We start from the raw sequence: 69,728 nt of genomic DNA on the forward strand, positions 1-69,728 counted from the left end.
GGAAAAATGAATGGATTTTTAAATGCTAAGATGCTGGATGGATGGACGGATGGATGGATGGATGGATGGACAGATGGGTGGGTGGGTACGTGGGAGTAGACCTGGTGACCTGGCCGGTAGGAAAGCCTGGTAACTGAAAGCACAGAGGCAGGAATGACCGAGGTGTGTTAAGGAAGCACTGAAAATAGTGCTGTGACTGGGGCAGAGAGCTCGAGCCAGGGAGAAAAAGAGAGTAAACACCCCCACCAGCCCTCCCCTAGGGACAGATGGAGGTGCTGGGGTGGGTGCCATACAAGTTGTGTGCTTGACGGCTGCTGGGAAGGGAGGAGTTAACTGCAGGACGTCTCCCAGGCCAGCTGCGACCAGGGTGACACTGATAGATTACAGCGTGTCCTCCGCACTAATAACACTGCGGCGTCCTCCTCCCGCCGCTCCCCAGCCAGCTCCAGCTCCAGTGGATCAATACCAAGAGACGCACACTGGAAACCTCCAGCCAATTCCCTCCAAGGCTTGGACGCGTCAGAGCACAAAACCGCAGAGTAGAAAGGACCTTAGGGATCAGTTCATCCCCCGGACAGGGAGCTCCTTGGGCCAGGGACGGTGTGCTGTTCTGCTCACCTTGGCATTCCCTGTTCCATCACAGGGCCTAGCAAGGACAGCCCTCTTCAAAAGTTTGCCGAGTGAATCAGTCAACCTCCTAGCCAAAGCAGGAATCCTCACAAGAATATCTCTGTGTCATATGGTCCCTCAGCCTCCACTTGCATACCTCCAGCGACAGGAGGCTCTCTATCTCCCCCAAGCAAACAGAGCCTTTCTTAATATGATGATTAAAATTTTCTTCCCATCATGGTAAGTGAAGTAAGTCAGACAGAGAAAAATAAATATCATATGGTTTCACTTATATGTGAAATATAAATAACAAAACAACAAAAACAAACTCATAGAAATGGAGATTAAACTGATGGTCGCCAGAGGGGAGGGTTTGAGACAGTACATGGAAAATGGTGAAGGGGGATAGAGTCAAAAAGATTGCAATAAGCCTATAACGTGACAGACAATAACCAGACATAATGCAGTGCTCACATCATCAGGTACACGTGTCGAATCACTAGACTGGGCCCCAAGACTAATATAATACTACGTACCAACTATACTTACATCTGAAAAATTTTTAGCCCTGGCTGGTGTGGCTCAGTGAATTGAGCACCAACCTACAAACCAAAAGGTTCCCATTCAGGGCACATGCTTGGGTTGCAGACCAGGTCCCCAGTGGGGGGCATGCGAGAGGCAACCAACCTATCAATATATCCCTTATATATCAATGTTTCTCTCTTTCTCTTCCCCCTCCCTAAAGGTAAACAAATAAAATCTTTTTAAAAAATGTTTAAAATCTCCCCTATTTTGACTTAACCTCCTCTCCTCTTTATCTGTCCATGAACTTCGACTTTCCAAATTCTTCCTCTTTCCTAGCCACCTCCCTTCCCCTCTCCCAAACCAACCAGCAACCCAGTCTTCACCTCGTGGGTGCTGCAGTCACATGACTGAGGAGGGAGAGGAAGGGAAGTATATGCACTAGACACGTGGTCTAGGTGAGGTACATCAGAGATCTCCGTTCGCCATCTCACATAATTCTCTCCAATGTCCTGCGAGGCAGGTGTTATCCTCCCCATCTCACACATGAGGACCCTGCGGCTCAGAGAGCTTAAGGAAGTTGCCCAGAGTCTCTCAGACACAGAGCTATGGCTGGAATCCAGGCCCATGGGCTTCCACTGTGCCCCTGCAGATGGGGCACACAGCACGAATATTTCTGATGTTCTTGGCCTCAGATGAGTCTGGAGAGGACTTCACTGGTCCTCTAATCCTTTACCCCCAGGGGAAATAGAGGGACTTGCTCAAGGTCACCAGAGCTAAAGGGCAGCTCAGATCCTTTGGAGCTTGCTGCCTCTCTCCAGTTCCCCAACCCAAGGACTGTGGCCTCCAAATAGCATCTCTCATGGAAGTGAACCAGGACTCCCTGAAGAAATGGCTGATTCCAGGACTTGGGAAAGGAAAGTACAAGATGAATCTGGAACATCGTGTTCTTCCAGAAAGCCAGGAAGTTACCAAACACTACGAGGCCTGGGTCACAAGGCTCGGTGTCCAATTTAAAGGGGCTCCCATGGGCTGGAGAGGAAGCCGTCTGAGCATCATCAGAGAGAGTGGAAGGATGGCAGGGAACCCAGTCATTGTTTTGGAAACTGGTTTCAAAACAGGGGGAGGTAACAATCAAATGAAATAACATCTACATTACACATTATTACATGTGTAATATAGCACAATACAGGTTAGGCATAGCACGTGATGCTATAGCCCCATATCAGCCGCCCGCCCTGCCCAGGATAGCTCTGCTGTGGACACTTGCTCGTATGCAGCCTGGAAACCTCCCACCAGGGCCTCTCCCAAGCCCTTCCACTCCCCACGGCCTGCCTTTCCCTCCATGGGAAGATCAAATGGGAGAACGAACCTCTGTGAGCACTGCCTGGCACTAAAGCCCACAGAGAGAAATGACTTGCCCAGAATCCCCCACTCGGGCCACACCTCCTGAACTCCTGAGCCTATGGCCTCCTTGTCTGCCCAGTGCCAGCAGCTCAGTTCCAGTGTGCGGCCCAATGGGCTGGAAGGGCTCCAGGGGCCAGCAGGAGGCCCCAGGCAGGGACTGTCCCAGCCCCATGGACCACCTCTTTCCTTCTTTGCGCACTTCTACCCTGCCAGGCGCCAGCCCATCATGGCAGCCATCCAGCAGCCTCTCTTCCCCCCGCCAGCCCCACTCCATCTCTCTCCAGGCCCCACTGGTTCTTGGTCCTCCTCTCCATCCTGACACCACCCCCACCCTGAGTGCAGCCCTCCATCATGGCGCACACACCCCACCCCCTTCCCACCCGCCAAGCCCTTCTGCCCCTTGCTCAAACTGTAATTTAGTGGTAACATTTTTCAAGCTCACACGCACACACACAAAGTCAGGGTCAGTCCTCTGCAGGCTGTTCCTGAAGCCCACACTGGTGATTCACATGCACTTCCTTTTCTTACCTTTGTGCTTGAGTCTGGATAGAAGATCTCTATCTAGAAGAAAACAGTAAGAAACTAGTTAGAGTGGTCATTTCTGGGGAGGAAGGCCTGAGAGCAGGGATGTCAAGAGCAACTTCACTGGCTACACCTTTTGAATTTTGCAGCATTTGCATAAAAAGATCTATATAAAGTTATTGAATCTGCTTTCATAAAGGTCGTTATTCAAAAGCGAAAAGAAAAAGTCCTTACTCCACCTTACTAGTACCATGACCTTGGACAACTCACATAAACACTCCCAGCCTCAGTGTACTCAGCAACAAAATGGGAGTGATGACAGTGCCTGCCTCGTGAGGCAGGGAAGCCAGCGCTCCGGAGGCACTCAGCACCACACGTGACAAGTAGTCAGGGCTCAGGAAGCGTGGGAGGGGATCTTCTCTTTGTCTGTCTTCACCATGAACCTCGGGGCTCCCTGGCAGCAGGAGCCACAGCATTCACTTTGCGTCCCAGAGCTCCAAAGTCTTGAAACGTCCCTGACACCTACAGGACATGCTTCACAGTGCTCAGGGAAGCTTCAAAGGCCCTGCCCTGGCTGCCCCGTTTTCCAGGCTGTACCTCTTGCCTATCCCTCAAATGCACAGGGGCCTCTGACAGCTCTCACCCTGCATACACACACTGCCCCGACTCTCCTTCCCTCCACCTCCACACTACTTTCTTTGCCTGGTAATCTGCAAACTTGTCTCATCCTTCAAGAGCCTGAGAAGTTCCCTCCTCTGTGTAACCTACCCCCCCCCCCCCGCCCCTGCAGACTCAGTCACCCCCTGGCACTCAGTACGGGCTTCCGAGCAAGGCCTGTATTGTTCAGTGATTACCCTCTGTCCCCCCTCTTCTCTGAACACTCAGGGAGGACAGGGCTGTGTTTTCATCTCTGTATCCCTTGCCTTCAGCATGCAGCGGGACCTTAGAAAATGTTTGTTAAATGAATAAATGAATGAATGAACAAATAAATTACTCCTGACCACTTGGCCACCTGGCAGCTTTTGGAGTCAAATTGTGGTGAGTCACTCCTGCCTGCCCAGCCTCCTGGTGAAAACAGTGACCGCTCTTTGCAGTCTCTTCCACCAGCTCCACCCCAAAGGCTGCATCTCTCAGCCTGAGTGCACCCAGAGCCTTCCAGGCTGGCCTGGAAGCTGCCGCTGGCGCGCTGTGCAGCACTGCAGCTTCAGGGAGGCCGAGCGGCCTACAGGGAGCCCCTGCCTCTCTCCTCCCTGCTGCAGAGGTCTGCTGAAGCCCTCAACCAGAGGCTGTGCTGGGAGTGGGCACAGAAAGGCAAATACCGCACTCCCTGCCCTCGTGGACAAAGAATGGCATAGAAGAGACAGGTGTCTGGTCTCACCCATTCTGTCCATCTGTGATTCACTGAGTGCCTACCGGGGTGCCAGTCTATTCTGCGCCTTTACACAAGTCCTGTCACTTCTCCATGCCTCAGTTTCCTCCTCAAATGAGAGTGGAAATACCCACATCCTCTAGTGTATCAGGACTGTTTTGCAAAATGAGCCAGATAATCTCTGTGAATTGCTCAACTATGAAAATCTGTACCAATGTTATTCTTGTTATTTATATATATTAATAAAGCATTAATGGATAACTGAAGGCCTCTCCTCAGCTGCCATGGTGATTTGCACATAGTAGGTGTTTCATTGACTTCTGAGGCATTAAAATTCGGTCCAAATGCTGGTCATGGCTTTTCATGCCTTTGGGAGGAGCGCCATCCTGTGGCCAGAATTCAGAATACATGGGGCTCCTGGTAAACTGCAACCAGGCCTGGCAAGGGGCTACTGAGAACCCCCTAGAGGTATTTTTTAGGACAAATGCAAAGTCAATCTGATGCCACAGAACAAGGAGAAATTTCCTCACCCCCAGAGGTGGCACAGGCTCAGGTTACAACTGGGGTCAAGAAGGCCTGGAAGCAGCACTCCAGATCACTTCCCCCAAAGGGGTCTTTGGCAGAACTGGAGCACCCAAGGAGCAGCCCAGTCTGGTGCTCGGGTGGTCTCGCCTGACCCTGTGGTTATGGATGCACTGCTCATCCTTCATCTAAGACTTGAACTTCACCTGGCCACTCATAAGCTGTGTGAGTGACCTTGAGCAGATCACTGCCCTCTCGGCTTGTTTTATCATCTGTGCAATGAGGTTATAATCCCTGCACTGGCCACCTGGAATGATTGCTGTGAAGGTCAAATGGAATAAGAAAAGCGCAACTAGATCAGCAATGGGTATTTATCTGGCCAAGATGGAGGCATAGATAGACATACTGTGCCTCCTCGCACAACCAAAAGAAGGACAACAATCAATTTAAAAACCAAAACAACCAGAACTGCCAGAAAATCAAACTGTATGGAAGTCCAACAACCAGAAAGTCAAAGAAGAAACATTCATCCAGATCGGTAGGAGGGGTGGAGATGGGCAGCAGGGTGGACAGGACTCGCAGCAAGGTGGCAGATAGTGGACCAGGTGGAATAGGTGGTGGCCGGTGGAGGGGGGGGTCCTACATTTGCATGCAGATAAATCAGGAGGAACAAATGGGGAGCGAGACAGATCAAGAAATCCAGGGTCTCAGCGTGGGGAAATAAAGTCTCAAAATCTCTGACTGAAAAAACCTGTGGGGGTTGAGGCAGCAGAAGAAACTCCCAGCCTCCCAGGGGAGTTTGTTGGAGAGACCCACAGGGTCCTAAAATGTACACAAACCCACCCACCTGGGAATCAGCACCAGAAGGGCCCAATTTGCTTGTGGGTACTAGAGGAAGCTAATGAAAGCTGGGGAGAGATGAGCAAGCAACATTGTTCCCTCTCAGACCCCGAACTCTCAGAAAGCACCACAATGCAGAGATGTGGCTAGCTTCTCCCTGGTGAATACCTAAGGCTGCGCCCCTAACTACGTAATAGGCATGCCCAGACCAAAAAAAAACACACCAAACAACAACAAAAAAGGCCTAAATGAAAGAACAGATCAAAGCTCCAGAGAAAATACGACCAAGCTTTGAAGAGACAGCAAACCTATTAAATGCAGAGTTCGAAACACTGGTAATCAGGATGCTCACAGAAATTGTTGACTATGGTCACAAAATAGAGAAAAAAGTGAAAGGTATGAAAAGGAAAATGGGCAGGGAACCAACAGTGAAGAGAAAGAAACTGGGACTCAGATCAACAGTTTGGAGCAGAAGGAAGGAATAAACATTCAACCAGAACAAAATGAAGAAACAAGAATTCAAAAAACTGAGGAGAAACTTAGGAACCTCAGGGACAACTTTAAATGTTCCAAAACCCAAATCATAGGGGTGCCAGAAGGAGAGAAAGAGCAAGAAATTGAAAATTTGAAAAAATAATGAAGAACTTCCCTAATCTGGCAAAGGAAATAGACTTACAGGAAGCTCAGGGAGTCCCAAAGAAGTTGGACCCAAGGAAGCACACTCCAAGGCACATCATAATTACATTACCCAAGATTAAAGACAAGGAGAGAATCTCAAAAGCAGCAAGAGAAAAGGGGACAGTCACCTACAAAGGAGTTAACATAAGACTATCAGCTGATTTCCCAAAAGAAATCTTGCAGGCAAGAAGGGGCTGGAAAGAAGTATTCAAAGTCATGAAAGGCAAGGACCTACAACCAAGATGACTCTAACCAGCAAAGCTATCATTTAGAATGGAAGGGCAGATAAAGTACTTCCCAGATAAGGTCAAGTTAAAGGAGTCCATCACAACCAAGCCCTTATTATATAAAATGTTAAAGGGACTTATCTAAGAAAAAGAAGATAAAAAATATGAATAGTAAAATGACAACAAATTCACAACTATCAACAACTGAACCTAAAAGAAACAAAAATAAAAATAAACAAAGCAAACAACTAGAACGGGACAGATTCACAGAAACCTGTCCTCCATAACATGGAGGGTTATCGGGGGGGGGGTGAAGGTCGAGGATGGGAGGAAGGTACAGGGAATAAGAAACATAAATGGTAGATGCAAAATAGTCAGGGGAAATAAAACCTTTAAAAAAATGGCCCAAAATAGACAGGGGGAGGTTAAGAATAGTATGGGAAGCCAAAGAATTTACATGTGCGACCCATGGACATGAACTAAGATGGGGGAGATGCTGGAGGGAGAGGGGTACAGGGTGGAGGGGAATAAAGGGGAGAAAAAATGAGACAACTATAATAGCATAATCTATAAAATATATTTTTTAAAAAGGAAAGGAAAAGAAAAGCACAACTACTTCATAAATGGTAAAATGCTGTAAAAACATGAGGAAAGGTTATTAGTACAGTATTTTCAATAATAGTAATAAGTGGTATTTATTGAGTTTCTCACAGTGCTAAACCCTTTACCATATAATCTTATTTGAGCCCCCAAAAGATATATAAAATAGGTTCTTTTAGGAAGCCCATTTTACAAATGAGGACTTTGAGATTTACAGAAGTGTGAGGTTTTGCCCAGAGACAAACTCAATCAATACGGAAGAAAGCCAAACTTTGGACTCAGGACAGAGGGACCACAACAGGAGCAGTTAACACTGCTGTATCATCTCAGAAGGTGGCTCCCAATACACAGTAGTGGGTGTCGTGAAGAAAACAAAAGACATGTTGACATTTTTCCTCTTTTTCTCGGGAAGTCCTACTTCCTTCCCATCTCTATCTCAGCAACTCCTTTGACCTTGGATCCTCCAGGAACAGGGTCCTGCTCACAGCCAAGGTCAGAGAATCCCAAAACATTCCCTTCCTGGGCCCAAACCTGGAAAGGGTCGTGCACGTTCCCCCAAAGGACTGGCAAAGCCAGGTCGGGAGGCAGGTCCCCATCAAGGCCTCTGTTGAGCAGATGGCACCAGAATCTGCTGGGAGAAGGTGGTTGACCCTCACAGGTCTGGAGTCTTCCTGGGCTGATGAGGGTCCCCTAACCATTTTCTCATTATTTGGCCCTCAGAGCATTCGTTTGAGAGTAGAATCCTTAGCCCTACGTAACACATAAGGAAACTGAGCTTCGAAAGATTAAATAATGTAGCCAAGGTCACGTGGCAGTGAGTGGCAGCAGCGGAACTAAGTCCCAGCTTCTGGGGTACAAAGTCCCTGACTGCGCCCGTTCCTGAGACCTAGCTGTGCCAGCTGCTCTAGCTGCGTGGTCTCAGGCAGGCCACTGAGCCTTGGTCACTTTATGTTGGGAGATCCCTGCCAGCTCTGACTCTGTCCTCTATGCACGTCCTTGAGCCATAAAGATGAGGGTGTTCGCAGCATCCACAGGCTTTACAGAGAAGCAGCTGTGACTGCCTCCCTCGGGGAGCTTTTCCTGACTGCCCGCGGCTGAGCGATTATCCCGCATTGCGCTCCCAGGGCGCCTGCATCGCATTGTGTTTTATCTGCAAATCCCCAGAGGGCCAGGCAGCAAACACACGTGAACACCAAGGTCAGATGTGATTGCAGTTGAGAGCAGTGGGGACCATGGCAAGTACAGAGCCCCTGGCCTGGGGGGCAGCCCCTATCCAGACTCAGCGTCTCATCCTCATGTGGCGGAGCCAGCCCCATGTTGCTGCTGGATCTGCTTTCTAAATGCAGCTAATATGTATTTCGTTAACTACTTCGTAGGTACAGCAGCCCCTGGATTAGCCACACCTATTTTCCCACTAGACTTCAAACTACTTGAGCATATCACAGGGTCTCTCTTAACCCTTAGTGACCAGCTCAGGGCCTTGATCCCCACGAGTGGCCAGTGATTGCTTTTGAAATGTTGTAGACTGTCTCCTAGTCAAAGCCTGTGACTGTGCTAATCCAACCAGTGTGGATTAAGGGTTTACTGCTTTAAGCATTTGTGTATCACTGACTTAATTCTCACTACAACATACTATGAGCCCATTCATCTTATAGGTAAGGAAGCCAAGTGGTAACTAGGGTTCAAATTCAGGGAATCTGTCTCCACGGATGTCTGCTTTTATTGCCAAGATGTCATTCTTCCCCACAAGACCCCCTTAAATATCACCTGCAGTCACTTGGCCCCAACCAGGATCTCCGGGCACCTGCCAGGCACGGTTTCCCATCCTAAAGACAGTGGGACCCAGGGCACAAGGCACAAACACAGGAGAACAGCATCTGCGCTGCAGAAAGTGGACCTGAGGTTCAGGGAAGGGCACCTACCAGCCCATGACTGCGTTGCCTGACCAAGCCAAAATCTCTGTTTACCTCTGTCCCCAGGGCACCAAACCCCACCTTCCAACAGAAGAAAATGTGGTGAGCAGAAATAAAAAGGCAAGGAGAGACCTGGGGATCTCTTCACTCCATTGAAAAGCCAAACACTCTGGAAACTAGCTACATGGTTCCAAAGGAAACGGGAGCCTATTTTGTCTCCTGTCACCAGGGCTGCAAATCCTGATATATCTCAGGCCGCAGAGAGAAGCGGATGGCTCAGCACTTGGAGAGATGCCTGCACGCGGCAGGAAGTGGGGTGGATGATTCAACAGGTACCTCTCTATTCTGAGAACTGATCCTGTGATGGGTGAGTGTACATCCAGCTGAGATAAAAAATAAACTTGGATGCCGACCATTGGAATATACAGCAAGCCTCCCTTTCTTCCGGGGCACTTTAAGCATCCTTTGGGGCTTTAATCCTTAAAGGTTTGCTATTTTTAAAGATTTACTGGGGCAACACGGCTCTTGGGAAGCCATGATGGGCTGGTGACTCAAAGGCTTCCCGTCCTACCGGCACACCTCCAACAGGATGGCAAAGTACTGCGGTTCCGCAGAGTTCGCCTGGGACGCCTGGTCCCCGCCCTCAGTCTTTCTCGTCTATAAAATGGGAGCAGTGATCTCCACATTGCTGAGAAGGGAAAATCTGATACAAACCCACAGTTCCTCATCTGAAACCTCGGGGCTCAATGTGGTCGATAACTTCGGACAGCGGCAGGTTTCATGGCAGGTCTACCATATGGTAACATGTCCACTGAGCTCCGGGGCAGTACTGCCTAAACACATTAATTTTTTCACAACAAAATATATAGATAGTCACACTAAGTGGGTTAAAATGAAGACTATAAATAACCTCACTTTCTGTTCACATTGGGTTTGCCACCAAATCCGTGCATGAGTGCCATGCACTGGGTTTCCACTCCCACCGCTCCCTTACCAGCTGGCTGACCCTGAAGCAGATATCCCGCTCGCTGTGCCTAGGTTTCCTCGGCTGTGCAATGGGGTTATAGTCCCTATGGTGGTTCTTAGAAGGCCCAGGAGCAGATGCAGGCTGCTGCACCGGAAGGGTCGCTGGCTGCGAGGACAGGTCCCCAGGAGGAGACCTTGGTGGATGCACCACAGTTTCTCTGCACACGAGGCAGGGGCAGGCTCCCTGTAACGGAGCTCGTGAGGCTGCCGCATGAGCAGAAGATCTATTTATTAAAGGAGAGCACAAGAAATACAGCTGCCAGCAGGACGGGGCATTTCCGTCAGCCTGGCCAACACATAATTCCCTGCAGCACAAGCTCCCGGCCGATTCGTTGCTCTCCTGGGGCTCCGTGGCTGGAGGGAGTCAGAACAAGGGACAGCGAGAATCTGAAGAAGCATTCCTCAGCAGAGGCAGCTTGAGGGGACAGCTTGCCCAGGAAATGGGAACGATGTTTGGGCCGGCGCAGCCAAGAACCAGCGCCCCAGACAGTGCCAGCTCTGGCTCTGGGACTCTCCCCTGTCTCCACTTCCATTCATGCCTCCACCCAGTTTCCCTTGATAAACCACAACCTCACTCCAGGCCCCCCAGCCAGGCTTCCTGAGAAACTGCCTGGCATTTGATTGCTCCACTCTTCAGTCACACGTTTGCAGACAACCAACTCCTAGCAAAGGCCCGCTGACAGGTGTGTCAGATCTGACTCTCCTAAGATGACCACAATCACACCTCCCCCCACCCCCACATGCTCTTCTAGAGCCTTGGGACTAAACTGCAGCGAGCTGGAGGCTTGCCGGTAACCAACAGAATGGGTAGAACTGATGGCTTACCTTTTGAGGCCAGACTGTAGGATGCCAGGCAGCTCCCAGCTCCTTAGCTGGATACGTGCTCTGGAAGTCTTTAACTCCCAGGTGAGTAGTCTGACCGCCCTGAGGGCGCCATGCACTGAGGAAGCCCAAACTCCCCGTGAGAGAGGCCCTAAGATGAGATGGAGAGAGAGAGGGGGAGAGAGGTCTCGTGAGCCCCCAGCGGCTCCAGCTCCATCCACAGCCAGCCATAGTGGCATGAGAGACCCCAGGCCAGAACCACCCAGCCAAGCCCTCCCAAATTCCTGACCCACAGAAATCGAGATAATAATAAAAGGACGGCTGTCATTTCAAGTTGCCAAATTTGGGAGGGAGGTGTTACACAGCAACAGAGAACCAGAACAAGGGGCAACTTCATTTCCCTTCTCCTCAGGTGGCCATACCTGCCGGTCTGCATGAACGGTCCCAGTTACACCTTGTGTCTGGCATAATTATTGATAGTTGCCCCGTTCTCTCCCAGAAGTTCCCCCATTTTGTTAGTAAACTATATGCTCACCCTACCTTCGGCCAAGTCCTTCAAGCCCTCTATAGATCCCGGCAACACTCCTTCACCTCAGAGTCTAGAATAATCGATATGTATGGGATGCTTTGTGTACAGACAGCATTCGAGAAACTGATGCTTGTTCTCTTGTCCCTGCTCCTTCTGCCAATTCTGTTGTCTGGATGCTCAGCAGTTTCCCCATGAGATGGCTCAGGCTCAGGCTCAGGCTGTTGTCTGGATGGCTCCATCCCCTCACAATCTCCAGAACGCCTTCCCCCATAGACATACCACCTCAGTAAAAACAGGCCATTTTATGCAAATACAGCTTCAAAACAAGCCCAGGGCTCCCCTTTTCACCGATTGCTGTCACTAAGCCCCTCCGGGGAGGAAACTCTAGAGTTTCCCCCTCTCACGGGAAAATCCCAGAGGGGGAGAGAGAGCTCTTCAAACTTCAGGAAAGGCCACCACCACCCTTAAGGGTGGGAGCTTTTGAGGACACAAAACTGCTCTCAATTCCTGGCTCAGCAGCTTCCTCAGTGGGCCAAGTACCTGGCCACCTGGAGCCTGCTTCTCCCCAACGACCCTACCCCCATGTCAATGGCAGGGTTGGTGCCTCTCTGAGAACTCTTAGAAAGAAATAAAGAGTTGATCGTTTATGTAAAGCTCTAGCACAGTGCCTGGCATATGGTAAGCACTCAATAAATGTTACTTCCCTTTTTAAGACATTGGAGATTCCTCCTAGAAAGTGCATTTGCCTTATCTGGAAGGGGCAGGACAGGGCAGAATAGCATAAAAGTCTAATCAGAAATCAGTAATACTGGCCTGGCTGGTGTAGCTCAGTGGATTGAGTGAGGGCTGCGAACCAAAGGGTCACTGGTTCGATTCCCAGTCAGGGCATATGCCTGGGTTGCAGGCCAGGTCCCCAGTGGGGGCCACATAAGAGGCAACCACATATTGATGTTTCTCTAACTCCCTTTCTCCTTCCCTTCCACTGTTTCTAAAAATAAATAAATAAAATCTTTAAGAAAAAAAAGAAATCAGCAATACTGGTGCCTCTCACTTCTAGACATGACATGAGGAGATGCACATGGGGGGCGCTGCCAGGCCCCCATGGGTCTCCATCTTTTGGCTTAGAAAATGATTTTACAGTCACTCCCTCAGCTAGACGGGGAGATCTTTGAAGACGAGAATTTCGTATATCCTTATACACGCAGGGTCCTGTTGCAAGTGGTTGGCTCTGGGTAACGCCACTTGAACGAATGATCTCATACCGACTTTGATTCATTTATTCATTGACTAGTTAAATCAACAAATACTTATTGGACACCTATTCTATGTAGGCACTGTCCTAGCAGCTGGGAATACTGGCCCCATCGCCACCACATCAGGTGCTCCACGTACTAGAAGAGACTTACATGGATAAGTACACAAGTAATCATTCCATCATCGTGCTGTGTTAGGAAAGGGAAGCTCAGGGAGCCTGGAGTGGGGTGGGAGGAAAGACGTACCCCAGGAAGCGACATTAGGCCAAGAGCTGAAGACTGGGCAAGGAACAGAGGTGCCTTCCAAGTACAGACAACTGCGCCATGGGAGGCAAATTGGCAAAATCCAGGCACCAGGAAGCATGTGGCCAGCTGGAGGAAGGTGCCCAAGCTGACAGCTCAGAGGTAGTTCACCTGCCTGGCAGACAGAGGATCCGAGAGGACCAGAGTATCAGCTGGGGCAGTGAGGGGTGCGAGAATTTGTTCATGCAAAGGGGAGGTGTGTGGGAGGAGGTTAAGAAAGACCCCAAAAAGATGTTAGAAACCAAGAAAGAAACAGAGAGGTCCTGGAGGAGAGGAGTGATTCTGGAGGTGGCCATTTTGTTGGAATTCGGATAAGCTGAAAGGCATGGGGAAGTGGGGACCAAGTGGGATTTGGGTGGACACCAAGACATAAACAAAGGAACTGGGAAAGTTTACCAGCAAGAAATCCAGAGAAGGCAAAGGAGCATCATTAAACGAGTGATCTTCCCAGCACTAGGCACATCCAAACAGAGGTGACAGCAACCAGCCAGACAGGTGACAAGGAAACACCCGTCTGGAGTGCAGGTTGGACCAGATCACCCAAGAACTCATCCTTCCCTCCTCAGAAGGCCACATGTGGGGACAGGAAGGGCCTGCTCCCTCTACTGAACCGTTCTCGCCCCAGGTCTCCCCCAGCCTGCTCCTCTTGTCCTCCCTCTGCTCAAATATCACCTCCTCACCGATGCCTTTCTGACCCCCCACCTTAAAAGTGCTGCACCCCAAATCATTCTCTAACATGTAGCCCTGTTGCAGGATCTTCACCCGTGTCTCACATCTCTTTGTGCACCTGCTCATGCCCTACCTCCCCACTGAAAAAGCACCCTCACGGAGAGCAAGACCCTTGCCCGGTTTGCTCCCCGCTGCATCCTCTACACCTAGCCCCATGCCAGATGCGTAGAAGGTGCTTCATGAATGTTTGTTGTAAATAATAAAGTCCCAGCTCTGCCTCTTGCTAGTTGCGTGACCTTGTATTAGTGACTTCACCTCTCTCGGCCTCACTTTACCATCTTGTAAAATTGGTATTAAAGTATCATAGTCATAAGGCCCAAACGAAATTAAGGAATCTCTCACCTATAAACTGCTGTGCTAATTGTAGCCACTATTAGCAATAATGGAAATTTGGTCATTCAATCGCCCAAAAACAGTGTTTGAGCCGCTCCAGACTGGGAAGGTACTATGAACTCCCCAGCTTCTTTGAGAAAAGAGCACCTGCCCCCAAACCCACACTTTTCTGGCAAGAATGTTAAGTTTTTAATTTTACAGCCTCTAAAATCAGAATCTGAAGGCCCTGGATCTGTTAAGCACTTCCAGGGCACAGTCTGCCAGGCACTGTGCTGAGCCATGAGCTTCCTCCGGGAACAGTACAGCCCCACTCTGGAGGAACCGGAGTCTGGGTCAGGAGAGGTGCGGACACTGCAACAGGACAGGACGTGTGGCCACAGAGGGCTCCACCAAGTGGACCCCAGAGAAGAGAACCTGTCCTCCGAGGCCACTCACGCATCTAACAAACACTTCCAAGCACCGGCCATGTGGTAAGCAGCATTCTAGGTGCTGGGGCTACAACAACGAACAAGACATGTAAGACCCCACCTCTCATGAGGCCTGCATTCTAGTGAGGGGACAATAAAGGAGTAAACAAGTAAACCAGACAACTTTAATAGAGATAAATATCAGTCATCCAATAAAACACAGATGGGATGCACAGAGGCAGCAGAAGCCAGGCTGCCTCCTGAGTCTGAAACCCCAGCCTCACCGCCCACTGCTCAACCCAGAGCACCCCTCCCGGCCTCCATGTCTCCTTCCGTAAACAGAGAGAATAAGGGGCCCTGCCTCACAGGCCTATGGTGGGAACTAAATGAGTGAGTAAGGCCCTGGCTGGTGTAGTTCAGTGGATTGAGCTCGGGCTGCAAACCAAAGGGTCACTGGTTTGATTCCCAGTCAGGGCACATGCCTGGGTTGCAGGCCGGGTCCCCAGTAGGGGGAGTGTGAGAAGCAACCACACATTGATGTTTCTCTCCCTCTCTTCCTCCCTTCCTTCCCCTCTCTCTAAAAATTAATAAATGATTTTTTTAAAAACCCTTAAATGACTGAGTAAGTTCTTGGCACAGTGCCAGGTGCACAGGGGAGTAACAGAGTGACTGAAGACAGGGCAGGGCTGCTCAGAGGGCGGGTCGGGAAAGCTGGCAGGCAGCAGAGAACAGCAGGGGAAAGGTCTCCAGGCAGGAATGGAGCCGGGTGCAACCCAGAAAGAGGAAGCAGCCAGGGGGAAGCTGTCATTTAGAAACACGCAGGCCATGGAACAGAATGGGCTCGGGACCAAGGCAAACCCCTGAAAGGTTCCAGTTTTAATCTAGACTTTATTTCAGATTTTAAGATTCTCACTTTTTAAAAGATTAAATGCTTCAGCACTTGCTTTGTTCCTCAATAAGGACATCACCTTTCCAAAGTAACGAAACTGACGGTTCTTTTGACCATTTTACCCAGTTATTTGGTTATTTTCTTTTTGACCATCAATGTAGTGGGTCGAGTACATTACACAGTGGAAAGTACTTCCTCTGCTGGAGCAGCCGGGAGCCTCTACCTGGTTCTCAACAGGGAGGCTGAGCGGAGGCCAGAGGTGCTGCAGTCTGCCTGCCCAGGGCCAAGCCGCAGCCTTGCTCGCTTGCCACCTGGGCTGCCTCAGCTGCCCCATGTGCAGCAACCTTTCTGCGTCAGCCTCCCCGTAGTCCATGTGTCAATACGCATATAGGCCCCACACACTGCATTCCAGTCCTCAGTGCCCACTAAGCAGAACAAGCACGCATGGTACGACTTCAAGACCTTGGTAAATTTACTGAATTTCTCACTTGGCCTAATTTGTTTTCCATCTCCTACTTCCTCAGTGCTCGTCCAAGAATGAATGTGTGTGCCCAGTCTTTGCAGGTCTCGCCGCTAAAAGGTGTAGTGCAGAGGAAAGAGGAAGGTCAGGCACACTCTGATTTCATGTAAAGAAGGGTCACTCCAACTTTGCAACGTGTGGACAAAGGAAAGTGAGACAGGCAGGAAGAGGCAGCGCAGGTGTCAGCTGGGAGCAGGAATGGAGGCAAGATCTCCCACCCAAGCCAAGGGGCCCACTATTGACAATGAGACAAGACACTACAAGGCCTCCTCCATCTGGGATGGGAAAGGAGTCTGGGCCAAAATGTGGGAAAGATGATTAAACTGTGACACAAGCAAGGGATTGCGGCAGACAGCCCATGCTCCCACAGCAGAAAGAACCAAAAAGACAAAAGACATGATCCAAGCAATTTAGCAGAAATACTTCTCCCCTAAAAAAATACATCTCCCTTATATTTTACAACATACTACAATTTACTGTTGTACTCATTACACTAACATTATCTGAGTGCTTATTTATACGCCAGGGTAACGCACTAAATTCATGTCATCATTCAATTCTCACAAAATTTCTACGCACTCATTCAACAATTCGACAAATGTCAGCTCCCAGGCACTGTGCTAGGAAGCCAGACAAAGCCTCTACCCACACAGCGCTTGCACTCTAGAGGCAGAGGAACAGCCTAAACAAGGGAACGGAAATCTTTCAGAGTGTGAAGAGAACTATGAAGAAAACCGGGCAGAGTGAATGGGTGAGGAGGGACGGAGGGAGGAGCAGCGGTGTTTGGGAACAGTGGTCAGAGAAGATGTCCTTGAGGAGATACCATACTTTGCCGTGTATGAGGTGCACCCGCGTTTTTGTGTGCATTATACACAGGATTATTATACCCATAGTATGTAATCATTATACACGTGTATAATGCACATCCTTCTTTTTCCCTCAAAAATTTGGGTGAAAAAGTGCACATTACACACAATGAAATGCAGTAACTCTGGAGCGGAGACAGGGAAGGTGAGATCAAGCCAGACACAGGTAAACCTGGGGAGGAGGGTGCTGTGCAGAAAGACCAGCAACTGCAGGCGCCTTGCTGCCGTGGAAGTGAGGTTGGTGTATCTGGGGCACGAAAAGAAGACTGTAGTAGCTAGAGCAGAGTGAGCACAGAATGGCAGGATTCTAAAGTTGGAAGGTAGCCAAGGACCAGACAGGCCACAGGAAGGCACTCATATTTCACTCTAAGCACATCATGGGAAGCTGCCAGAAGACTGTGAGAAGACTGCTTTGACCACTGCTGTGAGAAGGAACCTTAGAGGAGCAAGAGAGGATGCTGAGAGTCAAACACGAGCTGGAGATGGGGGTGGGGAGTGGGGGACTGGCACTTGAGATGCGTTTTGAAGTTAGAACAAAGGACTTAGTACAGGACCGGCTGTCGTGGGAACGGGAAAAGGAACTAGCAATGATGACTATGATGTTTTGCAAGGAGCACCATTCACTGGGTACCACGAACAAAAATTAGGAAAACTGGAAGATGGGCAGACTGGGAATTTCTGGAAACAGATGCTGCTATTAGCATAGTCATTTTACAGATTAGTAAGCAGTGTTAGAGGTCAAATCACCTGCCCAAGTTCACCCAAATGGTAAGTGGAATTACTAAATATTTTCACATAACTTTATTTTTATCCTCACAGCACCCCCTTGGTAGTATCTCCAATTTGCAGGTAATTGAGGAAACTGAAGCCCAGGTAGAAGGTGGCAGTCAAGAGCAGGCATCAAATCTAATAGCTGATGTATTTTACAATAAAGGAGACAGGTTGGGAGGTTGAGAAAGAAAACCTAGGAGACAGGGTAGAAGTGAATCTGAGGTTTGAATAAAATTACGCCCTCAGATTCACTTTCAATGTTTTGACGTTCCCCAATAAGACTCCAGGACAAACTCCGAAGACGGAGAACTACAGAAAGGACAGCTCTGTCGCCTGTGGTAGGGAAGTGATTCCCGGGTTCGGAATCAGTTTCTAACTTAAAAGGCAGATTCCTGGGCTCCAGCTTAGACACACTCGAATAACAACCGACGGAAGTGAACCCCGGAATCTGCATCTTTCAAATCAGGGCTCGAAAATCTTCGACGTATATTTGAGAACTGTGGCAGTATGGCTTGAACCCTGCCAGCCACCCCCTACATTAGATGGCTGAACAGATCACTTTACACCTCAGTTTCCTAAACTGTGAAAGAAGGGGGGTGCGGCGGGGGAGTGACAATAAAATCTACCAGAGACACTCGACTTCCCACTCTCTGTGAGAATCAAACCACATGATTGGTTAGAGAAGGCAGAAGCCTCTTGTCACTGTGGGACACAGAGGGGGCCGTCGGCCACTCCCGCTTCCAACTTACACTGCACAGGCCACCACGTTTCAATAAACCTGAACGCCCTCTTGGAGCGTCGCCGAACGCCCCATGATGTAAAAGTAAACACCCTCCTAGTATAAAGGCTCCGCTTAAAAGGCTAATAAGGCCACCTCGCAAAGAGGAGTGACAAATTTCCGGCGTGCCTCCGCTTTACGACTCGCGTTCTGTCGCCGAACCCAAAGGCGGCGGTACAGCAGTTTACGACAGCGCCTGTCGGACTTACGGCGCCGGTCGCTGCGCGCGCACCTTCCCTCCCTTCCAGATTTTCTTGGAGTGCAGCAGGTAGCAAGCTCTTTGGCCGGGGCTATCTTTCGCCATCCCGGCCAGCTGAGGCCGTTGCAGGTGAGCGGCGTGTTCCGTAGGGTTCCCGGGGCCTACGGGGCTGGCGTGGGCGGGGTCCAGCCTTCAGAGGGCTCCCGGAAGAGACCCTCGGACGTCCCCTCCTGCTGCCGCTGTCAGTCCGCTGGAAGGGGCCGGAATCCGCCTTCCAGGCCCCAGGTCTTGTATACTGCGCGGAGCGTGGCACGGCCTTGTGGGTGAGGTCCCTGGCCCTAAGCTCCGCTTAGCTGCCAAAGGCTGAGCGAGTTTAGTAATGTCACTTAACCCAGCTGGGTTTCAGAGTTGTGTTTAAGTGGCCAAAGTTTGAGTTTCTACGAGTGAGGCAAGGGGAATGCCAAGCTGAATGGTGTCGGCCCTGCTCTGTGGAGTTCACAGTCCGCAGGTTTTCTTCCCTTAAACATGAGGTGGAAGGCTAGAATGGAGTAGCTGTAAGCTGTGGTCCACAACACTCCCACCCCAGCAACAAGGCCCTTCCGACTGTCCTGTGGGTGCCTCCCACCGCCCCCGCCCTGCCCCTGACGCCAGTACAGCTGTCACAGCGTTTTAACTGAAGGGCTCAGTTTCTCCTACTGGTTGCATCCTGCTTGCGTGTTTTACATGTATGGAAACCTGGGCTTCCACCCCCAGGAAGAACGCCTGTCAAGCCTTGGGCCTGTTTCCTCCTTGAGCTTTGGCAGAGCAAGTCATTTTTTTAAAAGCGTGTTTCGAGGTATCAATATTGTGCTATTAAATACGGTCTGGAACCCCAGGCCTTTCCAGGCTGCTGTCCAGCTAGAATATAATGGGAAGGATGCTAGATGTGGGCAGACAACCTTGGAGACCAAATTTATTTTGAGATGATGGGTAGATCAACTCCTTGATTTGGCTGAGCTGCAAAATATTCTCTCTCTGAAGGAGTGAGTGGCGTTGAGTATCTTAGCTTGTGCCCGACACCCAGTAGGTGCTCAGTACACCTTTAACATGCGTTGTGCTGCGACTGCCTCTCCCTCCGTCCTCTTATAAGGTAACAAGCTCCCAGGTGGCGGATGGAGCACCCAGGTTCATTCTCTGTTGCTGTCACCTTGTTCCCTGAAGCCCTAGTCTGCTCATGGTAGGACACCTAGGAGAGTTCACCAAGTTCAGAAGCCCGTGTGCTCTTGGATTGCTCTCCAGCCTCCAGAAGTACTTGTGTAGTGCATTTTCCTCTGGGAACTCACCATCTGAGCATTTCCAGAGGATTATCGTGCATAGTGCATGGGATGGGGTAGATTTGATAGGATCTGTCAGGCATCTGTTGGGAGGCCCTGGTTTTTCTCTCCTGAGAGGAGCCTATAGCATTAGGCAGAGTATGGATTTGAACCAGACTGCCAGAGTTCAAATATTTCATCAACTACTGTTTGTGACTTTGGGCAATGCCTTAACTCCTCTGTGCCTTGATTTTCTTACCTGAAAAGTGGGGATAATACTGGCCCCTAGTTCAGATTGTTGGGGGGGGATGTAATGAATATGCGGGGTAAGCACTAAATGTAATGCCTGGTACTCAAATACTCATGAACAGTGATGTACGGCCACTTCTATGGTTGAAGGTTCCTGGTGACCTCAGCCTTCTGTAGACCTTTTGCTTGGCTGTGTGTCCACTTGCTTAAGGATTTGCACTGGCAACAGGAAATTGGAAGTATAAGAAAGGAAAGTTGAGTTTCACGATACACTTAACAGACTTCTTTTTCTCAGCACTCTTTGTAAATGTATTTTTGTGAATCTGAGTAGTATCTTGTGTGGCATTTAAGAATGAAAGCATTTTCATTAGTGTTAACTAATAACACAAGAAACTTATTTATTTGTACAGCTGAAGAAGTAGGCTTCGGGAAACTAAATATTTTATGCCTTGGTGATGGGCTTTCTAAGAACCTGAACATGATTATTACACTTGAAAAAAATTACTACATTTTATCAAATCTGATACATCACCAAATTTAAGAAGCACTATTATTTTATGTAACAACATTATCTCATATTCACACTAAGAAAGAGAAATTGCCAACTAAGATACAACCCCCCCCATCAAGCATGAGGTGTAAACTCATTTCAAAGATGTTACAGTGGAAAAAAATGAAATGTGGTAAATTAGTTTTGTTAGCAGACTTCTGAGTTATAAGTGTTCACTATATTATTTACAAGAAAAGAAAGTAGCTAAGAGTCGAGGGTTCTGTTTTGTGTACTGCTTTTTAATTTAGTCATTTATGTTTTAGCTTCCCTCAAATAGGTTTTGTGTTGGTTTTTTTTGTTTTGTTTTTTTTTAGCTTTCTTCAAGCAGCTACTTACATAATTTGTATATTTAAGGTTCTAGAAGATGGCAAAGTTCATGACACCCGTGATCCAAGACAACCCCTCAGGCTGGGGTCCCTGTGCAGTCCCCGAGCAGTTTCGGGACATGCCCTACCAGCCATTCAGCAAAGGAGATCGGCTGGGAAAGGTACTTGCCTATCCATGGGAGTCTGAACCTTCCAAGCTGTGGCTTCTGCTCTCTATGAGTTCATTTTAATTTTATTCTCTCAAAAGCATAACTCCAGTGTTCCTTATAGGGACACCAGCTGAGAAGGGCTGTAACCTCTGGATACTTCCAATAGCCACAGGAGAGCGGGGTACTCACAAAGGCATCGCGAGCCCGTCCTTCTGCTGCTTTCCCCCACTGTGTCCTCACTTTTGGGGCTTTCTGGGTCAACAGAAGATTTGCCTGCTCGACCTGTGTGCTTTGTCTTCCCTTATTGCTCACACTAGGTTGCAGACTGGACGGGGACCACCTACCAAGATAAGAGGTACACAAGTAAGTGTTCTCTGACTGGCTGCCCAATCAGGGCCTTCGAAAAACTGTTCCTTTTTTTTTTAGTAACCTTCACCTGAACGTGTTCTAGAATGAGGACAAAATGCTGATTATAATTCATAGTTTTTAGGAGCATATTTTAGACTGGATACCACCGCATTTTTAATTTTATTTTTTGGAAATGGTGTTAGACTGTTGATTAAAATAGTTTTCTCTATTACAGCAGGACTTTCCCCAACTTTCGAGGAGCCGTGAACCCTTTTACAAATCGGTTGAACATATTTACATTTTACTGTTTGGGATAGTAAATCCCATGAAGCCAAGCATTGGACCCCAGTTTTAAATTCCTGGTTTTAAGATTCTAATACAGTAAATTGGGGCTTTTTTTTTTTTTTTCTTAGAGATAGTTGGAAGTGGCTGTCTGGAATAGTAAGTTAAGATGACCTGAGTCTGAGGTCAGTAAGAAAGTAACTTCCAGCTCATTGGACACGTCTGCCGTGGGCACCAGGAGGTGGCAGCGATAGTGTAGAAACCCTGTGTTTGCTTGTCCCACAAGAAGAAACTTTAACTTGTATTCTTACAGAATAAGATAGAGAGTGGAATGGGCTTGAGTTTCTCAGATTCTATCTAGGTGTAGAAAAGTTCTCTAGATCAGAGCTTTTCAAACTTAAATGTGCGACAAGTCACCTAGGGACCCTTTTTTGAACATTGGGTTTGATTCGGTGAGCCTGTGAGTGCACGCCTAAGATGCTCCTGGCCAGTGCTCAGCGCCCCAAGACCACACTTAAAGCACAAGGCTTTGAGCTGATGTGTATTGTGAAGTCTGTAGGTAGCAGCTGTGACCCCTGTCACCTTTGCCTCCAGATAAATACTCCTCTCAGTTTGGTGGTGGAAGTCAGTATGCCTATTTCCACGAGGAGGATGAAACTAGTTTCCAGCTGGTGGATACAGCACGCACACAGAAGACCGCGTACCAGCGGAATCGGATGCGATTTGCACAGGTAGGCAGAGAGCCAGAAGCCAGACCATCTCAGGGGGGCTGCATCTCAGGGCTGTCATCTGCTGCCTAATATACAGCCCAGTGAGTCCTGATGGAGGAACACGTGTCCGGATCTTCCATGAACCCCAAGGAGCCGTCCAGTGACACACTACACCAAAGTCAACTTCACCGGGTCCAGGGGTTCATGCAGATAGTTTAGATTTCTTTTGACCGGCAGGTGGGACACCATACCCTGTGCTAAGTGCACTTGTGCTAGACAAAAGGGCTCTCCTGTGCCTGTTGCCTGACTTAATTGCTAGGCTGCAGGCTTTATTAAGCAGATGGTCTAGTCGGACTTCTTACTACATAAAGAAGCAAGCTCGGGACTCTAATAAGGGCCAGTAAACCCACTTCTGTAAAGTGTGTATGTGAATGTAAGTTTAAGCTAACTCCAAGCACACACTCAACAAAATCCCCAGACTATTGGTTATGTAAAGTAAGACATGCAGCTGGATTTTGCATCCTGAACCTGCACTGATGAGCTCTCACTGAGTACCGCCTACTGTAAGCCAAGTCTCCAAAGCTTTAACATTGATGTTTTTTCCTGATTCCCAGCGGAACCTCCGCAGAGACAAAGATCGACGGAACATGTTGCAGTTCAACCTGCAGACCCTGCCTAAGAGTGCCAAGCAGAAAGAGAGGTGAGGTGCCCATCCCGCCAGAACACGGTATTCCTCCGGGACTAAGTACACTCTGAAATCAGTGAGCTGCAGCAGGACAACGGTTGCCTACCCCTCCACTGAGAAAAGCAAACACCTCCCTACAGCCGATGAAGCCCGTCTTCCAAGCTTGGCCTTGTTCTCTGAGGGCCAATTTCAGTTCAAGGCAAATGGCATGAGCGAGAAACTGTTTGCATTGGGGACACACACCAGAGGGAACAAAAACAAATAAGAGACTCTGGAGCTTCCCTAGGCCCAGTCCTGCCAGGGCACAAGTCCGGGGGTCCCCACTTGCTCTGGTCCTGTGAGCCCCCTGGAGCTGTGCAGCACAGTGGCCTGGCCCAGCTTGGGGCTGCCAGTGGACAGTCTCTATAGATGCAGTAAAATGTAGCTGGTCGGTATTTGAGGGCAGTATGCCTCTTCTGTTCCTTTTTATGAAGCCTCGTTTTTCTTAAAAATCTGCCCTGAAAGCACATCTCCTGTCTTCCAGAGAACGCATACGACTGCAGAAAAAATTCCAGAAACAATTTGGAGTGAGGCAGAAATGGGACCAAAAGTCACAGGTAGCGTATTCGTACCAGAATTCTGTCTAGGTGTTTGATTTTGTTTATTTTTTTTGGTTTGTAACAGCTTCAAAATATAATTCATGTACTGTACAATTCACCCATTTAAAGGGCACAAATTAGTATATTCAGAGAATCGTGCTACCGTTACCACAGTCAATTTCTGAACATTTTCATCACTCTAAAAAGAAACCCTGTACCCTTCAGCAGTCAGCCACTATTCTTCCCCAGCCCCAGGCTACCACTAATCTGTTCTGTCTCTGGATGTGCCCGTTCTGTCCGTGCATATAAATGGAGTCATGCGATGTGATCTTTAAGGCTCGTCCCCGTTGCAGCTTGTATCAGTTCTTCATTTTATTGTATCACTGAATTCCACTGTATGGATAAACCGTATCTTGTTTGCCCACTCACTCACCAGTTGATGACATCAGGGTTGTTTTCACTTTTTGCTGTGGACGTCCCTGTATAGGTGTTTGTGTGGACATTGTGAGAATAGAAGACACGTGTAAGAGCAAAGTGACAGTTGTAGACGTTAACTCTGCTGGGTGCAATGCCTACTGTGTCAGGAACTGAGAGCCACGGTCCCAAGAGAAGTCTACAGGGGCTGCTAAGGTCCTTTGTAAAGTACAGAAATACAAAGAGCCGGTGTCCTTGGGTGTCGCCCTTAGCTGGGGGTGCAGTTCCCACTTGTTTTTGACCTCTGGATCCCTTCCGTCCTCCTCTAGATCATAAGCTCCTAAGAGTCGGGGGTTCTGGGTTACAAAACGGCCAGCATATAGTGAGTGTTCCGGGCATGTTTATTGGGTTAAAGTTCTTCGTAGTGTCGACCTGCCTTTTGCTCATGTTTTGCACTGGCCGTGACTTTCCCCTGCAATGGTTTCCCTCTGCAGAAGCCCCGAGACTCTTCGGTTGAAGTCCGGAGTGACTGGGAGGTGAAGGAAGAAATGGACTTTCCTCAGTTGATGAAGATGCGCTACTTGGAAGTCTCGGAGCCGCAGGACATGTGAGTGGCATCTTGTACTCCTTCCACTGTGCTCTCGTGGGTGGAGCATCTGGTGGTGAATACTTTCCTAAGCCCTAGTATTTCCAAAAAGGACTTAAAAGCCACTTACTCAAAAGACATTACATAACAGAAGAGTTTAAAAACAATGCCAGGGAAGGTGGGTGGACAGAAGTTTACTTCTTTTAAACTTAAGGTCCTTTGGAGTTCCTGGCATTGTAAGCAAAAGAAAAAACTAAGTTGTATAGCTCTTTTTGGCAGAAGGAGAATAGCAACAAAGCAAAAGCAGAAAGAAATTTGCTGATACCAAATTCCAGATTTCTTTCAGCTTTCTGGAATCCTGAGCAAAAGAGAAAATAAGTTATATAGTTCTTTCGGCAGAAGGAGAAAGACAGTGGCTCTTCAGGAAAAGCAGAGCATTTCAGAGAGCCCCTTACCTGGGGGGGCAAGTAGCGGAGTAACTTAGCGGGCGGAGAGAGCACCAGATGACAGCTAGCCTGCCGGGCCGCCCGCCACTCTGCAGCTCCCGTCTTTAAAATGGGGAGGCCGAGCTGAGGCGGTTGTGTTCCCATGTTCTGTGGAACCACACTGGGAGCACAGGGAGCGGGGACTCTGGGAGCTTCTCTCCTGTTCTCGTCGGAGACTCCCTTCACCTCTCCCACGTTAGACTTCTGGGTAAGACTCCAGTTCCAAGGCGTGAAAGGAAAAGTGGGTGGTCTTCCCCTTCCGTGGCACGTCTCACCCTCTCTCCCCACAGCGAGTGTTGTGGGGCCCTCGAATACTATGATAAAGCCTTTGACCGCATCACCACGAGGAGCGAGAAGCCCCTGCGGAGCATCAAGCGCATCTTCCACACCGTCACCACCACAGACGACCCTGTCATCCGAAAGGTGTGCGCCCCTCTGCCACCAGCCCACCCAGGGGACCCAGGGGGTCGAGCCTTGGGAAGCCCTGTAGATAAGTCTTCCAAGTCAGACTTAGGATGAGATGAAAATTAAGGCGCTCTGCTGGCTGGACCATGAGTGTTGTGAAGTAAATCTGGACTCCGGTCCCGGCTGTGTGTGCCTCCCAGGTCCCTGTGGCCGGGCCTTCCTTTTCTTACCTGTTAGGTGGGGTAGATGCACTGACCACAGGCCCCCGGGGAGGGTGAAAGAAAGCACTGGGAGGCGCTCCCCTGGGACATGGCAAGTGCTCGGTGAGCAGCAGGCCCATGCAGCCTGCGGTGGGGACCCCGTGGTGGGGACCACCGGCAGAGGCTCGTGGGGTGGTTCGCTGCAGCCTTAGGCAGCTAGAGGCATGCACATATCGTGTGGGCGTGGCTGTGGAAGCTCCTTACCGGGGAGTCCTCTCCCCTTGTGTGAATGGGCAGTGAGAGCCAAGGGTGTCCTCACACCTCCTGTCCTCTGCGCAGCTGGCGAAAACCCAGGGGAATGTGTTCGCCACCGACGCCATTCTGGCCACGCTGATGAGCTGTACCCGCTCCGTGTATTCCTGGGACATTGTGGTCCAGCGAGTTGGGTCCAAACTCTTCTTTGACAAAAGGGACAACTCTGACTTTGGTAAGCAGCCCGGCAGCACTAGGGAGTGAGTAGCAGCAGGTCCGTCTCCCCGCAGCATCCACAGCTGTGTGAGACCCGCCAGCCTCCTCATAGACTTGGAGAAGGCGCTGTGGCTGTCTGCCTCCTCGGGGCGTCAGCTTTCTGCATCCTCACAGCGCCCCAAACTGTGCTTCCAACCATTATTCATTTATAAAGGAAAAAACGCATGCCCATGTTTTATACCACTCACATGCGTATACACACATGCCGTGGCTGAAAACCAGGTCACTTGACACCGACAGCCATGAGACAAAACACTAATTACGCTCCGTGCCTCAGGCCTTGTCTTGGTTTGAAAGCTAGTAAAATCGGACACTTTGTCGAGGAGTGATTGAAGAGGGATGACTTGCACACATTGTGGCTGAATGAAACTAGAGAATATCCACGGTTTTCCAAGATCACACCCCTCAGGTCCCCCTCCTGTCCCACCTGGAGACCCTCGTTCATAGACGGCAGTTCCCAGAAGGAAGGGCCTGTGTCGTTGGATGGCCGTCTGTCCCCATAGTGCTTTGCTCGTCATCAGTGACTGTTTTGTGGGTGGGTGACATGCTGCCACTTTTGCAGACCTCCTGACAGTGAGTGAGACGGCCAACGAGCCCCCTCAAGATGAAGGTAACTCCTTCAACTCACCCCGCAACCTGGCCATGGAAGCGACCTACATCAACCACAACTTCTCGCAGCAGTGCCTGAGGATGGTGAGGAGGGGCAGCGTCCGGGCGCGCACTGCCTTGGTCGGCTGCCGCTGCTTTCGTTGAGCACCTGCTCTGGAGTAGGCTCTGGGCCTGTGGGGTGGAGCGGGACAGGTGGGATCCCTCCCTGTCACCGAGGAGTTTCGAGCTTGGGCTCGGAGGCCGCACTGCCGGGCTCGCAGCCCTGGACCCACCACTTCACAGCTCTGTGGTGCCGGGCTTGTTTCTTCTCCAGAAAAGTGCAGCACAGACGTCACTGGTCTCACACAGGCACGTCGTACAGAGCCCTCGGGTGTTCGACAGCTGTACTGTCGTGTGCAAAGGCACTGTTCGGGTGCAAGTTCCCGCCCCTGCGAGGCTTTATTATAATGAGGAGGAAAAGCAATAAACCCTAAATACTACACAGTGTTGCTACAGAGAAAAATGGAAGCGGGAGGGGTGTGGTTCGTAATTAAATGAGCATGCATGTGGAGCACACAGTCGACGTGTGAGCCGTCGGTGAAAGCTGCCTGTTGTGATTCGTGGAGTGCTTGTGCTCAGAGGGGAGCAGGCGGCTGAACACGCAGTGGGCTCGGAGCCCCTCAGGGGCTCCAGGGACCCAGCCTGGGCGTAAATTAGCGAAGTTGCAGGGTCTGGCGACACGTTGGCACTAATAACACCTGTCATCTTTACAGGGGAAAGAAAGGTACAACTTTCCCAACCCAAACCCGTTTGTGGAGGACGATATGGATAAGAACGAAATTGCCTCTGTTGCATACCGGTATGTCACTGTGGGTGTGCACAGACCTGGCCCCGTACAGGTGGCACGCCTGACATCGAGGGTCTCCGGCAACCCATTAAGTTTGTTCTGTGTCACAGGTATCGCAGGTGGAAGCTTGGAGATGACATTGACCTGATTGTCCGCTGTGAGCATGACGGTGTCATGACAGGAGCCAATGGGGAAGTGTCCTTTATCAACATCAAGACCCTCAACGAGTGGGACTCCAGGGTGAGGCACGCCCCTGTCACTCTCCTGGGGCTCTGCATCTGTCTTCCTGGTGTGCAGTGCAGGTTCCCCTGCAGTACACGGAGAGCCACTGAGACTTCGTCTTCCGGGTTTTCCTCCACGTACTTCCTCACTGGGACAGAGACTGTATGTGAGGGTGACTGCCTTCCTCCAGGACTTTTTCTCTCTGAGCATCTGATTGCGATCTCTGTCTGGGGTCTAGGTGGGCAGGGTCCCGTGAGCCTGGCAGGTCATTCCAGACCCTTTCTTCCACACGGGAGCCACTGCCGCCTCTACCCTCTGCTTCCCAGAGAGTTCGGTGAGTGCCCAGCCCCACTCACCGACCTCAGTCTAAGATTGGCTCCTGTTTGGCTCTTCGGGAGACACCCAGGTGAAACTTGCTTCCCTCGTTTTCCTCCTCTTTCCACTCCCTCTCGTGCTGGGGTGCCATGGGTCTTGGGCTGTTAGCCTTTCTGAAGCTGCCCGGGCTTATGTGCCCGATTTCTAACCGGGTCACAGGGCCCCTGGGTGCTGCTGTACCGAATGAAGAGTCCTTGGTGGGAAGGACAGTGCCAAGGCCAGGCATGTGCTGACAGAGTGGAAGGAGTGGCTAGTGACGGAGCACAGAGGGCCGTCAAGCTCGGCCTTCGTCAGAAGGAAAGGGCCAGCAGTTAGTGCTGCTGATGTCACCCGCAGGGGTCCTTGAGCTCCGGGCCCGTGGCCTTTCCTTAGACTTGCCACCCTGGCCTCCCTGTACGTAGCATTTGGCGTCGTCGTATCCATGTGGCTTTTCCTGGGGTCACCGCATGCACTACTCTGGTCTCACACTTCTCAGCTCCCTTTCCGTGTTGGTCCCCCTTTGATCTGCGGTGGACCCTTGTCTTAAGGTCAGTTGCCTATACAGCTCTTTTCACCATTTTAAGATTTTATTTTTACAGAGGGGGAAAGGGAGGGAGAAAGAGGGGGAGAGAAACATCATGTGGCTGCCTTCTGAGCACCCCGTACTGGGGGCCTGGCCCACAATCCAGGCATGTGCCCTGATGGAATCGAACTGGTGACCTTTTGGTTCACGGGCTAGCACTCAGTGCACTAAGCCACACCAGCCAGGGCCCATAATGACTTCTTCATACAGCTCTGTATTAGTCTTATTTTGCTCCATAACAAAGTAACAAACTTGAAGGCTTAAATAGCATTCATTTAGCTCATAGTTTGATATGCCAGAAGTTTAACATCATGTGGTTTGGTTCTCTGCTCAGAACATCAGATGAAACCAAAGGTGTCAGCAGAACTGAACTGTCATGTGGAGGTTCTGGAAGAAAAGCCACTTCTGAGCTCTTTCTAGTCGGCATGATTCAGGGCCTGGCAGTTCCAGGACTGCAGTCCCCGTTCTCGCCACCAGTCGCCTGGGGCCTCTCAGTCCTAGCGGCCACCACGTTCCTTGCCGTGTGGTGCCCTCCATCTTCACACCAGCAACAGCACATCAGATCCTTCTGTGCCTTGAACTTCGGACTTCCTCTGTCTCTGAGCTCTGCACCCAGCATAATCACAGGGTTATGCGGAGCCACCCAGGTGGTCTCCCTGTCTTAGGGGACCTTCACTGTACTTGAAAATCCTTTTGACATACAAGGTAGCCTAAGAACAGGAGTGATACTCCTTCAGAGCCACAGGTTGCACCCATTCTCAAGGGCAGGACCATCAGGGTCATCCAAGAATTCCGCCCACCCCAGGCCCCAACTTTGAATCTACTCTGATTTCCCATTCCGTTGGTCTTCTGCTAAAATACCTTGCCCCTTCCAGATCTGGATTTCTGTCATTACCTCTGGCTTAGCTGACATCAGCTTTGTTTTTCTCCTGCTCACTCAGAGCCCCGAACACCCCTGCACCCCACTATTTGCTGTCAGGTGCGGTCTGTCTGCTCACTCAGTTCTGGAGCTCACTGACATCTCCTTGGTTTCAGGCCCCGTTCAGTATGCCTGTGACGTTCCATTTGTCTCCTAACTCCCTCCTCCCTTCCCCCATTCCGTGTCTCTGCCACTTTATGGACCCAAACACTGCTTCCGTTATGTAGCTCAGATTTGTGGAAAGACTTCAGACGCCACAGCACACTCACAAGGGTACTGCAGGGTATTTCTGATTTTTGAGTGGAGCACAGAGACATCTGTCAGAATACTCCCCCCAAGTGGTTTGGAATCAACTAGCTCATAAGAGGGACTCCGGTGTTTTTGGTCTACGGTTGCCGTGAAGCAAGTTAAGTTTGGGACTCTCGGCCATGTGACCTTCAAAACTAGTCACTGCACTCTGACTCTGAGTCCCCACATCTCTAACAGAGGTGGTTGGAGGCGGCGATCTCAGGGGCCTCCACTTGGTGTACGGATGTGGATATGCAGCGCCAGACTGACCCCCGCTCCTGCAGGCCTCCGCCTTCACCTCTGCCGGCACTCTTCGCCCAGCTAGCCGCCACTCCCCCTCTGCGAACCCCTTACCACACACCGTGTGATAAGCACTTGCCTCTTGCCGTTTGCATGGCACTTGTTTTTAGCCTCTGCGCGTGCGTCTGCGTCTAAAGGAACTCTTATGAAGAGAGAGGCTGCGATTCGTTGAGTGCCTGCTGTGTGGCAGGCCAGGCAAGGCAGTGACCACGTCTTTGCCTCTTAAATTATAAGAGTCTTACTTCCGAGTTCCCTGTGGCCTCGCCCACTTGCCGGCCAAGCCCAGCAGGGAGTCCTCCCTCTGCCAGAGGAGGCACCAGGGCTCACCCTCGCCCCTCTAACGGGCCTTCCTTCCACAGCACTGTAATGGCGTTGACTGGCGTCAGAAGCTGGACTCTCAGCGAGGGGCCGTCATTGCCACTGAGCTGAAGAACAACAGCTACAAGTTGGCCCGATGGACCTGCTGCGCTTTGCTGGCTGGATCCGAGTACCTCAAGCTTGGGTGAGAGTCTCGTCTGGGAGTTGTGAACTGATCATCTCCTGGAAGGAGGTGTCTTCGGGCGGGAGATGAGGGCTCATCGTTTTCTTTCCTTTGGGAAAAGCAGAGGCCAGGCGTCCCCATTTAATTGCTATGTGCCCCCAAAAGTCCCTAGGCCAACCTACTACACTCCATTCCCCCAACAGTTACGTGTCCCGGTACCATGTGAAAGACTCCTCGCGCCACGTCATCCTGGGCACCCAGCAGTTCAAGCCCAATGAGTTCGCCAGCCAGATCAACCTGAGCATCGAGAATGCCTGGGGCATCCTGCGCTGCGTCATCGACATCTGCATGAAGCTGGAGGAGGGCAAGTACCTCATCCTCAAGGACCCCAACAAGCAGGTCATCCGCGTCTATAGCCTGCCCGACGGCACCTTCAGCTCCGACGAGGACGATGAGGATGAGGAGGAGGAGGAAGAAGAAGAAGAAGGTTTGTATAAGTCTTTTGTGAAGTCTCTCGTGAGCAGTGGGCTGGCTAGGGTCCAAGCTCTGTGGCCACCATGCCCGTGAAGGTTGATGTAAAACTCTTTGAGAGTTGCCGGAGACTTGGCGGAATTTGGAGTGGCATTTGCTCTGGCTCCGGGAGCTGCTTCAAGAGCCTTCAGGCCACATGAAGGGGATGGGGAGGAAGGTGGCCTGTTAGGGGCTAGGGTGCGGAAGAAGCATCTGGAGAAAAGCGATGCAAGTCCCCTGTGCTAGTGGTGGGCTACTGGCGAAAAGCTGCTCCAGGGCCGCTATACGGGCTTAAAGGTCCCTTTCTGTCTTCACCAGCTGGGATAGAAGGAAGTATCTGTTAGTCCTGTGAGGATGTGAAAGACTTGAGTTCTGGGTGGAGGTGGTGAACGCAGAAGCAGATCACCAGCTTGATGTGGCTCAGAGGAAGAAACTTTGTGTCTTTCAGAGGAAGAAACTTAACCCAGACAGTGATGCGGAGCTGGAGTTCGTAAGCCCGCCGAGCCTGGGCGGGCCTGGGGTACCCGGTGAACATTCATCTGATGCCTGCTCTCTAGACTGGTGGAATAAAGTTTGTCACTTTAGTCCCTTACGCTCGTCGCGTGCCTCCATTATGATTGACAGCCCTGCTTCCTTCCCCGGGGAAGCCCGTAGGAGAGGGTGGGAGGCAGAAGTTTCTGTGTGGAGTTCTCTGGGTTCTGTCACTTGTTCTTGAGCATTTTTTGTTCTACCATCCTGTTCTTGGAACCCCGTGAAAGTATTCTTTCCTGGAGAGCGGTGTCAGTTGTGAGGCCCCATAAGAAGTCCACATCTGCAGGCACAAGGGCCTGCTCGTCACGTGCCCAGCCAGCTACTGCCCTTCAAGACACAAGTCACTAGTAAAAGGTGAGGCAGGGCAGCCCGTGGAGGGCCAGCTGGGACTGCTGCTCAGGGGGACTGCACAGGGGGCCTCTCGGTGGCACTCACGGCGGTCTGTAAATCGGTCTGTAAATCGTTTTCAGGCTGTACTTGGGCTGGTGATGGTCTCCAGATGGTACCCTCAGAGCAGTACCTTACCAATCAGAGCTACAGGTGTTAGGAAATGTAAACTTTAATTTGTATTAAGAGCACTGTTTTTCATGAAAAGGATAGTGTTCTGTTCTTGACACTAGTTACTATGAAGTAATTATCCTGCCAGGTGTTGCACTAAGCTTTCCAGAAATATCTGAGCCTGACACAGAACGTGCAGATGAGACAGGCTCAGCTTTTGCTTGACGTTTCTAAAGTTACTATTTTAATCAAAATAATTGTGCCTCAGAAACCAAGCAAAATTTGGAGTTACTAGGAAGGTAGAGCATAAAACATGTTTACTAAGGAGTTTTTCATGTAGGTACAGTGTTTAAAACTACAAATTATCCCTGCCTGGTGTGGCTCAATGGGTTGCACGTTGGCCTGTGAACCAAAAGGTTGTCGGTTCAATTCCCAGTCAGGGCACCTGTCTGAGTTGCAGGCCAGGTTCCCAGTTTAGGGCGTGCAGGGGGTAACCAATCCATGTTTCTCCCTCTTTAAAAAATAAATCTATTTTGAAAAGCAAAAACTGTGTATGAAAGAGGCGTGACGAGGACTGAGCGGTTTCAGAGTCACCAACACCAAGCTGCCACTTGCAGCCGCTTCCGATGCCGCCCAGCAGTGTGAGCTGGGACAAGTGAGCGTTGGAAGTTAGCTTCACACGAACTCAGAACATTTTGCATCAGCTTTCACATACTTCACTGCTTTGATCTGTCTCCCGCTTTCCTCTGGCCTGTTTGGGCTACCAACTTGATTGCCGAAGAGTCCTGTCTCCAAAACCTTCCGCAGCACCCTGCTGCCCACCATTGAGGCTGGGCCTGGTCTCGAGGCCCTGCCACACTCAGCAGTCCAGATGTCCCACCGCCCACCAAGTAAGACCAGCAACTATTGTAAGTACTCAATTATTTGCTAACTCCCACTCTCGAATCTTCACAACTGCTAAGCAGACCTCCCTACTTCATTTTTGGTTAGGTATTTCGCCTGCCCTGGCTGGTGTGGCTCGGGATTGAGCCGGGGCCTGGGAACTGAAAGGTTACTGGCTCGTTCCCAGTTAGGGCACACGCCTGGGTTGTGGGCCAGGTCCCCAGTTGGGGGTATGCAGGAGGCAACCGATGGATCAGTGTTCTCCCTCCCTCTCTCCCCCTCTCTAAAAGTAAATAAATAAGACAGCATTACAATTTTTAAAATGCTCATACTGGAGAAGGCACTGAGGTCATCATAGTAAGGTCATTTCTGCTCTAATGGCGCTTTTCTCTGATGCTGACACAGGCTGTGAAAATTACAGGTAAGTGACATTTGTTAGTGATCTCTGGTCTGACGGGTCAGGAAGACTAGAGAGATTTTAGCTACTTTTTTTTTAAGTTGATTTTTAGAGGAACATCAATTCATTGTTCCACTTACGTATACATTCACTTGTTACTGCTTGTATGTGCCTCACCCTGGGATTGAACCCACAACCTTGGCATATCTGGATGATACTCTAACCAACTAAGCTACCTAGCCAAGGCTCAACTACTTTAAGATTTTATTTATTTTTAGAGAGGGGAAAGGCAGAAGAAAGGGAGAGAAACCAATCAGTTGCCTATAGCCTACCCCCAGCCGGGGACCTGGCCTGCAGCCCAGTCATGTGCCCTGACCAGTAATCAAACCCACGACCTTTCAGTGTATGCCATGATGCCCACCCCACTGAGCCGCACCAGTCAGGACCAGCTACTATTTTTAATGAAAAGAAGCTCCAGCCATGCAAAGCTAGAGACTATTAAGTTCATCCCATACTAGGCTTGGCTGCCCTTCCATGAGAACCCCCAGCTCCATTTCACTGCACTCCTTAATGCTTCTCGAAGGTTCCTATACTTCCTTTATAAATGCACCATGTTCTACCCTCGTAAGTCTTAATAAAAATGCTGACAGGTTTTACCATGATCGGTCAGGGTCTGTAGGAGGAACTGGGTTTATAGGGCTTACCACACCCTATACTGAAAGAGCTCTTTGGTGGTGACTGTTCCCTACCCCTTAACTTCCTCTTTACCTCTATCAATTGCCCCTCCATTTTAGTCTGGTTCAGTGTGTGCACAAGGCCTGCCACATTTTTCATAAATCCTTTTGAGGAATTCCCTACTTGGTTCTGTGTTCAAGTGTAGTCTCATGCAGGCCCCACACTCCACCTCGGCGAGGCCAGCTGCGGTCCTCCCTTGAATGGCAGTTCAGCATCACCCTGCCATCTACGCTGCCTCCACTCCAGCCACACCGCTGCTACGTGTTAGCAGTGGGTTTATGTGTCCTTATCCTGGCCTACCATAGGCCACTTTGTTTACAATGTGATTCATGAATGAATAAAAACATTTTGCAAAGAGCTCATAATTGAGTATTAAAAAAAGGAGACTTAATTCCAGGCTCCACTTTGTGTGTGATATTACGTAAATCACCCCAAACCTATGGAGGTTTTGGCCAATGGCTACGAAGTTGGAAACAGGATCATTGACTACCTCACAGCTGGCGCAAGATCAAGTCAGTCATGAATGTTTCTTAATAAACATTAGACTGAATCATCGAATAGACCGAATCACCGTTGTGTCCAAGTAAGAACTTCCAAACCTGCGAAGAATTACTTGAGCCAAACAGAATATGCCTGGAAGCGAGATCTTAACAGACTGAGAAAAATGCTTCTCGGAATGAGTTTGCAGCTTCTATGCATTTGGTGTTGAGATGGGGAGGGACAGTAAGATTACAGGAAGGTGGGAGGAGTAAGGCCGGGCTCACCAGATGAGTTAAAAGTACTCTCTCTGGAAGGCGGTTTCGCTTGAGCGGTCTGAACACAGGCCTTTCAACGGTGTGTTAACCTAGGTGCACAGGAACAATGGGCAGGGCTTGCTTAAGGCAAAGATAAACCTTTTACTAAAGAACTTAAATGCCTGGGGCATGACTGCTTACCATGACCCACCCAGTTAGGAATTTATCGGATCAGCCTGTGAGGTCACTTTCTGTAGAATCCCTTCCTAGTCCACTTTGGCAAACACTCGTCAATTGGTTTGTCTGTCCTGGCTTCACCAACTTGGTTTCCAGGCCCTGGAATCTGGGTAGGCAACTTGTCTTTGCTTACATTAACGGGAGTGTAAGAGATGGAATTACCTCCAAAAACAATCTGCTCCTCCTGCGCCTCGCTCACAAGTGAAAAAGGACTGGGTGCAAACAAGATCCCCGCAAGGGTGCTAGAATCAACTCTCCCGCTCCCTCCCGCAGCCGCAGCCGCAGCCCCAGCCCCAGCCCCGAGGGCCGCACCTGCGAGCCCCCCCAGCGCGGCCTGAGGACCACTGCAGGCCCACCGCCCGGCGTGCTGCGCGTCACGCACGTGACCCCGCCCCCCGCCATTGGCCGGGCAGGAGGCGGGGCAGTCTTCGCGGCGCCAACCCGCTCAGCCCACTGGGGCCTCACTCTTTGCGTGCTGCCTGCCGAGCCGCTGCGAGGTGCGAACGCTGGGAAGGGGAGAGGGTCGGTCGGCCAGGGAGGCCCGAGCTGCGGGCGTGGGCACCGCGCACGCGCGGGGAGCGGATTCGAGAGAGGGCGCGCCCGCAGGAGGGTGGCCTCGCGCCCGCGTGACGGCAGGTGTGCTGGGCATCTCTGTCTCGTGACCGCAGAATCCCGGGCACCTGACTTGGGTTGGGGTCCGTGCAGGCCACACCTCCTTCAGGCTCCAGCCTGAGAGCGGGGGCGTGGCCAAAGAGACTTAACACCGCTAGAGGCTCCTCCAGTCTGCGGAGGGCTCCAAGGGGTGTTGGAGGTCCTTCAAATTGGGGAGAAAATGGGGGAGCACCCACCTTCTTACCACCATGGCGATAAGAGGGCCGGTGCTCCGGAAACCGAGGCCCCGAAGGGGATGGAGGAGCTGGGGGTTCCTGGAGGGAGCTCCAGATCCAAGCTGGAAACACTTCCCTAGCTAATGAGCTCGGAAGGCCTTGGGTTCTGGTCCTGCCTCCTCCCCAAATAGCAGCGAGCGCTGAGGCAAGCCTCTGCCCCTTTCTAGGCCCCATTCCTCACTCATTCCCCGGGGGCCTCAGGCCATCCTGGGCCGAGGCCGCACTCACCTGGTCTGCCGCAGAATGGGCCTCTCCACCTTGGCCCCGGTGTGGAGTCCCCCAGGGCTGCTCCTAACCATCGCCCTCTACCCGACTCTCACTCTGTACCCTGCTAAGGCCTTCACACCCCCACACCTGGACTACTGTGTCCTGGGCGCCGGGCCCGCGGGCCTACAGATGGCCTACTTCCTGCAGCGGGCAGGGAGGGACTACCTGGTGTTCGAACGCGCCACGGAGCCAGGCAGCTTCTTCACGCGCTACCCACGGCACCGCAAGCTCATCAGCATCAATAAGCGGTACACAGGCAGGGCCAACGCCGAGTTCAACCTCCGCCACGACTGGAACTCTCTGCTCAGCCACGATCCCCGGCTGCTCTTCAGACACTACTCCGATGCCTACTTCCCCGATGCCAGCGACATGGTGCGCTACCTGGGCGACTTCGCGGCCAGGCTGGGACTGCGCGTGCTCTACAATACAACCATTGCCCACGTCACTCTGGAGAAGGATCGGCAGGCCTGGAATGGCCATTATTTCATCCTGACTGACCAGAGGGGTCAGACGTACCAATGCAGGTAAGGAATGGGGTCCCAGACCTCACCTGCTGAAACTGGGCCCTTTCCAGGAGGAACTGGCAGTTCGTGGTTGTCCGGTTGGGGTGGGGGGAATGAGAGAAGTCTGCCACCTCTTGCTCCCACTGAATTCAGGGCTAAGAGGTTTAGCTTAGCCACCATTTCCCACTTGTGTCCTAAAAAAAAATTGTGCTCAAATATGTTTGGAAAATACTACCAATTCTTTCCTCCAGGATTTGTCAGTCTAATAGCTTCATATTCATTGCTGCCCTCCAGAAATGCTGGGTATTTAGCATTGCCTAAGCCACAGGTGCCCAATCTCGCCCTCCACCTTGTTTTATCCGGCTGGCACCGTGTTTCTACCCAGCAGCAGCGCCGAGCTCTCGCTTAACTGTTAAGGAGCAGTTACATTTATACAGTCCTAAAATTACACTCAGCCCTTTGAAGGCAACCTCAAGGCTGATGTGGCCCCCGGTGAAAATGAGTTTAACACCCTTGGCCTAAGCTTATGTGCCCACAGAACCCTTTTTGTAGAACATCTCCAAGAATGAGTGTCCCCCAGAATACATCCTGAGAAACGCTGAGTCTGGCAAGTGTTAGAGGGGCTCAGTGGGACTTCGAAACTGCACAGGAGGGAGATGGCCCTACAGTCCAGGCTTCTGGCATTTAGTTTTAGCTCAGTGTCGTGCAGACAACCCAAATTCAGAGTTGCAAACAAAACTGCACTTTTTTATCCTCACCAAAACCCTATGGGAGAGGCTCACTGATACCCATTTTGCAGAAGAAGAACTGAGGCTCAGAGACGTTGAGTAACTGGGGCTGTGTCACACGGCTTTTTAAGTGGCATAGCCGCAATTTGAGTTCATATCTTACTGACCCTGCAGCCTGTGTTCTACCCGCTGCACCAGCATGCCTCTCACTTCCTGGCCATTAACCAAGCACCTGGCTCCCGGCAGGTGCTCAGAGTTCATCATCCCGTCTTTTGCTGGTCCGTGGACCCAGGGAAAGAAGGGGTGAGCCGCTATTTAAACAGCTGTGCTACAAGGCAGGGGAGTCAGATTTGAGCAGAATGGACAAGAGTCGAGATACGGCGTGACAGGGGCTGCACATGCCCCTTCTCCAGGCCAAACAGTCTGTTGAAACCACCCTGTGATCAAATCATTCTGCAGTGTGGCAGGATCCAGTTCCCCAGCCGCCCACCACAGCCCTGCAGACCCCCCGATATAAAGAGTACGGCTTCGGAATCAGGCTGATCTGGGGTCAGAGTCTGGCTCTGCTGTCCCAGGAGCTTTGGACACCGGCCGTGGGCTGTCTCCTCACCTGTAAAGCTGGCCACATAACACCAGGGAGGGTCGCTTTGAGCAGAAAGATGGTGTACAAAACCTCACAGAGCCTGGTAGAGAATTAGCTGCAGCAGATGTCTGCATCTACCAAGCAAGTCAGAAACAGGAAAGTGAAACGAAAAGTCTCATTTTCATCGCCGAGGGTGATACTTGGTCTGACTGCGTGTTTAGAATTGGATGAATTACTTGATTTTTCATGGTGCCACCTTCTCCTGTCCATCGGATTAATTCTCATATTCGGTATAATCCCAGTGAGGGCTGAAGGAAACTGTGTCTGTGGGGAACTAGGTCCACGGGAGTGAACTCAGTGAGGGGCGGGAGCAGCCTCACATTCACTGGGATGGGTCAGTGAGTGAATGAATGGATGAGTGAATGTACTGTTTCCTTTTAGGAGCCCAAGGTCTGGGTCATGTGGGCAAGCCAGGTGGCAGGTCCAAAGAGTGATTGTCACTTAGTGTCTTACAGCTGAGAGACTGAGCCAACGTCCCTTTGTCCCCCACTGCAGTGTCCTCCTTGTCGCCACCGGTTTGTCAGTCCCCAACCTGGTGGACTTCCCCGGCTCTGAATACGCAGAGGGTTACGAGTCTGTGTCCGTGGACCCCAAGGACTTTGTGGGTCAGAATGTGCTGATCCTGGGCCGAGGGAACTCAGCCTTTGAGACTTCAGAGAACATCTTGGGTGTGACCAATTTTATCCACATGCTAAGCCGCTCCCGAGTCCGGCTCTCCTGGGCCACGCACTACGTGGGAGACCTCAGGTATGGCACGTGGCTATGGCTAGTACAAGGTGTGCTCTAGCCCCTCTGAAGCCATTCCTGACCCCAGCGGGACTGACCACCTGTGCCTCTGAGTCTCCTTGCACCCAACACAGACCCCTCTCTCTCTCCTGCCATGTCCCGCGGGCCCCAGGGCTGTCAACAATGGCCTGCTGGACACCTACCAGCTGAAGTCCCTGGACGGGTTGCTGGAGTCCGACCTGGCAGATCTGGCTGTGGTGAAGGACCACAAGGGCAAGTTCCACATCACCCTGCGGTTCTATGTGGAGGAGAGCAACCAGAGTGCCGAAGCCATCACCCTCCCCCAGGATGACAATGACAACTTTGCCATGCGAGTGGCCTATGACCGGGTCATCCGCTGCCTGGGCTGGAACTTCGACTTCTCCATTTTCAATGAGTGAGTCCAAGTCTGGGGGGAGCTGGGACCCCGTGGCAAACCCGTCCGAGACCGCCCTGGGGGAGCGGTGATGCCGGCACCACTGGTATCAGTGCCAGCACCGGCGCTTTCAGGGCTCCCCCCTCAGCCTGGGTGTGGATGCTGCCCGGTGTCCCCCACAGGCATGAGCTCCCTGTCTGCTGAAAAGGGTCCCAGTGGTCCTGGCCCCCCCCCACTGGAGCGGCAGCAGCAGGGAGCCTTCGATTGTTGGGTGTGTTGGGCTCCTGCACCAAGAGATGGGAAGGCGAGGACCAGGGGTGGATTAGCTGACAGGCAGTGTGGCGGCCAGGAGCCCGGGCTCTGGGGTCGGTCTGTGGTTCTCTTACCAGACCTGTGGGCTCCGGGAGAGTTACCAAGCACGCCTGGCCCCAGTTTCTCACTGCTAAAATGGGGGTCGTAGTTGTTGTTTTTTCAATAGGGCTATTGTGGAGAAAAATATAGAAAAGTACTTGGCATATACTATATGCTTAATAAAATGTTAGCTGCTGAAATTATTGGTAATTTTATTTTGAAGAACTGCTCTGTGGCTCCTCATCTTTAGACATTGCTGCCTTGGCACCTTGGCAAGGCTTAGGGTCAGAGAATCCATCCGGGGTCTCACTTTCCTTCTGGCCAAGGCACAGGTGGGCAAGAACCTAGAGGGTCTGAACCAGACCCTCCTGTCCCATCTGATCACACACAGAGCCTAGTCTTATCCCAGAGCCCAACCTCAAGTCAGGCTTGAATCCTGACCTTGGCCTTAACCCACTGCATCTTTTCCCTGAGCCACAGTTACTCCATCTATTCAGTGGAGATGATTATGCCCATTTCCTGGGTCCTGGTATGATTTAAATGCAATAAGGAACATAAAGCATTTAGCTCAGTACTAGGCCTGTAATGTGTTTCATGCGCAGCAGTGATGTTAACAACGCTTTCTGCTCACAGGTCCCTCAGGCTGTCTTCAGGGGGTGAATTCAGCAAGAAGTACCCACTGATCAAGGCTAGCTATGAGTCCAAAGGAAGCCGTGGTCTCTTTGTCCTGGGCACGGCCAGCCACTCTGTGGATTACCGGAAATCTGCTGGGGGCTTCATCCATGGGTTCCGATACACAGGTGAGCCCGGACAGAACCATCCCCGGGGTCAGTAAACACTCTTGCGATTTCCAGCAGCTGCCAAGGGGTTGCTCATTAGTAGTCAGTTGTTATATATTCTGAGCCTGGAGGAGATGGCAAGGGGTTTCCGTGGTCTGAGGATTTGTCTGAAAAGGCATCAGATAAAAAAGCATGTGATCTGGGGTGGCATGTTGTGTGCCTCCGCCCTGTGCGGGTGAGGCACCAAGTACCGGTAAGAACCCTGAGCTTGAGGAAAGGTAACCTGGGTTCCGCCCGGGCAGGCTGGCCTCATAGGTCAGGCTTCACCACCTCTCTAAGCCTCGTGGGGTACCCCAACATCCAAGGTGTGAATGAGGTGAACCCTTGCCCTCAATGGGCTGCTGTGAGGACTAAATAAGGTCATACCTGGGGACCGTGCAGCTGTGAGGCAGCTCACACACACGGTTTTGGGTACCAACATATTCCAATAAGAATTGCAATCGGATTATGTTCTTTCTTTTTCAGAACACTAGGTACTGAGGATGTAAACGTTCTGTCCTCTGGGTGGGCTGTCGGGTGGGTGCTTTATCGCCTGGTGAGTGTTGTGTGGGCCAGGTAATTCTGTCACAAACACCATAAAGGTCCTGCATCCTGCACTCCGGCATGCATCTCTGTGTTTAATTTGATGCCTAGCACTGTCTTGATGCTCATTGTTGCATTTCGCTGCCCTCCCAGCACGGCAGGGGAAGATAATCACCTTTTACTGTTGATTTCCAGGCAGTATTTTTGCACCTCACATGTGCCATCAGATACCAGGGAGAGTGTTAGCTGTCCGTACCTCAGAATATTTGCGAATTGATAGGTGTGTGCACACATGCACATGCGCACACAATGGGAAGAGGGGCTCCTCAGCCGAGTCTCCCCAGTAAGACACCCTCTCCATCGCTCAGTACACGCTACCCTCCCTGCAACTGCCCTGGCACACGCCGCCCCACCCCTCTTGCTCCCTGCTGTCCTCTGCCCTTTCCCAGCTCACACTTAATCCTCACAACAGCCCCATAAGGCAGGTTCTGTTATTTCAACTCTATTTTGCAGTTAAGGAAACTGGAGCACAGAGAAGTTGAGTAACTTGCTCAAAGGCACCCAGCCAGTGGATGGCAAAGGTGGGATTTGAGTCCACACCTGCCTGACGGAAGGCTCACAGCTCACCGCACCGCTACAAGCAAATGAGAAACAGTCTAGGCCACAGGTTGCTGTGGCCACTTCTGCTAGCTGAGGGCCCACGTGGGAAGGGGACAGGGCGGCTGTACACAGCCCATTCCACCAGGACCTTGCTCATCATTCAGCTAGAAGCAGGTCCCAAGGGAGACAGGAAATAGCTGAGGCAAAGGGAAGCCACAGGAGATAAAAGACCCCCGGGCACAGACCACCCCAGCAGAGGCGGAGAGGCAGGAAGCCCCGCCCACACCCCCATCTCTCTCCAGTCCCTCCAGCCTCACTTTCCTGGGTTGGGGCTTCTCTGTCTCTTCTGACTGGTCTTCCTGCCGCTGGTCTTTCTGGCTTCCCATCGCATCCAGACACTGTAGTATCCACCAAAGCAACCTTTCGTTAAAAAAACAATCCTTCCTCTGCTTACAGACCTTGAGTGGCTCCCCATCCCCACAGGGCGAGCTTTGCCCTGGCCCACGCCAGCCTGCCTTCCCAGCCTGGTCCCTCGCCCGCCTCACAATGTGCCACACTCTCTCGAGATTTTGTTGCTTGACATATGTGCGCCTTTTGTCACGGCACCATTCCCAGACCCCTAGCTGTGTAATTTCTCAACCTTTTGCAAAACTCAGCTTAACCACGGTTTCCTCCAGAGAGCCAGCTGTCTAGTGAGGCTGTGCGTCTTGCTGTGGCTGCTGGCCTGCAGAGTCCCTGTCGCGTGAATTGTCTGCGTCCTCGCCCTTATTGCATTTGGGCATTGTGTTGATGCATTTCGGAGGAGCAGGCGCCTGTGTGTGGCGCCCCAATTTTACAGCTCTATGTGGCAGCCCCAGGTTCATCTCCCCTCACGTAAATATAGGGAGCACCTTGAAATAGAACTTGACGACAGATGGGATTTAGGCTGCGGGGAAGAGCAAGCAGTCAAGAGTTTTCCCACGTGGGCATCTGACAGGCAGGGACGAGGCAAGGGGCGCAGATGCAGAGAAAGGCTCTGGTCTTGTTGTGACATCCACAGGCACAGGCAGTGATAGCCATGGGACTTCCAAGTGCAGGTGGCGGAAGGTGGGGGGTGAGGGGCGGGGAAACACTGGCCTGGGCACCCAACCCAGCCACGCCCCTGCCCTTAGCTGTCCTTGGCTGCTGCTTCCGCACCAGAGGCAGAGCCGATTGGTGCGGCAGACTCTGTACAGCCGAAGGCGCCCCCTTCTGGCCTCTACAGATACCGCTGGCCGACCACACTCGGCAGCTTGGCGTCACGCACGCAGTGTGGACAGAGTTGATGGGGACCTGTGTCCCTCCCGATGTCAAAAGATAAATTTTTTTAAACTTTTTTTTTTTTTTAGAGTGAGGGGAAAGGAAGGGAGAAAGAAAGAGGAAGAGAAACATCAATGTGTGGTTGCCTCTCCCATGGCCCACACTGGGGACCTGGCCCACATCCCAGGCATGTGCCCCGACTGGGAATCGAACCACAACCCTGTGGTTCACAGCCCGCGCTCAATCCACTGAGCTACACCAGCCAGGGCACAAAAGGTAAATTAAATTCTTCAGCACAGTGTGCTCTTTCTTCCTCTGGCCATTTCAGTGCGTGCTGTTCACCGGCTACTGGAGCATCGCCACCACGGCGCCGCCTGGCCCTCCACCGAGCACCCCATCACACAGCTGACCAGCTCCATCCTCCGGCGCGTGAACGAGGCTTCTGGGCTCTACCAGATGTTCAGCGTGCTGGCCGATGTCGTGCTGCTGAAGGAGTGAGCCGCCCACCCCCCCCCCCCTCTCCCCTCTGCCCGCCTCACCACTAACTGAACACTCATCATGCCCCTCCTCTTCCTATTCCAGTTTGGGGAGAGCCCAGGGGTTCCCTCCTACAATGAAGCCTGGGGTAGGGGTAGGGAGATGGATTTATTCTGGAAAAACCACCAGTGAAATCAGTACCACATGCTCTACAGACAGACAGTCCTGAGTGCAAATCTGTGTGACCTGGAGCACATCAGTTAGCCTCCCTGAGCCTTTGTCTCATCTGCCAAATGGAGAGTGTAGCGCCGACCTTGCAGGACTGTAGGAAGGAGCAGAGGGAACTCTAGGAAGCATTTGGCACCAGTTAGACCAGCGGTAAGCTGTAACACAGTGTGATTTAAGAGTTCCCTGGGGCCAGGACCCAGCTGGCTCCTTATCGATCAAGTGATGGAGGAACCCTGCTGAGCAGGAATCAGTGTAGAGGGCTGGAGGGCGAGGACTTCAAAGGACAGGTGGCAGGTGAGAAGCAGAGGAAGAACAGCCTGGTCCAAAGCCAGGGAGCATGGCAGCACACCAAGGTCAGGGACAAGAAATTCAGCAGAGCTCAGCACAGAAGCCTCCCATCATCCTTCACCCCCGCTCTTTCGCACCCCTTCCCCACATTCGGACTCCGTAAGTCCCATTGGCTCCGCCTTGGAGGTACCTAGAATCCGACCTCCTCACAGCGGCTTTGCCACTGCCCCCTTGGTCTGGCCCACCAGCATCTGTTACGTGCATGGGTACAGCAGCAGTCCACTCTCATCATGGTGGCCCAGGGGGTTCTTTTAGTACATGAGTCACACAAATTCATCTCTGCTCAGTACTCTCCAGGGGCCAGCTTTCCCTCAGGCCAGATGAAACCAGAAGTTCCCTTCACGGCACACACAAGCCCTCCTTAACCCACCCCCATGGACCTCCCTTCCCCCCTCGCTGCCCCTCCCCCTCAACTCCACTCCAGCCACCCGGCCTCTTCCTGTCCCTGGAACACACCAGGGCATTCATTCACCTCCCCCAGGGGTTTCTGTTACTCTTCGCTTGGCCTGGATCCCCTCTCCCCAACAGCCACGTCAGGTCATCAGTTCTCTGCACCCGCCCCACACGTGAGTCAGGGCTCAGCTGTGAGCAGCATTAACATGGGGCGTCCAGGCTGACCGGAGCCTGTGTACGGTGTGATATCGCTTCTGGGGGAAGGAGTGTGCGCACACGGGCCCACACATACCCGCCTCTCACCTCTGCCGCAGCACTGAAGGGCTCGCCCTCTCGCTTTGCCCCATCCCCAGGAATGCCACAGCCTACGAGTACCTAGAGGAGTTCCCCGTGCAGATGGTGGCCCAGCTGGAGGCAATCACAGGGAGGAAAGCCAGGCACGGGCTCTTCGTCGTCAACATGGAGTACGGCAGAAATTTCTCAGGACCTGACAAGGACGTCTTCTTCTATGAACGGTCCGTGGGGCACACGGAAGACGCCTGGCGGTCTAACTTCCTCCACCCTGTCATCTACTACTACAGGCGCCTCCCCACCGGTGAGCTGGGTCCCTGCTGTCCCCCACGTGGGCTGTCTTGAGGTGGCACTCCCAGGGCCCTGCCGTGTGTGGAGCTGTCACCATTAATCCCTCACACGACACTCAGCTGACAGAGTGGACCATGGGGACTCTGTCCAGGGGCCAAGTGGGACACAAGGTCCAAGAATGATAAGCGATGTTCCCAGATTCTGGTCACACCTGGAGTGGCGTGACCGCCAGGCAGCACACAGTAAGAGGGACACTGTCCTGCTGTGTGTCTCCAAAGGGGGCCGACCACGGAGTGGGAAGGGGAGACTCGGAGACTGCTGGGAGGAACAGGGAAAGGGACCGGAAGGGGTTAACGTGGGAGTGGAGCAGTGGAGGACAGCACAGCTGGGGAGTGCTCCCGGGGCTGTCCCTTCCTTGCTGTGTAAACTTGAACCATTCCTTAATCTCTGAGCTTTAGCTTCCTCATCTGTCAGATGGGGATAAAAACAGTACCTTCCTTCCTTGTATGAGGATAAATGAGGCAACATACACAGAATATCAGCACAGAGTAGCTCCCAAGAGATGAACCACCAGGGAACCCGGCTGCTGCTTCAGATCTGGAAGGGCCGTCACTCGGAGGAGGATCCAAAAAAGGGCAGAGGCGGTATCAGCAGGCGGAGGGGACAGGAACGCGGGAGCGACTGACAGCGCCGCCCTGCAGTAGAACGGGTTGCCTCCTCGAGTCAGGTTCCCCAGCTCGGGGGTGCGGGGCCACGGCCCGAGCCCTCTGACAGGGACACCAGAGAGGGCCATCCACAACAGGTGAGAGATGGACTAGATGGGCCCTAAGACCCCTCGGGGCGGGACCTGAGCCTCTTTAGAGAAAGACCAGTTGTGAAGAATCCATGATAGACCTCAGTCTATGTGAGCCTTAGAAAAACATCAAGGTCAAGTGATTAGTCTTAGTCCTGCCCTCTGATACCACAAGGGACAAGTCTAGTTTAGTCCTGCTCCCTCATGCTAACGTCCCAAACATTCAGAGGTGGCTGTGGAACGAGCTGACCACAGCCAGTGCAGAGGTGTAACGGGCAGGCCGAGTGTGAGTGAGAGGTAGACGGTAGGTCATGGGCAGGGACCGCACTGTGGGGTCCAGCAGGGGAAGCCCGGCCGCTGGGCTCTGACGTGGCCCTGCCTCTCCCCCACAGAGCAGGACGTGAGGTTCCGCCCCCCTCAGTGGCCCCTGCCTCGGCCCACGGCCATCCATCACATCGTGGAAGATTTCTTGACAGACTGGACCGCCCCTGTGAACCACATTTTACCTCTGAGGCGCTTCCTGGAGAACTGTTTGGACACCGACCTGCGAAGCTTCTATGCAGGTAACTCGAGTTCCCAGAGGAACAAAGGGCCTGAGCCAGGTGTTGGAAAGAGACCAGATCGGTCCGTGCCCTGGGACGTTTCGGGATGCATGTTGGGATGCATGTTGGGAAACGTCAGCCCAAACCTCCAGTTCCTGCAGCGTGGTGGACTAGGCGTCACAGAAAGCCCTCCCGGTGCAGCACGCGTGGAAACACCGAATAACGTGGCTTTCGTAAAGAACTGGCAGGAAAATAAGGGAGCTTTCCGGGGTCCAGATACTCAGAAAAGCAGAATCCGAAGCCAGGTGTGGGTTGCCTGCTGTCCGTCAGTCGGGTAGGGCCAGGGTAGCTGAGAGCACTCGCAGATGGGAAGGCGAGGCTGGAGCAGGGAGACAGGTCTGTTCGGAGACCATCTAACAGGCCTGGACCGCAGTGGGAAAGCTAGGAGGCGGGAACACGCCCAGGACGAGATGGTGGAGACTGTGGCCCTGGGCGGGTCGACTGGGGAGAAATTGCCCCTGAGCGAGTCCCAACTGCCGGGCCTCGCTTGTGGGAGTTTGGGGCCGACCCACACGTGTTCACTGCGGCTCAGAAACCACGGAAGTGACTGAGAGCCTTCTGTGTGGAGACACACTTTAAAGCCAGGCCTCAGAAAACTCCCACAGGTCCAGTCCCAGGAACAGGAACTCCGGGGAGCAAGTCGCTCAGCACACACGGACACAGACCACCGGGGGGGTAGTGTCGGCAGAAACGCGGCCGGGCTCCCACCAAGCCCCCAGCAAGCCGACTGTGGGGACTGGGTGGCCAGGGAGAGGACGCAAAGTCCGTCCAACAGAGGTGATGCCAGGGAAACAAGACGGCCGAAAACACAACCAACGGGTCAGTTTTGAGAAAGATTCACATGAAACTTCTGGAAATGGGAAAAATTAGCATTTAGAAACTCAACATAGAGATGTAGTAACAGATTAAACAGAGAGGAAGAGAGACTTGGTAAACTGGAAGATAGTTCAATAGCCAAACCCGAAGAGGGACCTGGGGAGAGCCGTCTGATAATCCAGAAGGAGAACTGATGGAAACAGGCAAGATTTTGCCTTTTTTATCCCCCAAGTGCCTAGAATAGCCACACTTTTCTGTTCAGCAAACACCTGTTAGGGTCCTACTCCCATCCGATCAGGCCGGAGACAGCCAGGCCTGCCGGTCAGAGAGCAGTGCCCTTGTCTCCTCCCTGGGTGACACCCCCAGGCCACACTTTGAAATAAAAATGTATGTATTAAGGGAGATGGCTTAAAACAGTAGTTTAAATTAGTAGCCTAAATACATATAGATGTTCCAATCAAGGTAATTCATAGTTAGCATTCTGCAAACTCCCAGCTTACACACAAAATTACACGAGGTCTAGAAACCTCAGCTACGAAATCCCCGCCTGCGTCTGGAGGTTTCAGGTGTACACAAAGATGCCAGGACGCCTTAGGGGCTCTATTCCCACCCCGAGGTCTGGCTCCTACCAGTGCATCGTCCAGGCCCTTCAGCTTCCTGGCTCCCGCTCCCCACATGCAAACACTCAACAATACGGACCACTGTGTGTCACTGCCTTGAACTTGGAAGAATCCTTCCTGGAGAAGGGCCAGCTGCCAGATGGTGGGCTTTATCTCCACCCCCTTAGCTGACGTGCAGCTGCCAGTCCTGGCCCCGGGTTCTGAGAGGCTCCCCTGCCCCTGGCCTCTGCAGAAGGCCATGCTTGTGAAAGGCCACCTTGCTGCCCCTCCACCGTCCTCCCCCCAACACCTGCTGTCCTCCCCACTCGGAGGGATTGTGGGGGCCGGTTCTGCCAGGGACCCTCTGTGCTGTGAGTCAGAACAGAAGTGGGGAATGATACGTGTTTGTGCAGCAGCGTGAAAGCCTCACAACATCCTTTGCAATCAGGGGTGGGCAAAAGCGGGTGTACAGTTGCACTGTGACACTCTTCTGAGTTAATACAGCTATTGCGGTAGCATAACCTGCGTGCCCTTCTCCCACACAAACAGCTGCAAACCCACGGTGCCCACCCCTGCGTGCCCACTCTCTGAGATGAAAGGCTCAGGCTGGTTTTCTGACACGCACTCCATCTTCCCTCTTTGTTTCTGATCCCTCAGAAGACTGAGCCTCTCTCCGTTTCATCTTTTCTACTTTTTAAATCAGAGTTACGTAATACTTGGCGGGAAGGCTTTTCCCCCACCCGTTCTCATCTCCAGAAGCAGCTGCTTCCAGCTCTTCTGGTGGCGTCTTCCTATTTCTAAATAGTGAGTAACCACGTGCGTTCCTGATGGGTCAGATTCGACCTATGCACCCACTGCTGTGGGGCAGACACAGGTAAACCACAGATGCGGATGGACCTGTTTTGTCTTTTTTATTTTAAAAGATTGTATTTATTTTTAGAGGACAAGAGAGGGAGAGAAACATCAATGTGCAGTCAGTTGCCTCTTGCATGCCCCCAGCTGGGGACCTGGCCTGCAACCCAGGCATGTGCCCTGACTAGGAATCAAACTGGCGAACTTTTGGTTTGCAGGCTGGTGCTCAAGCCACTGAGCCACACTACCCAAGCACCCATTTAGTCCATAACCCCCACAGTGCTGAAAACAGGGCTTACACACAGCGTTTGCCACTCTGATGTTGCTGAGGGAATAAATCTTTGCAGGCAGCTCTGACCTCAAAATGGAATGAAGGGCCACTCTCTAGCTACTGAGTCCCCACCCCAGGCCGGCTCCAGGCAGAGCATCCTGCTGGAACCAGCCTCTGGAAGCTGAGTCATTTCTGTGGTTTGCTTTCATTTTGGAGCCTTGTTCTTCCCACAGTCGGGGCAGCCTATTCCTGGAACCTCTGAAGGGGCTGATTGCGTGGCCACTCGGGTCCGAGTGAGACACCCAGAAAAGTCGGCTTCGGGCTCAGGGATGGAGGACCCTGGGGGAGGCTCCTGGGGCCCTGCCAGCTCCTTCCTGCTCCTCTCCCCACACCTCTCAGCCTGACTCATTCATCTTTGGCTTTTCTGTAGAGTCCTGTTTCCTGTTCGCCCTAACACGCCAGAAGCTGCCGCCCTTTTGCCAGCAGGGGTACCTGAGAATGCAGGGGCTGGTGGGAACCAGAAGCCTCCTGCAGCACAGAGTGGACAGCGGGCTGCTGCGGGACTCTGCCACTGCGGGCAGGCGCACAGAGGACAGTGGCCAGTGGCCTGGCTACCACAGGCCAGGAGATCAGCCCCAGGCTCCAGGACCTTTGGTCCAGCCCCTCAACAGCAACAAGGAGGAGCTGTGATGCCCAGGTTCCCCACCTCACCCTAGGCCCACAGTCAGCCTTCCTTCCCCGCAGCCTCATGCCCCCACCGATGTGATTGCCAAAGACCACTCGGACAATAGCAGGGGCTGCACCACAGCCACACAGAGGGCACATAAAGGCTAAGGGTGGCCATGCAGCAGTCTCCTCCCCTCCTGTGGCATCCATAGGTGCCTGGGAGGTGGGGCTCACAGAAGGGCACCCTCTGCCAGGTAGGAGCAGCCTTGCACAGCTGGGCTTGTAAGTGAATGGTCGCTGAGCACCAGGCTGCCTCAGTTCTGTCTCCATCAAGTGCCCGGGGTTTCCTTTTCCTTCTGGTCTGCTCTTCAAATGGGCCCAAATGCCACCCTTCAGGGGGCGTTTCACAGGTTAGACCCATCATCTTCATAAGGGTTTGTAGCAGGCTCTTTTACACAAGAGCTCTAATACCCTCAACCATCTAGGGCAGGTAGAAGTAGTACCTCTGATGAAGACACCAGCTCAGGTTAGGTGACTCCCAGGAGTCCCTGTCTGGGTGGCTCTACAGCCTGTCCCGCCACACCACACCAACCCCATCTGTTTCCTGAAAGGGGTGGGGAGGAGCTGGGCTCCTGGTTATGGGCCCCGCGGCTCTTACCAGGCAGAAGGAGCCACCTTATCAAAGCAGGCCTCTCCCTGCATAGCAGAGCCTGGAGCGGCCTTCCCAAGGCTGCACGCCTGGACTTACCTTCAATCTCTGTCTCCTTTCATCTCATCCTGTGACACTCTGAACACCCCCTGCCTCTGGCCGATCAAGTTCTGTAAAACCAGCACCATACTGTCCTTTGGCGGGGATTCTTAGGAGACGATTCACTCCTGTTTGAGCAGAGCTCCCCCTCAGCTTGTGCAGAGACATTTATTTGTTAAGTGCATTTGCACGACTACAATGATGAACTTGAGTTCCTGGTCCCCTTAGCTGGTCTGGCTCTTCTCCATTGTCCTTCCTCACCAGGAACCTGTTCCCTTCTTTACCCTCCCATCAGACACTTCAGCCTGTTTATGAATGAGCTACAGGAAAGCATCGTACACAAGGGAATCCTGGCATCTTTCAAGACCCGGGATCCCAGGTGGTTGCTTTCTCTCTGGTTCTTACTGGCCCTTCATGTAAAGCATTCGGAATTTGAGGGGCCCCACCTTGCTTGCTCCGAAGCCATTTTTCTGGGACTGTTCTCCTGGTTAAATCCAAATTTCCTTCCCTGCACCAAACCCCCGCCTGCAGATGCCTCTCCCTCCAGTCTTTTGCAGTTAGAACAATGAAACTCCAGGCGCCTTAGCCTGCTGCAGATATTTACTCCATGACAACACTTGGCAAAGTTTGCACGCAGCTAAAACTAAATTAAGGTGTCTTTCTAATCCCAGGGCATTGGTACAGATTACAATTAAACCAAAATTGAGCCCATCAGCCCATCTTTCCTTTCTAAAACCTTTTTTTTTTTTAAGATTTTATTTATTTCTCTTTAGAGGGGAAGAGAAGGAGAGAGGAAGAGAAACATCAATGTATGGTTGCCTCTCGTGCATCCCCTGCTGAGAACTGGCCTGCAACCCAGGCATGTGCCCTGATTGGGAGTCAAACTGCAGTTGTTTGGTTGCCAGGCCGGTGCCCAGTCCACTGAGCTACACCAGCCAGGGCTCTAAAACCTTTTTTTAAATGAATCTTTTAACTAGTACTGTACCTATAATACCAAATTCTGGTCATACATATCTTGCCTCCCCAACTGCTGAAGAGTGGCTGAGCCCCTTTTCCAATAAAAGTTCGAGGTGCTGTAACAAACAGTTTACTGATGCCTGAATATGTGACATCTGCTGCTTTTCCCATCATCTGCCAAATCGTTAATTCCATCAAGTATCAGCCATTAAACTGGCGTTTAATAAGACATGGCTCCGTTCTCACTCAGCTAAGACGTCTGAGCAAACATCCCCGATGTTCTCCTGCATCAACAGTTGGCTTCAAGCAGAGGAACACTTTTCTCCCGTGGAGACCATCGCTGCGTCTTCTGGGGCTCCTTCCTCCACCTCCTGCCCAGCGGTTCTTGCTGTTGCCAGCTGGGCCAAGTTCCTCCTTTGGCCAAAGCTTGGCTTCATTGATTCTTTTTTTTTTTTTTTAATATTACAAAGTCATTGGTGCAAAACAGACAAATCAGTGAAATAAGTCAGAAACAGACCCTATTCTAAGTAAGAAGGAGAGGATTTTCAAAAGAAATCACAAACCAACGGAGAAGATGATGCAGAAGCATGCGGTGAACTAATGCTGGACCAGCAGGTTAGTAATTCAAAAAAGAAATAGACCTCATTTTAGAGCCTGTTTCATACTATACTTCAAAACCAATTCCAGATGAATTTTTTTAAAGCCATTTAGAAACTAAAGATGGAGAGGGAGCACTCTGATAAAAGAAACACTTTTCTGAGTCTTTAGAAGCAACAAAGCAATTTCCAAGATGACAAGGTTTAACATTTCTAAGTATACTCATCTGGCCTGTACTTAATGAATGGGACTACTTTAAAGAAAATGGTAAAAGTTAAAAGGCAAAACAACATGGGCAAAAAAATCACAGCAGACTATAACAGAAATATATCTATTATATGTAGAACTGAAAGAACTAGAAGAAAAATGAAGTCAACTACAGCACACTCACCCAAATGAGTATTTTACAGCTCTCGGCTGTAGACTGAAAGACAACACACTACCGACACGTGGAGTGAAGTTAAGTGAAGGGGAGCGGGACGTGACATTGTAGCTGCAGCCACTTCTCACTGCACGAAAGCGGAAACCACACACGGGAGCCACGGGAGGGGAGCATCGGGAAATGTCATCTGTGGTTGTATCAGGTTGGCAGAGCTTGTTTGCTTTTTAATTTTGCTTTTTTTCCTCTTGTCCAAATGTGTGGTTATACTCTACAGTGAAATAAATACATTTTTAAAATGGCATCGGTTTTGGCATTTAAAGTCACTGGGGGTGAGTGGAGCTGGGGCCCCTCCCAGAGGGTACACTCTGCCCCGCTGGTCCAGGTGGGGCCGCCCCGGGATCACCCCACTTCCCAGCTGGGCAGACATGCACCAAGTGCGGGGCAAAAAAGTGCGGGGCCTCAGTCCAGGGCAATGAATGTTAGGTGGCGTGTGTTCCTCTTCTCGAGTCTCCAGCCTGACAGACCCAGCACAATAGAGATCTCTGGAAGGGTCGTCACGCCAGAGATAGAAAATGAAGGATTAGAATCCTCATTTTGTGGAAGTCTCCTGGGTGTCACCCCCAATCCATTGTAGAGCCCCAAAGAAGGGAATTTGTCTGCTAAGCCAAGTGTAACATCTAATCATTTATTAGGTACCTACTACACCACCCAGAACTGCACTGTGGTGGTTTTAAAGCTATGTCCACAAATTCTTTGATATTTCTCCCCCAAAGAGGAGCTTAGTTCCTGTTGGGTGTGGGCTGGACTGACTTACAGCAAATAAAATACGTCAGAAATGATGGGATGTCATTGTCAAGACTGAGTTATTGAAAAGTCGCATTCACCCACCGAGAGGCGGTGCCCCTCACCCACAGTCCTCTCTGTCTCTGGGGCCCCTCCCTGGGGGAGGCCGCCTGTCACGTCGAAAGGACATCCAGTACATAGAGGCCCACAAGGCAAAGAATTAAGAGCTGCAACAGCCATGTGAGTGAGCCTGGAAGTGGGCCATGCTCCAGGCCAGGCTTCGGATGACCTCAACCCTGGCCACCACCTTGAACATGGCCTCATGAAAGACCCTGAGCCAGCACCACCCAGCTAAGCAGCTGCCTGATTCCTCAGTCAGAGAAACTCGGAGATAACGCTTTGTTGTTTTAAGCTGATAAATTGGGGGGGGGAGTATTGGTTACACAGCAATAGATAACCAATACATGCATTAAATACCTACATTAATTTAACTCTCATGACAGTCCTAAGAGGTAGATATTACTATTCCTATTTTCCAGATGAGGAACACGAGGCTGAGAATGATTACACAGCAAGTCTGTGGTATGGTGCTTGAAAATCCACCTCCTTCGAGCCATCCTTTAAATATTAAATCATTAAAGCAACCACCTCCTCATCACCATCCATACAAGTTCCCCTCAGGTGAACACTGGGTAACAAAATATCGAGACCAAATCTAAGAAAGTGTGTGGTTCCCACGGGAAGGCAGAAACATGTTGAAATGACACGAAACGTACCCTCAAAAAGAGTACTACCCCGCTGCACCAACCCAGACGCCCTGTGACCCAGGCAGGGTCGGATGACCCCGGATGGGAAGAGGAAAGCTCTGAGTCTGGTGCATCAGCCCTCACCAGGATTCAGCCTCAGGACACCGGCTCTGACCAATCGCAGCGTCCTCCCCAGACCAGCCTGGATTCCTCCGCAGAGAAGAAACCTAGGCTGCACCGTTTCGCTGCAGAGGCTTGTTTTTTTAGCATGGTCAAAATGCCGACTGCGGTATGGTTTTTGTCAGACTGCAGGCTTTAAAAAAGCATTTAATTCAATCTGCCATGCCAGACAGAATGTAAATCTGCTACAATTTGAAGCTGACGGGCAAATATATGAGATGCTGTCGCCCAAGTATTTAATCTGAGTACATCACACCATCAAGCCATCAAGCCTGAGATGAAAAATAGCTGCAACAGATGTACTCAAGCTGGGAGGGAAGGCCCAGCGGAGCGTCTCACTCCTTTGTCAGTTCTGCATAAATGAGGTTGATTGGCCCGCTCTTCTGCAGAAAGCCCCAAGCTTAGAGCAAACTGCAAAATCTTTTAAAACTGTGTCACTTGCTTTTTCATTCTTTTTTGAGACATTGCCATCCCAGACCAGTTTCTCACATCATTCCAAATCGCTATACATTAATTAGGTGGAGAAAATCCTACCAACAGAAAAAGCCAACAATGCACTCTCTCAGAATGTTCGGTTGTCATTATCCACCATCGTGGTTTAGAACAAAGCAACTGCAAAAATACAGGAGACACCAACTGGGCTTTGGTTCTAAACAAACCAGTCTATTGGGAAAAGGAGCCCAGAAGCTTCTATTGTAGGGACTGTAGTAGGTAAACAAATGGCCAAAAATTCTATGACAACTCCGATCAAGACATGGGGTCTATGTCCCACACCCTTGAATTAGGGGCCCTCTGGGACTGTTCGACCACACCAATGGTGGGAGTGATGCCATGACTGTTTCTGGGCACAGGCCCTTAGAGACTGGAGACTGCCATCACCTCTCCAGGGACCCAGCCACCCTCCGGTGGGGAAGCTCCAGGGAGAGAGGCCCATGTGACAGCCAGCACCAACTCGCAGCCGCGTGGATACACCATCTTGGAAATGGATCATGCAGCCCTACGTGACCTCCCCACGTGGGGCAGAGATAAGCTGCCACAGCCAAGCCCCACCCAAATTTCATGTTTATGAGCAAAATACATTCTGGGGTGGCTTCTTATACAACAATAGGTTAAGTGGGATAGGTACCATGGAGCAAAATATGAGGTGATTAGCGAGGGTAAACTTGTAAGAGCAGGCATAATATCTGCATTAGCTATTATTAATAACCGTATTATAAAGATAATTGCAGAACACGCCCATCAGGGCACTCTATGTACAACATAGCTATGGTAGCGCCCGCTTTGGTGTACCTACACTGAGGGATCAATGACAGAGGAAGGGAAAAGAAAAGAAGAATGAGCAAGCCACATCCAGGAAGCCATGCCTGGAGACTCGGTATACACTATGTGGTTGCCCGAAATCAACTGGTGGAGACTGGGGAGTCTGATGTCTGTCCCCCTTTCAGGTGAGCCACAGCAGCTGCTGCCATGTGCACGTACAAGTCTGCAAGACAAACAGGTGTCTCACCGAGTTCTAACGCTCCGCACTCAAAAGGGTCCACACCTGTGCAAAACTGAACTGGCCCAGCACGACTTTCACTGATCGGAGGACCCTCCCGCAGCATCAGAGACTTCCCAGTTTTGCCAGAGCCTGTGTGACGTGCATGTGTATGACTGGCACGCATGCCTTCCTTTGGAGAATCCACCCAACTCTATGGGGGCCATCCACCATGGGGACAGACACGTGCAGGCTGGCCATTCAGTGACAGCCAGCATTGGACATGTGACTTGAACAGGCCTAATCAGTCTTGCCTGAGACTTGATATGTGGACCCAGGGAGGGAGAAGAACGTTCCTCTTTTCAGAGTATAAAACCAAAGCTTGTCTCCTTGTGACTGGTAGCAGCCATCTTTCCCACCTCATAGAGAGTGACGCCAACGTGCTGCAGAAAACAAAACAAGGGACAAAAACTCCCAGGTGACATTCCCTGGACCCTGATCCCGTCAGGGCCAAAGGTAGTGGCACCCTTGAACGTGGCAGTTATATGGCCTAGTAAGTCCACTTGGATGAACTGATCTGAGTTGGTTACCGACACCACAGAAGAGACCTGACTTACACAGCCTCAAGGAGGGACATTCTTGGGGGCAGGCTAAGGGGCTTCTATTCACAGACACCAACACTGAAGCCACCTCTCACTGCAGTCTTTCTTCTCTCTTCTCGTGCATCAGACACGCATTATGTTCAGGTTAGGGTTAGGTACTTCATCAGTGGGGGGCGGAGCTTCACAACACATTAAAAATAACAGTAAGTTGTCTGTGCTGGGCATCTGGAGGCTGGAATGGAGACAGAGCCCCAGAATCCCTCTTCTCATGGAGCTTGCAGTCCAGCAGAGGACACAGACATCAGACAGCAACCAGGCCTCAGGGTACAGGCAGGTGCTCAGGGATGTCATGTCACGTCCTAGTCCACTCCCCTCTTTTCCCACTGATGACATTGTGACTTACAACAAGAAATATGTGCCTGGTCGTTGCCCTGTTTCTTTGACCCCCTGTCCCGTCATGGGACCTCACCTGAATGACCTCGCCTAAACCTGCTCACCACTCAAAGGCCATACCCCACACACCATCCCAATGGTGATTACAGCTCCAACCTATGAACTTTGGGTGGACACAGACATTCAGCCCATAACAGACTGCATCTGTCAAACATATTATGCCTTACAGACTGTAGGCCATCAATAAGTCTTCCTTGTGTATGAAAACAACTGGGCCAAGCCCTGGGTTCTAGAATGATCTCTGTAAAACCTGGTCACTGATTCCTTTGAGGATACCCTGAGTTATCTTAACTGCCCAGAGCAGCTGCCCCCTCCTGCCTCACCACCCTTAGACTGCGGCTCGGCGCTCCAAGGGCCGATGAACACGGCTTCAACTCGGATCCAGTGGGAAGCCTCAAGACAGCTCTAGACAAAGAAAATTAACTATTGTTCCAACATAAAAACAGTTCACTGAATTCCAAGAAAGAAACAACTTTGTCCTCCAAGAGCCATGAGTTTCAGGAAACATGAAGCAGAGGAGACATGTATCGTGTGCACATATGTGAGCAAAAAGTAAAAATAAGGGACATGGAGTTTGTTCCCAACTTCTGCTTGTTTATTGAGCTGAGGAGTTACCCCTCATAGAACAACTGAGTGATGTCCTAGCTGGATAGTTCAGATGGTTGGAGTATCATCCAGATACGCCAAGGTTGTGGATTCACTCTCTGGTCAAGGCACAGACAAGAATCAACCAGTGAAGGCATAAATAAGTGGAACAACAAATCAGAGTCGATTCTCTCTTTCAAAAAATATTAAATAAAAATTCTGGAACAAAAAAAAATGCAGTATCTTAAATGAAAAGTTCACTGGATGGGTTTAACAGCATGTAGGAGATGACAGAAGAATGTATCAGTGGCTCAGTGGACTGAGTGCAGGCCTGTGATCTAAAGGGTCACTGGTTCGATTCCCAGTTGGGGCACATGCCTGGGTTGTGGGCCAGGTCCCCAGGGTAGGGCGTGTGAGAGGCAACCACACATTGGTGTTTCTTCTTCTCCTTCCCTTGCCCCCTCTCTAAAAATAAATAAATATTTTTTAAAAATATCAATGAATTTAAAGATATACCAATAAAAATGACCTGGTCTGAAAAACACAGAATCATAGTTTGAGAAATCCAAGCGCCCGAGTGGTCGGTGGGACAATGTAAACAGCTCTGCTACGTGTGCAGTCGGGGTCCCAGATGAAAAAGCAGCCAGTGGAAAAGAGAAACATGTCTGGGGAGATAATGTCCTCACTTTCCCCGCATTCGGTTAAAGACATAGGTTTAGATTCCAGAATCTCAGTGACCCTCAAGCAACCCCAGCACATTATATAAAATGCAGGAAATCAAAAAGAAAGAAAAAACCTTGAAAGCTCCTGGAGAAAAACAGCACACCACATGCACTGAACAACAAAACTGCCGATCTTCTCGCTGGAAGCAAAGGAAGCCAGAGCACAGTGGAATGAAACCTTTAAAGTCATACCAGGAAAGGGGGAAAACGATCAACTCAGAATTCCGTATCTGATTAAAATATTCTTCAAAAATGCAGGCAAATAAAGACATTTTTACATAAATGAAAATGAAGATAATTGGTTTCCAGCAGATCTGAACCATAAGAAATGCTACAGTACGTTCTTTAGACTGAAAGGAAATGCCATCAGATGAAAACTTGGATCCCTTCAAGAACTTAAGAGCCTGCACCTTGGCCACCAACATGCCATCCAGACTGAGGAAGACTCAGAAACTTCGGTGCCATGTGAGCCACCGCCGCATCGGCAAGCACAGGGAGCCCCCGGGGGGTCGAGGCAGTGCTGGCGGCTCGAATCAACACAGGACCAACTTTGACAAACAACCCCCAGGTCACTTCGGGAAGGTTGGCACGAGGCACGACCACTTAAAGAGGAACCAGGTCTTCTGCCCCACTGTCAGCCCTGACGAGCTGCGGCCCTTGGTTGGTGAGCTGCCCAAACAAGACCGGAGCTGCTCCCATCACTGATGTGGTATGATCGGGCCACACAAAGTCCTGGGGAAGGGGAGGCGCCTGGAGCAGCCCGTCATTGTGAAGGCCAAGGTCCTCAGCAGAAGAGCTGAGGAGAAGATTAAGGGCGTTGGAGGCCGGCCGGGGCTGTGCCCTGGCAACATGAAGCCACACACAGGGAAGTTCATTACATGCTCATGAGTTCAAAGAAAAAAAAAAGAGTAGCTCTGGAAAGGGCAAATATATGGCTAATTATTAAAGACTGTATTTTCTTTTCATACATTTAAAGTATATATGACAGTTTAAGGCAAAAATACCAACATTATAGTATAGGGTCCTTAGCCTCTAAATGTAGCACATTTGACAACACGACATAAAAGACAGGAGGTTCGAGTCGCAAGGCTCTCACATCACCTCACGGGCACAGTGTCTACGCTGACTCGGGAACACGAGGAAGGTATATTGTAATTCCTAGAGTAGCCCCTGAAAAAATAACACAAGGGTATAGAGCTGAGGAGCCAACAGATAAATTAAAATTGAATCCTACAAATACACATTCAATTAACACAAAATAAATCTGGAAAGGGAAGAACAGAAGAATAAAAAACATATGGAACAAACAGAAGACACATAGTGAGAAAGCAGACCTAAACCAAAGCATATCAATAAGTACATTATTGTAAAGAAACTAGACACTCTAATACAGAGGCAGAGATTGTCCAAATGTACAGAAGCAGGGCCTGGCCACGTGCCCCCTATGAAAGATGCGCTTGCTTATGAAGTCCCAGACAGGCTGGCAGTGAAAGGAGTGAAAAGATCTATCAGACGACGAACAGTAACCATGAGAAGGTGGGGATGGTTCTATAAATATCAGGTAGAGCCCTGGCTGGTGTGGCTCAGTGGATTGAGCGCAGGCCTGTGAAGCAAGGGGTCGCCGGCTCAATTCCCAGTCAGGGCACACGCCTGGGTTGTGGGCCAGGTCCCCAGTAAGGGGCACATGAGGGGCAACCACACACTGATATTTCTCTCCTACTCTTTCTCCTTCCCGTCCCCTCTCTCTAAAAATAAATAAATAGAATATATTTTTTTAAATAAAAAGTAAATATCAGAGTAAACTTCAAGATAGAGAGCATTGTCAGAGTTGAAGAGAGACCTTTCACAATGACAACACGGTCAATACAGCAGGAAGACATAACAATCATGAATGTGTCGGAGCCTAATAACAAAGCTTCCAAAGAGATGCAGCAGAAATTGACAGGCTTAATGGAAGGAAGAGACAAATTCACAATCACACTTAGTTTTAACGTCCCTGTCTCAGCAACTGATAGATCAGCTGGACAGAAAAATCAGTAAAGACACAGGCAATCTCAACAACACACCCCCAAGCAATGGGACCTGACTGACATTTATTGAACAAGCCACCAGCAACCGTAGAATTGTCCTTTTCGGTCCACGTGGTGCATCCACACAGAGCGATCACGGACTGGGCCACAAGGCGAGCCCCAGTGAATTTCAAGGTTGGGATCTAAAAGCACTTACTATGAGCCCTTTACTTGCATTAGTCCATTTAATCCTTCACAATAACACTAGGATATTGGTAAGAATTATTCCAATTTTAGCTCAATGTTACACATAAAGAAGCAAAGGCTGCCCTGGCTGGTATAGCTCAGTGGACTGAGTGCGGGCCTGTAAACAAAGGGACTGCAGTTCGATTCCCAGTCAGGGCACATGCCTGGGTTGTAGGCCAGTTCCCAGCAGGGGACTCACGAGACGCAACCATACATTTGACATTTCTCTCCTTCCCTTCCCCTCTAAAGATAAATAAATAAAATCTTAAGAAAAGAAGAAGAAACAAAGGCTTACAAAAATAAAACTCACTTTTATTCATCGGACCTCTCTGTCATTTTTGCCAGTGACACTTTCACATACCAAAGACAAAAACGCTCATCCTCAGGCCTGGCCCCACGACGTCCTTGCAGGTCAATGAGGAAAACTCAGGGCCTGTGACCAGAAGACCTTGCTGTGAGCCTGCCCTGCCTCTGACTAGCTGAGTGCCCCTGTGAGTCACGCGACCGCTCTGAGGCTTGACTGCACATCTGTAAAGTGTCGGAGGTTCTGGGCTGGCCAGAAAGTTCCACCTAGTTTTTTTCCATACGATGGCTCTAGTAGTGCTTAGGTGACTTTAACTTCATTCAAAACAATTTTGTGAGGCTGTATCGTGACAGCTGTCATATCAGTGCACATTCAAAAAAACTTATCAAAATTGGTGAATTTTTGTGCCACCAGTTTAATATTGAGGATAGAAGAAAATATGCAACATTTTTGGCATATTATGCTTCATTATTCCAAGAAAAGTAAAATTGCAACTGAAACACAAAAAAAATTGTGCAGTGTATGGAGACGGTGCTGCGACTGATCGAACGTGTCGAAAGTGGTTTGCGAAGTTTCTTGGCACTACCGACACTTTGGCCAAATAATCCTTTGCTGTGGGGCTGCCTTCTGCATCGGAAGATGTTTAGCAGCACCCTGGCCTCTACCCACTGGAAGCCAAAAGCAGTAGATAGTCTACATACTCAAAATACCCAAGTCAATACCCTTATTGATGAAAATGAAAATTGTGGTTTTGATTTTACGGAAACAACTAAATGGGCGTTCTGGTCCAGGCAGCCAGCCCCGTCACATCTCCCTGCACGGACGGCAGTGGCAGAGCGGGGACTCGTGTGCAGGTCCATTCACGCCCAAGGCCACGTGGTCACCAGCCTGGGCTCCCCACCAAGACCTGCCTCCCCTGCACAGGTCTGTGATTTGCACCCCCAGCAAAGCCTGTAAGACGACCAGAGTCTACACTAAAGGGTACGTATGATAATGTCAAAGACTCGGGCCCTGGCTGGTGCAGCTCAATGGACTGAGCACGGGCCTATGAAGCAAAGGGTTGCCAGTTTGATTCCCAGTCAGGGCACATGCCTGGGTTGCAGGCCAGATCCCCAATAGGGGACACATGAGAGGCAACCACACATTGATGTTTTTCTCCCTCTCCTTCACTTCTCCTCTCTCTAAAAATTAATAAATATATTTTTTAAAAAGACTCAGTAGCGCTGATTTGCGAGGCATCCCCCTCTGGGGCCAGTCTGCCTGGTTTGAGTCCCAGCCCTGCCTGTTGCTTGATCCACGGTCTAGGCTGTTATCCGTCCTTTCAGGGCCTCAGTCTCCCTCGTGTGTGAAATGTGACTAATAACGGTATTTTGCCTACTGTGAGGAATAGCAGGAGAAGCTGGGACAGTGGGGCACATGGTAAGGGGCACAGATGTGTCGTCCACTGGTTCTCTGTAAGGGAAGTTCCTAGCCTTTCTGCAGATTAAGCATGAATGTTAGAGCCTCATACAAATGGGCAACGAGGCCGGAGGCTGGCCAATGTGCCCGAGGGCACTCAGGGGGTTGGTTGCTGAGCCTGTGAAAGAAGCAGTTCCAGTTCTGGGCCCAAGTTCATCTTTCTAACCCACAGCTGCCTCCAGTTCCAGGATGGGGAAGAGAAGCAAGCCAAAGGGTGAGGGATGAAAAGAGGAAGGGTCCTTTCCTGCCTCCCCTCCCCAGCCTCTCACAGCTGCAGACTTTGCCCCTCCCTCCTCTTCCCCAACCTGCCACCCCAGAATCAGGAACATGTGAGGAGTCCCACTGCAACAGGGGGCAGGATCTGGAATGAGCCCTATCTACTGCTGCCCCGGCCTGCACGTGTCCCCTGAGGGCACTGGCCTCAGAGTGGGGTGGGCAAGTGTGCGTGACAGCATATGCCCACCTCCACTGCAGCCTCCACCTCCATCACAGCCACGCTGCTCCAGATGAACCACTGCAGGACAAAGCCATCTCCAGTCTATGAATTAAGGGTCATGTTACTGTTCCCGTGCCAGGTCTTCAAGCTCAGAAAGGGAGGCAGGGCATTGCTGGGAAGGCAACAGAACATGAATCACACCAGAACATAAAACCAACTTGATGAATCGCAAACCATCAGTCATAGTTCCAAGTGTTCTGCAACAGCGTTAAAAAAAATTACTATCCAAATGGAAACTGAAAACAAAGATACTTTAGGAGCAATACCTTGTGGAGAGGAACTCACTGTCAGCTTAGACTGGGTGGCTCATCACCTCTCTTTTTATTTTTTTTTTAGGTGTCTCCCTCCAGTCACAAAACCCTCTGACACCGTCAGAGAGAAGTACCCTTCGTCCTGTGATCAGCCCTGAGGTCCAAAGGGAGCCCACGAGGACGTGCCCAGCTCGCCGGGCCCACTGTGGAGGACGCTGAAAGAACCACACTGCCTCCCGGTGGGCACACAGCCACTGCTGACTGCTCTGCCGCCAGCTGCAGTGTCGGAGCCCACGGTGCCCTCCGATGGCCTAGATCCGCTGGCCGTTCCCTGGGGCTACGCCTGGAAGAGGCAGCGGCCTGGAGCGGCAGCTTTCAACCTCTCCACCTCATGGCACACATAACTACTAAAACTCTGGCAGACCAAAAAATACTTTGCCGATCTAACAAAAAATATGTATAATTTTTTTAAAAATCCTGACTCGAGGATGTTTATTGATTTGGGGTGGGGAGGGAAAGGAGAGAGAGGAACGTCAATCAACTGCCTCCACTATGCACCCTGATTAGAAATCAAACCCACGACCTAAGCATGTGCCCTGACGAGGAATCAAACCTGCAAACTCTTGGTGTACGGGATGGCGCTCCACCCAACTGAACCACCTGGCCAGGGATACTGGGGTCCCTCTATGGATCACCACTGTGGGCTCTGGTCCTAGGTAGGGACAGAGACAAAAGCAAGGGGTCGGATAGGATGGAGAAGGCCATGCCTGCCCATGTCCTCAATTAGTCTCCTGCGTACAATGAACAAAGAGCTTTATTAAGTAGAAGGCCGACATGGCTGCTGGTGGCCAGGGGAAGCGGACCTGTCCCAAGCATATTCCCTCACCTCATCCCAGAAGAAGATCCCTGAGAAGCTGTGGCTACCGGAATCAAACCAGCAACCTTTCAGTTTGCAGGACACCTGCCAACCCACTGAGCCACAGCAGTCAGGGCTTGGTAAGCATCTATTGAACATCCTCTGTGAGTGAAGCACTGTGTTAGGTTGGTGCTGGGCACATGGAGTCAGATAAAAGCTACAAATCCCTACTCTTAGGAAACATATGCTCTAGCTTTATGTGAGAGTTTTGAACAAAGCACTACAGAGAAGGAAGCAATTAATGCTGCTCAAAGAAACAGTGATGAGTAATCTAGGTGTTGTATCAAGTGGAGAGAGAAAAAAGCAAAGACAAGGGGGGGAAAACACACTGATGTATTCATAGAACCATAAAAAGCCATGAGTGGTTGCACACCGTACAGGAAACACAAGAGGTGGCTGTGACCTGTTGTAGACGATCGGCGGGTAAATACACACTCTCGGAGTCCGGAACCGAATTGATAAAAATTTTAATGGCCAAAGATTTTCCTGCGCAGGAGCGAACTTCCCCAACTGTGACCGTAGTCACGTAGCTACTCAGAGCTACAAAATGGAAGTCGCGCCTGGCTTACTGGGTATTTATATTTTCTAGCAAGCAAGCAAAGGCATACAGAAGCAGAGGTGGCGGTTAGCTATTGGCTTATTTAAAAACGGCGAGGGCCCCTGATTGGTGGGTGCTACTGCTGGCGGGCACTTTCTGGCGGCCCGGGTTAGTTACCTTATTTGGCTAGAATTTTAAACTCAATTGTTCCCTGATGTTTGTTCATTACCCTGTTCCAGGAACTGCAGATTTAGGGTTGAGTAATGCCCTAGCTGTAATTTTCCTAGCTGGGTATAACATGACCCTGACTGGGGACTCAAATGTTGGAAATTTTTAGTTTCAGGTAATACCTAATAAACTTAGTAATGAATGTATGGAAAAAGCTATCATTTCAGCCCTGGGTGGTGTGGCTGAGTGGACTGAGTGCTGGCCTACAAACCGAAGGGTCGCTAGTTCAATTCCCAGTCAGGGCACATGCCTGGGTTGCAGGCCAGGTCCCCAGTAGGGGGCATACAAGAGGTAATCACACATTGATGTTTCTCTCTTTCTTTCACTCTTCCCCTCTGTCTAAAAATAAATAAATAAAATCTTTTTTTTATTGATTATGCCATTACAGTTGTTCTATTCCCCCCTTCATTCCCGTCCACCCTACCCCCCCATCCCCACCATTACCCCCCCTTTAGTTTATGACCATGTGTCTCAAGTCCTTCAGATTCTATATTTCCCATACTATTCTTCCCCCCTCATCTATTTTCTATCTACTGTCTATGCTATTTATTTTCTGTACCTTTTCCCCTCTTCTCCTCCTCCCACTCCCCTGTTGCTAACCCTCCTTGAGATCTTCATTTCTATGTTTCCACTCCTGATCTAGCTGTCCTTTTAGTTTGCTTTTATTTTAGGTGTGGTTATTAATAACGGTGAGTTTGTTGTCCTTTCACTGTTTATCTTTTTTATCTTCTTTTTCTTAGATAAGTCCCTTGAACATTTCATATAATAAGGGCTTGGTGATGATAAACTCCTTGAACTTGACCTTATCTGAGAAGCACTTTATCTGTCCTTCCATTCTAAATGAAAGTTTTGCTGGATAGAGCAATCTTGGGTGTAGCTATTGTTCCAGGAACTGAAGGTATGACACACCCTGATTCCAGGAGACCACATCAGTTCCACCTTTGTGCCCCAGGAGGACTCAAGCCATCCAGATGGTATCTGAGCCATTGCGCCGCAGGGGAGACGCCCACAGCCCAGGACAGAGATGAAAGAATGCTGCAGCTTTTATCTGATTACCTTTCCCTGAATGCCAAACCCCTTACCTACACTTTCTTGTTATAAAATAGGTCAGTTGAAAATAAAATTTAAGATGGTCTGTCAGGGTACAAACTCACTGTCTTCTCAGATTGCTGACCGTCTGAATCAAGCACCCGAAGAGATTCAATCCCTGTCTCTGCTTATCGGGTTCGGTAGGTGACAGGCAGCACGAACACCCCAGCTTGGGACACACAGGTGTCTGCACTCCCACTGTCCATGACAGTGACAACAGGTGTTGTTCGGGAGCAATAAACTCTCCTCCACTCTCAAGGTTCTTTTAGCTGATCTAATCAAATGGGCATGAGACAGATTATCAAGATAAAATAACCAAATTTCCTACATTTGCATGGGAACCTCACATACACGAGAGTCACAGACTCCCACATGCAGGAGAAGTTGTGAGAGAGAGAACATGAATATATAAAACATTCTGAGCTGCGGATGAGTTAGGGTACCTCGGGGGCTTCAAAGGGTCATTGCAAAATGGTAAGAATAGATGTTCAGTAAATAGAAGTTTGCCCTATCCTGCAGATGAGTCAAAGACATTGTCCCTGATAATCTCTTATTATGGGCAAGGCCCCTAATTCAAGTTTCTCTAGGTAGTTAAAGGGAGGGGCAGTTGTTACTTTTGAGCCTGAAGTTAAAATTGTCCTTAGCTCAAAACAATTCACATACCACTAAAGGACACCTTGGGGTGACTAGGTCTGAACCTCCAGAGTGTGAAAGGAAGGCCCAGGCCCAAGGTTCACAGGTCACCATACCTGACCCAAGGCCTGGTAGGCAGGCCTTCCAAGTATCACCACCCTCTGGTGCCCAATCCCCCAGCAAGTTCGAAGACGTGCATGGCAAGCCCAGTCCTTCAAGCCACAGAACGAGAAACCGAAGGCCCCGGGCTGACTTGCCCAAAACCACGAGGTCATGCAGTCGTGTGTTACAGACATGGGACAAAAAGCGGTCTCTTGACTCGTAGGCAGGGTCTTTTGCCCATTGACGGGAACTATACCTTTTCAGGAGCGTAGCTTCCTCATTAGCTAAATGGAAAGAAAGAACCTCCCAGCATGTCTAGGAGTTTTGGGGAGACAATAAATGGGGCACAAGGATGGCCAGTGCTGGCTGAGTTTAAAACAGACTGAGTTAACACACTCCATAATCACTCCCCGCCTCCTCCCTTCTCTCCTGAGAGCACTTCCCTCTTGCTTACCCCTCCTTTCACCTCCTCTCCCGGTCCCTCCTCCTGGACCCGCCTGCCTCTTCCGGTCCCTCCCTCCACCCCACCCCCCAGCCACCACCGTTTCCGGTCCCTCCCCAAGGGTCCTCCCTCCCTATTCCGGTCTCTACGTCCGTGTGCTCTCCTTTTCTGGTCCCTAACTGAGGCTCCGCCCCTTTAGCGGTCTTTCCCCGCCTTCCCCATTCGCGGGAAATCCGGGCCGACCCTCCAGTGGAAGAGATGTGCTCCAGGTTGCCTGCCCCCGGAAGTGACGATAAAGACCCTCCTCTAAGGAAGTGACGGAAGAAGTGCCCTTGACAAGCGGGGCGGGCCAGACTGTACGTCCCTCCGCTCGCGCTGCAGGGAGGTAGGAGGCCCATGGGGGTGGAGGGAGGTGGCGTCGCGGCTGAGGCACGCAGCGGGCGCGTTCTTGCGGGGGGCTGGCGGATGAGCGGGCCGAGGCACGGGGCGGAAAGATCTGCCCGCGGGAGAGCAGGGGTCCCTGGCGGCAGCCGATCTCCCCACTTCCCTCCCACACACACGTCCCCTGTTTTTTAATTACCCCACACATACATACCTGTTTCTGTGGTTTTTAGTTCCTCCTTGAATTGTTGTGGTTCCTCTCGCCTGATCTTTTACAACCCCCCTTTTTCACTAACGTCCCGTTAAAATACCTTTTTAAAAGTAATTGATAGAGTAAGGACTTTGCAGACAGCCTAGGGTTTCTATGTTGATTCTCCTGTGATAGTTGGGTTACTTTGGGCGTGCCACAACTTAACCAAGCCTCGGATTCCTTATCGGTAATACGGGCAGTACTATAGAAACTTTCTCCAAAGTTGATCTGGGAGGATTATAATGTATGGAAGGCATGTGGCCCTTGGCACGTGCTTGGTAAATATCGGTCCTGCCTCCCTTTCTTTTGTTGTAATTCCACTGATATCTTGACTCCTTTTGGGTCGTCCGTCAACCCAGTGTTTCTGACTTGGTTTGCAGTTCCTTCTACCCTTTGGTTCTTTCTTCACTCACCTCTACTCTAGAAGGGTTCTTCAGTTCCTGGCACTTTGCTTCCACCCTGCATCTTGAGTTCACCTGTATTCCCAGTACCTTTCTTCCTCTGGTGTGTTGACGTCCTGTTGTCTGCTGAAGCTCTTCCTGCCTCTTCCCCTCACAGATGGCTCAGCGACTTCTCCTGAGGAGGTTTGTGGCCTCCGTCATCTCCAGGAAGCCCCCTCAAGGTCGGTGGGCACCGCTCACCTCCAGGGCTCTGCAGCCCCTGCAAGGCAATTCCGGTGATGGGACAGTGACAGCCAGCCAAGCCCGGCCATTGTATACCACCAGAGTCTGTACAACGACCTTTAACATCCAGGATGGCACTGACTTTCAAGACCGAGTTGTCAACAGTGAGACACCAGTGGTTGTGGATTTTCATGCGCAGTGAGTGCTCGGGGCCAGGAGAAGACTAGGGTGTCACTTGTTCAGATATCTTTGAGAGCCAGTTCTGTCTCAGCACCACGTTGGATGCTTCTCATACACAGACTCACTCCAGATACTGGCAAGGCCCAATCCCTGCTCTCGAAGAAATGAGTGTAGTCGGGTAGGAGACAGACCAGTAAACAGTCTTTCAAGCTCTTATTGGTGCTGGGAAACACTTGTGTCCTGTATCTACTGCCCGAATGGCTGAGAGTCGTCTTCAGCTTGTACCAAAACAGGGATGATAAAACTGTAGCATCATCTAGTTTTTGGTGTGTACCAGTTCCTGGCCCTGCCGATAAGTTGGTTTGGTTTTAACACCCTGCCACCCAAACCGGAAAGGGGTGGCTAAAAGGTCTCAGAGCCACCCCAGCGGCGCCCGAGCGTGCAGAGAGTGGGCAGGAGTTTCTTTTCAGTGCTGCGTGAGTCTGTTCTCAGAATATTTAAATGCCTGTGGCCTACTGACTTTGAGCCTGGCCTTCTTCATTTCCAGACCTTTGGGACCTGGCTAGATGCCTGGCTACAGAAAAACTGGACGAACCCCTCAGAAGGAGACATTCTAGAAGGAGCCATTATTGCCCGAGTTACAAATTGGGAGGCTTTCTGTGCAAATCTTGGCAGGTTCTTTTGCTTTCTTTCCCGTTCTTTCTCTGACGCACCACACACCCTGGGCAGGCCAGTGGATGTCCTTGTGCTTCCCTTTCTTCACTTGTAGTGGGAGATAAGGTCTTGCAGACTGGGCTTTCAGGTGTGGTAAGTTCATTCATTGAAATCTCTGAATGGAAAGCATTTCAAAGGCTGAAACTAAGATAGGAGACATGAGCCAGGGAGTCGTGGAACACAGGGCTGTTGTGCTCTGCTGGCATAGTGCACACTCCAGAGGGGGCTTCCGAAGTGGCTGGTAAATGGGATGCTGCTTCATTTTCTTCTCCAGCACAGAAGCAGGGTGTGAGTTTGTTCGTTCAGTGCCAGGCACGGTCCTTAATGCCACATGCCTAGGGAAGAGAGCTGTTCTTGAAAGCTCGTCCCATAGAGAGAAACACCTGTGTTCAGTGCAGTGCTGGCCGCTGTCTCGGGGCCTGGGAATCTCAGAGTGGCCTGGGGCTGAAAGGAGACACTTGAAACACAACCTTGGGTTGCAATGCCAGCTGTGCTTCTCACCAGCTCTGTGATGTTGCATAAGTTGCTTAACTTGTATGGGCCTCAGTTTCCTAGTTCTCTTTTCCTTGGCTGCATGGAGGGTTCTGTGTAGGAAAAGCTGAGAAGGTCCCGGTGCAGTGACTGGCGTGTTGTGGACACTCTCTAGCCATTGGTTTCTTCACCTTTAGTTCTGTCAGTGAGGTGTTCGAAGGAATTCTGTATCTTACGAAGCATGTGTATCCA

The 69,728-nt window shown here is 50.9% G+C and overlaps 3 protein-coding genes and 1 long non-coding RNA gene across 9 annotated transcripts in view; 3 read left to right on the forward strand and 1 right to left on the reverse strand.

The window, feature by feature from the left end:
• The first annotated feature begins 18,655 nt into the window (after window positions 1–18,655).
• Window positions 18,656–32,089, forward strand: EIF3D (eukaryotic translation initiation factor 3 subunit D). Its single transcript, XM_037160438.2, has 15 exons — window positions 18,656–18,763; window positions 21,080–21,212; window positions 21,518–21,563; window positions 22,425–22,561; window positions 23,155–23,240; window positions 23,749–23,821; window positions 24,712–24,824; window positions 25,579–25,711; window positions 26,233–26,380; window positions 26,984–27,114; window positions 27,783–27,868; window positions 27,967–28,096; window positions 30,882–31,024; window positions 31,207–31,490; window positions 31,962–32,089. The coding sequence occupies exons 2-15, from the start codon at window positions 21,090–21,092 to the stop codon at window positions 31,973–31,975; spliced, it is 1,647 nt and encodes a 548-aa protein (XP_037016333.1). The 5' UTR covers window positions 18,656–18,763; window positions 21,080–21,089; the 3' UTR covers window positions 31,976–32,089.
• A 3,848-nt stretch (window positions 32,090–35,937) lies between these two features.
• On the forward strand, window positions 35,938–52,889 carry FOXRED2 (FAD dependent oxidoreductase domain containing 2). Of its 2 annotated transcripts, XR_008391015.1 has the most exons (9): window positions 35,938–37,205; window positions 39,051–39,302; window positions 39,454–39,717; window positions 40,681–40,847; window positions 43,615–43,780; window positions 45,086–45,327; window positions 46,500–46,670; window positions 49,678–52,233; window positions 52,626–52,889. XR_008391015.1 is itself a non-coding variant. In XM_037160618.2 (8 exons), the coding sequence occupies exons 1-8, from the start codon at window positions 36,658–36,660 to the stop codon at window positions 49,935–49,937; spliced, it is 2,070 nt and encodes a 689-aa protein (XP_037016513.2). In that variant the 5' UTR covers window positions 35,938–36,657; the 3' UTR covers window positions 49,938–52,889. The 2 variants fall into 2 exon arrangements, 1 of the variants encoding a protein (XP_037016513.2); XM_037160618.2 differs by having other exon boundaries at window positions 49,678–52,889.
• LOC119060477 (uncharacterized) lies at window positions 37,035–38,585 on the reverse strand. The gene is made up of 3 exons (XR_005084597.2): window positions 38,523–38,585; window positions 37,232–37,378; window positions 37,035–37,100 (listed from the first exon to the last, which is right to left on the reverse strand). It is a non-coding gene; the product is annotated as an uncharacterized LOC119060477 (long non-coding RNA).
• A 14,244-nt stretch (window positions 52,890–67,133) lies between the features above and the next one.
• The window catches only part of TXN2 (thioredoxin 2), a 10,877-nt gene continuing 8,282 nt past the window's right edge, over window positions 67,134–69,728 (forward strand). For 2 of the 5 annotated variants that reach the window (XM_053662089.1, XM_053662090.1), the window contains exons 1-2: window positions 67,676–67,766; window positions 68,047–68,309. In XM_053662089.1, the coding sequence (XP_053518064.1) occupies window positions 67,731–67,766; window positions 68,047–68,309 (299 nt within the window). In that variant the 5' untranslated portion in view covers window positions 67,676–67,730. Of the gene's footprint in view, window positions 67,243–67,262; window positions 67,287–67,317; window positions 67,767–68,046; window positions 68,310–69,728 lie in introns of those variants that run through there. The other 3 variants (XM_053662091.1, XM_053662093.1, XM_053662092.1) reach the window with 3 other exon arrangements.

Source organism: Artibeus jamaicensis, unplaced genomic scaffold (assembly GCF_021234435.1).
Source record: "Artibeus jamaicensis isolate MK-2021 breed Jamaican fruit bat unplaced genomic scaffold, CSHL_Jam_final contig_233, whole genome shotgun sequence".
Lineage (NCBI taxonomy): Eukaryota > Metazoa > Chordata > Mammalia > Chiroptera > Phyllostomidae > Artibeus > Artibeus jamaicensis.

Excerpts from the sequence above, each read along its gene's own strand:
- EIF3D (XM_037160438.2), top strand. The coding sequence starts at position 21,090 with ATGGCAAAGTTCATGACACCCGTGATCCAAGACAACCCCTCAGGCTGG. Across the intron at positions 21,213-21,517 it reads AAGGAGATCGGCTGGGAAAG|GTTGCAGACTGGACGGGGAC; the intron begins GTACTTGCCTAT and ends TGCTCACACTAG. Across the intron at positions 24,825-25,578 it reads GTCTCGGAGCCGCAGGACAT|CGAGTGTTGTGGGGCCCTCG; the intron begins GTGAGTGGCATC and ends CTCTCCCCACAG.
- FOXRED2 (XM_037160618.2), top strand. The coding sequence starts at position 36,658 with ATGGGCCTCTCCACCTTGGCCCCGGTGTGGAGTCCCCCAGGGCTGCTC. Across the intron at positions 37,206-39,050 it reads GGTCAGACGTACCAATGCAG|TGTCCTCCTTGTCGCCACCG; the intron begins GTAAGGAATGGG and ends CCCCCACTGCAG. Across the intron at positions 43,781-45,085 it reads GATGTCGTGCTGCTGAAGGA|GAATGCCACAGCCTACGAGT; the intron begins GTGAGCCGCCCA and ends CCCCATCCCCAG.